The 72089-nt window shown below is 47.8% G+C and overlaps 1 protein-coding gene, 1 long non-coding RNA gene and 1 pseudogene across 3 annotated transcripts; 1 reads left to right on the top strand and 2 right to left on the bottom strand.

Annotated features, from left to right (window-relative positions):
- Positions 1 to 24320: 24320 nt before the first annotated feature.
- LOC149336409 (uncharacterized) lies at positions 24321 to 31041 on the bottom strand. Its single transcript, XR_016284274.1, has 3 exons — positions 30840 to 31041; positions 29494 to 30569; positions 24321 to 28155 (listed from the first exon to the last, which is right to left on the bottom strand). It is a non-coding gene; the product is annotated as an uncharacterized LOC149336409 (long non-coding RNA).
- Positions 31042 to 35961: 4920 nt separating this feature from the next.
- On the bottom strand, positions 35962 to 57148 carry LOC149336408 (uncharacterized). The gene is made up of 4 exons (XM_089552879.1): positions 57089 to 57148; positions 51462 to 51937; positions 40066 to 40276; positions 35962 to 37437 (listed from the first exon to the last, which is right to left on the bottom strand). The coding sequence occupies exons 2-4, from the start codon at positions 51935 to 51937 to the stop codon at positions 37054 to 37056; spliced, it is 1071 nt and encodes a 356-aa protein (XP_089409005.1). The 5' UTR covers positions 57089 to 57148; the 3' UTR covers positions 35962 to 37053.
- A 6866-nt stretch (positions 57149 to 64014) lies between these two features.
- LOC149336407 (TNF receptor-associated factor 6-like) lies at positions 64015 to 68104 on the top strand (annotated as a pseudogene). The gene is made up of 3 exons (XR_016284512.1): positions 64015 to 64378; positions 66160 to 66635; positions 67990 to 68104. The product of XR_016284512.1 is annotated as a TNF receptor-associated factor 6-like (transcript).
- Positions 68105 to 72089: the final 3985 nt, after the last annotated feature.

Raw genomic sequence — 72089 nt, 5'->3', positions numbered from 1 at the left:
ATGGCGACAACAGCTTTCACTCTTCAGAAATGTTCCCCAGAACGCAGTGTCGCACGTATTAAGATGCACTCTCCATTTCCCTGTTCCAGCATGCGCCATCTTTGCCTAATGTAACCAGGCAACGGGGTTTGTAGCCGTGCAGTGGACTGTTGGACTGTTTATGCTGTTGGACTAGTAACTTTAATGACCAGTAATCCCTTCTGTCATCAAAAATGTACTACCTCAGGCGTACAAGTTGATAAAATGAGATTAATATTACAATGAAAAAAAAAAATGCACAGTACTGAACAGTATGGTATGAGCAAAGATTTATGAAACATTACACAATAATGAAGCTCTGAAGTAGGTGATGCCACTTCACCGCTGGCTTGCAACAAGTGATGGACACTAGACAAAGCACGCTCTGAGATAGTGAAACTATCAGCAAGCTTGACATCACCAGGGTGCAAATTATCTAGACTACCACATTCCTCTGTGATAAGCCGGTCACTCCAGCCCCCCCAACCCTTGACACCTCAAGGAGCAATGCAAATCAGACACCTAGTGTGTTACTCTGCTTGTATGCAAGCATGTCTCACTACTTTCTGAATACAATGATGGCTCCTCTATTCTTATTTTGACACAGTCCATGATGACTGCCACATTTGCAATACAGAAATCGAAGAAAGCACGTGACACTGTCCTGTGCAATGAGCTTCTGTCTGGCCATGAAATATACAACTTCAGTCAACAGTCAGTACCATACAGCCACGTATCGAAAATGCAAGACACCGTGGGCAAGGTCAGTATTCTGTAAATTCAGCTTGAGAAAGAATAATCTAACAGAACTTTGTTAGACTGTTCTTGGCAACATGTGGGACACAGCACTGCACAATTTTATATATGCATACAGATGATCAGAGTTCGCCATCCCAGTGTACCAGACGACCTCGGCTTTACTTTTTCTGAATGCTGCTTCAGACCACCTCAATCAGCATAAGGTTACCATGCTGCTTATCAAGGGAATGGGGTAGGCCATCCAAGAGAGGGCCCCGGATCTCCGGTGAGCGCGTTTGCTTTTCGCAATGTCCTCCATTGGAACATGGCCTGCTACCCACCTTCAAGTGGAACTCACTCACGAAAACTTGGCATTCATATCCTCACCATGTACATATGTCAGCACCGACTTAAGTTTTCAAGGAATGTACACTCGCCGAAACTGCGCCATTAAAGCATGAGCCTGTTTTTCACTCGTTCGATGAGTTCAGGCGTCGCTGACCGTCGTCGTCATGAATGTAGTTCACGCGCCTCTGTTCGACTGCGCCGCCAGCATCGTCGGCCATTGCCTCACTGGCAGTTGCTTTTTCCCTTCCAGGGGCATCACACGAAGACGAAAGCGATGGACCCTTCGGAGCCCTCCACGTCCCATTCGGCTTCCAGGCCCCCTACACAGGCCGAGGCTCCAGCCGGGAGCGTATTGGAGTACTACAGCATTGACTCCGATGTGCCATCAGAAGACGTAAGCCCCGACTCTCTTCCGATAATCGTCGGCGATCGTTGTGGACGCGATGACCCCCGGTGGTCATCCCGCCGGCGCTTAGATTCACGATTCGCGTTTCAAAAGCCGTGTCCCACCAGTTTATTTAGAAACTCCGACGACACTGAGTCGGTCTACACGAAGCGAATATAGCATTTATCTCAGCAATGGCGACAACAGCTTTCACTCTTCAGAAATGTTCCCCAGAACGCAGTGTCGCACGTATTAAGATGCACTCTGCATTTTCCTGTTCCAGCATGCGCCATCTTAGCCTAATGTAACCAGGCAACGGGGTTTGTAGCCGTGCAGTGGACTGTTGGACTGTTTATGCTGTTGGACTAGTAACTTTAATGACCAGTAATCCCTTCTGTCATCAAAAATGTACTACCTCAGGAGTACAAGTTGATAAAATGAGATTAATATTACAATGAAAAAAAAAATGCACAGTACTGAACAGTATGGTATGAGCAAAGATTTATGAAACATTACACAATAATGAAGCTCTGAAGTAGGTGATGCCACTTCACCGCTGGCTTGCAACAAGTGATGGACACTAGACAAAGCACGCTCTGAGATAGTGAAACTATCAGCAAGCTTGACATCACCAGGGTGCAAATTATCTAGACTACCACATTCCTCTGTGATAAGCCTGTCACTCCAGCCCCCCCAACCCTTGACACCTCAAGGAGCAATGCAAATCAGACACCTAGTGTGTTACTCTGCTTGTATGCAAGCATGTCTCACTACTTTCTGAATACAATGATGGCTGCTCTATTCTTATTTTGACACAGTCCATGATGACTGCCACATTTGCAATACAGAAATCGAAGAAAGCACGTGACACTGTCCTGTGCAATGAGCTTCTGTCTGGCCATGAAATATACAACTTCAGTCAACAGTCAGTACCATACAGCCACGTATCGAAAATGCAAGACACCGTGGGCAAGGTCAGTATTCTGTAAATTCAGCTTGAGAAAGAATAATCTAACAGAACTTTGTTAGACTGTTCTTGGCAACATGTGGGACACAGCACTGCACAATTTTATATATGCATACAGATGATCAGAGTTCGCCATCCCAGTGTACCAGACTACCTCGGCTTTACTTTTTCTGAATGCTGCTTCAGACCACCTCAATCAGCATAAGGTTACCATGCTGCTTATCAAGGGAATGGGGTAGGCCATCCAAGAGAGGGCCCCGGATCTCCGGTGAGCGCGTTTGCTTTTCGCAATGTCCTCCATTGGAACATGGCCTGCTACCCACCTTCAAGTGGAACTCACTCACGAAAACTTGGCATTCATATCCTCACCATGTACATATGTCAGCACCGACTTAAGTTTTCAAGGAATGTACACTCGCCGAAACTGCGCCATTAAAGCATGAGCCTGTTTTTCACTCGTTCGATGAGTTCAGGCGTCGCTGACCGTCGTCGTCATGAATGTAGTTCACGCGCCTCTGTTCGACCGCGCCGCCAGCATCGTCGGCCATTGCCTCACTGGCAGTTGCTTTTTCTCTTCCAGGGGCATCACACGAAGACGAAAGCGATGGACCCTTCGGAGCCCTCCACGTCCCATTCGGCTTCCAGGCCCCCTACACAGGCCGAGGCTCCAGCCGGGAGCGTATTGGAGTACTACAGCATTGACTCCGATGTGCCATCAGAAGACGTAAGCCCCGACTTTCTTCCGATAATCGTCGGCGATCGTTGTGGACGCGATGACCCCCGGTGGTCATCCCGCCGGCGCTTAGATTCACGATTCGCGTTTCAAAAGCCGTGTCCCACCAGTTTATTTAGAAACTCCGACGACACTGAGTCGGTCTACACGAAGCGAATATAGCATTTATCTCAGCAATGGCGACAACAGCTTTCACTCTTCAGAAATGTTCCCCAGAACGCAGTGTCGCACGTATTAAGATGCACTCTCCATTTCCCTGTTCCAGCATGCGCCATCTTAGCCTAATGTAACCAGGCAACGGGGTTTGTAGCCGTGCAGTGGACTGTTGGACTGTTTATGCTGTTGGACTAGTAACTTTAATGACCAGTAATCCCTTCTGTCATCAAAAATGTACTACCTCAGGCGTACAAGTTGATAAAATGAGATTAATATTACAATGAAAAAAAAAATGCACAGTACTGAACAGTATGGTATGAGCAAAGATTTATGAAACATTACACAATAATGAAGCTCTGAAGTAGGTGATGCCACTTCACCGCTGGCTTGCAACAAGTGATGGACACTAGACAAAGCACGCTCTGAGATAGTGAAACTATCAGCAAGCTTGACATCACCAGGGTGCAAATTATCTAGACTACCACATTCCTCTGTGATAAGCTGGTCACTCCAGCCCCCCCAACCCTTGACACCTCAAGGAGCAATGCAAATCAGAAACCTAGTGTGTTACTCTGCTTGTATGCAAGCATGTCTCACTACTTTCTGAGTACAATGATGGCTGCTCTATTCTTATTTTGACACAGTCCATGATGACTGCCACATTTGCAATACAGAAATCGAAGAAAGCACGTGACACTGTCCTGTACAATGAGCTTCTGTCTGGCCATGAAATATACAACTTCAGTCAACAGTCAGTACCATACAGCCACGTATCGAAAATGCAAGACACCGTGGGCAAGGTCAGTATTCTGTAAATTCAGCTTGAGAAAGAATAATCTAACAGAACTTTGTTAGACTGTTCTTGGCAACATGTGGGACACAGCACTGCACAATTTTATATATGCATACAGATGATCAGAGTTCGCCATCCCAGTGTACCAGACGACCTCGGCTTTACTTTTTCTGAATGCTGCTTCAGACCACCTCAATCAGCATAAGGTTACCATGCTGCTTATCAAGGGAATGGGGTAGGCCATCCAAGAGAGGGCCCCGGATCTCTGGTGAGCGCGTTTGCTCTTCGCAATGTGCTCCATTGGAACATGGCCTGCTACCCACCTTCAAGTGGAACTCACTCACGAAAACTTGGCATTCATATCCTCACCATGTACCGTATTTTCCGGTGTATAAGACGCACCCTTGTATAAGACGCACTTGCCATATATGCAAGCTGTCACTGGAAAAGTTCGTATATAAGACGCACCCGTGTATAAGACGCACCCCAGTTTACCCAGTTAGGCCAGTGAGGCTTAATTAAATACGCTTGCGCGACTATCGCGAAATGCACCGTACCTGTGAGCAATTCTTAAGCAACGCTAAGTGATCGAAAAAGGCAACACTCATGCCATACTCGTCCACGTTCTAGCAAAAAAGAACGGAAAAACGATACAGCTCCCCATATGTCCATAACATTTTATTCTACTTGAAACCTTCGAAGTCTTCATCTTCAGATGCGCTATCAAAAGGTTCACCCATTTCTGGAAGCAACTCGGCTGAAACATGCACTACGTACACGGAGCAAAAAAAAGTTGCAAAGGGTGACTAAAAAAGAACGCCGGCTTGTCTTGACAATGGCGAGAAGCGCGATTGTCACCATCTTTTGGCGCTTCTCATTACTTTTGCTTGGGGCCTCCGAAACAGCCGCGCGTTTGTGATCCCGGAAGTCGTCATCCCCGCCGTTTCATAATATAGATCACCTAGAATGTCGCGCACGGCGGTCCCGGTATTGAAGTATTAACCGTGTTACAACCGCGTTATTGGTAGTGATATTTTTTAGGTGAGAAAAGCTTGAGCATGAACTGGAGTAATCGATGAACGCGCAAAAAAAGATGAAAAATTCGCATATAAGACGCACCCTTGTATAGGACGCACCAGCAAAATTTTCGAAAAAAAGCCGCGTCTTATACACCGGAAAATACGGTACATATGTCAGCACCGACTTAAGTTTTCAAGGAATGTACACTCGCCGAAACTGCGCCAATAAAGCATGAGCCTGTTTTTCACTCGTTCGATGAGTTCAGGCGTCGCTGACCGTCGTCGTCATGAATGTAGTTCACGCGCCTCTGTTCGACCGCGCCGCCAGCATCGTCGGCCATTGCCTCACTGGCAGTTGCTTTTTCCCTTCCAGGGGCATCACACGAAGACGAAAGCAATGGACCCTTCGGAGCCCTCCACGTCCCATTCGGCTTCCAGGCCCCCTACACAGGCCGAGGCTCCAGCCGGGAGCGTATTGGAGTACTACAGCATTGACTCCAATGTGCCATCAGAAGACGTAAGCCCCGACTCTCTTCTGATAATCGTCGGCGATCGTTGTGGACGCGATGACCCCCGGTGGTCATCCCGCCGGCGCTTAGATTCACGATTCGCGTTTCAAAAGCCGTGTCCCACCAGTTTATTTAGAAACTCCGACGACACTGAGTCGGTCTACACGAAGAGAATATAGCATTTATCTCGGCAATGGCGACAACAGCTTTCACTCTTCAGAAATGTTCCCCAGAACGCAGTGTCGCACGTATTAAGATGCACTCTCCATTTCCCTGTTCCAGCATGCGCCATCTTTGCCTAATGTAACCAGGCAACGGGGTTTGTAGCCGTGCAGTGGACTGTTGGACTGTTTATGCTGTTGGACTAGTAACTTTAATGACCAGTAATCCCTTCTGTCATCAAAAATGTACTACCTTAGGCGTACAAGTTGATAAAATGAGATTAATATTACAATGAAAAAAAAAAATGCACAGTACTGAACAGTATGGTATGAGCAAAGATTTATGAAACATTACACAATAATGAAGCTCTGAAGTAGGTGATGCCACTTCACCGCTGGCTTGCAACAAGTGATGGACACTAGACAAAGCACGCTCTGAGATAGTGAAACTATCAGCAAGCTTGACATCACCAGGGTGCAAATTATCTAGACTACCACATTCCTCTGTGATAAGCCGGTCACTCCAGCCCCCCCAACCCTTGACACCTCAAGGAGCAATGCAAATCAGACACCTAGTGTGTTACTCTGCTTGTATGCAAGCATGTCTCACTACTTGCTGAATACAATGATGGCTGCTCTATTCTTATTTTGACACAGTCCGTGATGACTGCCACATTTGCAATACAGAAATCGAAGAAAGCACGTGACACTGTCCTGTGCAATGAGCTTCTGTCTGGCCATGAAATATACAACTTCAGTCAACAGTCGGTACCATACAGCCACGTATCGAAAATGCAAGACATTGTGGGCAAGGTCAGTATTCTGTAAATTCAGCTTGAGAAAGAATAATCTAACAGAACTTTGTTAGACTGTTCTTGGCAACATGTGGGACACAGCACTGCACAATTTTATACATGCCATACAGATCATCAGAGTTCGCCATCCCAGTGTACCAGACGACCGCGGCTTAACTTTTTCTTAATGCTGCTTCAGACCACCTCAATCAACTTAAGGTTACCGTGCTGTTTATCAAGGGAATTGGGTAGGCCATCCAAGAAAGGGCCCCGGATCTCCGGTGAGTGCGTTTGCTCTTTGCAATGCCCTCCATTGGAACATGGCCTGCTACCCACCTTCAAGTGGAACTCACTCACAAAAACTTGGCATTCATATCCTCACCATGTACATATGTCAGTACCGACTTAAGTTTTCAAGGAATGTACACTCGCCGAAACTGCGCCATTAAAGCATGAGCCTGTTTTTCACTACTCTTTTGCAGGCTTTAGCATGCATGGAAACCTCAAAGTTGCTACGCCCTGCCCCTGTGGCCCCCCGCACTAATCAGTGACGCTCCATTGATGCTGACCACTGTGCCGTGGCCCGAATGTTGCACGAGCTACTGCGCTCCTCCCATGTGATTGGCAACTCTGAGGAAATGCATTCATGGCCAGTCTCACTCCAAGAACTGAAAATGCTCCATCACCTCGAGCACATGAGCCGTGCCCACGAATGCGTCACACTCCTCGCTAGGCTTCGAAAGCTGTCTCACTCCCGCACATGCAGAGCGGCCTATCATCTTCTGGAGCGTCTCAGCCCCGCACCCACCAACAGCTACCACCTGAGGCCTCTCCACTGGTACAGACAGCCTGTGGTGAAAACTGGACTGCCAAGCACTGCTTCCAAGAAATGCACGCCACAGTGCGCCTTGCGACACGAAGTTGCCGAAAGGCTTCATGAAGAACTGTGACACCGCATCCTCATTTTCACCAATGGGTCAGTTCCTGATGGCGGAAGTTCGACCACTGCAGCCGGTGTGCTTAGTGCGCTGGGGGAGAACCGGCAATGCAGACTGCCACGCCAGCCTCCTCCAGCACCGCAGAATCAACAGCTTTCATCCTAGCTTTGGACCTGCTTATCAAGCTGCCCAATCTGCGCCCTGCTCCCATCTTAACCGACTACACAGCCACCCTGCAGTCCCTTTTCCACCGTGAGAAAAACTTTCCCTCTCATCCTGGCCATCACAGCCAGGCTTAGCGAGCTCAACCAGCGCAGCTGTGCCGTCGCATTCCCACGTTGGTGTGCACAGGAATGAAGTGGTTGACCAAATCGCACGCCAGGCACACCAAAGTTCTGTGCCTCTGTGTTTGCTCTATCGTGTCAGCGTACAACTCAGCTCATCTCATCATATGGCGACACGCCCTCCTTCACCATCCCAACGCATGAATCGTATCGGGACAGCATGTACACTACTTGACTACATCGTCTTCCCACGCAGTCATTTTGTTCTCCTCCTCCGCATGTTTGTAGATTGTGTGGGGATTGCAGACAGGCTTCACCGCTTGCATGGGGCCACTAAGCCCAAAACTGTGCTCAGTGTGGTGCGCCAGAGACATTGGAACACGAGCTGTGAGAGTACCCAGACCTACATCAGCACCACACAAACCTATGGGATGCCGACAGCAAGCTCGGGCTTCCCTCGTCCAGCCTGCAACACTTAGCTGCTCCAGACAGCCCGGCAGCTAAATTTTGTGACATGCTTGCAGCCCTGCTAGACTTTACTGCTTGATCTGACCTCTGCCCCTGTCTTTAAATAGCCAGGGCACTGAGGCCTCAGGGGACAGCCTCAGGATCACAGCATTACTGTATAGCACAGAAGGCTGAACAGCACAAGGGGAATCCTAGCCTTCTCGTACTGCAAATGCACAATGCCAGTGGGCTGACCAAACACTACAAAATTAATATCAGAGAGAACTTTATTTTTTCATATTTTGTGGTAAACACATAACTCACGTTTTTATTGCTGTTTCTCAGGCAAAAGTGCATGGTGAACCTCCATCGAGAAGGAGGATTGTACCAACCATGTGGTCATACATCTAAGCATTGCACTTCGCAAACTCAAGACACCTCTTCCACGTGGCGAGAAGTTGAAGGATGGGCAGATGCAGAAGTTGCAAAGCTACTGCCGGATAGCGACCCCCAGCAACAGGGGCAATGTCCAGAAAATGCACCATGCCATTTGGGCATATTTTCCCTTGTGCTCAGCAAATAATGCTAAGACAAGTTCTGCCCCGAAGGAGTGGAATCGTGGTGCAAGCAGCAAGCAATGGGCCAAAGCACTCCAAGAGCCTGCACCGGACCACGGCCTGCTTCTGCTGCCCACATACAAGCGCCTCACCAAGGAAAAGCTGCTCACCTGCTGCTTGCAGGGGAAGACACAAAATGCAGCACAGTCCCTCAACAGTAAAATCTGCCTGCTATGCCCGAAGCCTAAGTACGCTTCCTGGACTGTTGCTGCAGAAACAACTGCCATTGCTGTTTTGTGGATACACGCAAGCTTTGAACAAGTGCTTCAGGAGCTTGGTGTGCTACCACCAGAAGAGCTTGCAGTCCTGGGTAACTCCCAGGCCCAGAGAAGAAGGGTGCAAAAAATGTCATTTTACCAAACCGCTGAAGCCCAAGCATATCACCATAACATGGCAATGAGAACGCCTCTGACTGACTCTATTCGAGAAAATCGTGAGGGGCCAATGTATGGGCCAGGGGAGTTGAAGTTGGCTGTACTTGGGACATATTTCTCTATTTTGGCAAGAAGTTTCATGTGCTTTTGTCATGTTGCTGAGAAATACGGACGTTTGAAACTTTCAAATGCAATTTTCTCCATTTGTAGTTTCCAGCATTTCTTACATGCTGTGCAACAAATTCCAAGTACTTACTTTAGTCAGACTTGAATGAAATTTTGCACAAAGCCTCTTCAAACTGTGTAGAATGTTGATATCTATCTGAATTTTCGACACCTCATCTATATTTTCTGAAAAATATTGAGAATGTTGACTCACTGTGCCCAAAACATACATTTTGGTGTTTCTGAATTTTTTTTAGAATCATGGGACGATATGAATAAATCTGAAGTTGGTTTCAACATACATTACCAAAGCAGCAAAATGAGTTATTGTGAGCTGCTTTAAAAATACATTTAATTATCAAAAAGTGTACATAAAAAGTCCCATAATGAGCTTTTGAAGACTATCACACAAAAGCTAATAAAGCTACACAGATCCTAAGAACACATTTAGAATCAGCGTTAAAATCCCTCCATCAGAATCAGCATTAAAAAGACTTCAAGTCCAACGGCTCCACAGTCAATGAGAAGTAGATCACCTCGATTACTTATTTTGCTGTGAAGGTCAACTCTGGCAACAGTGACACCACCGTTGCCATTTGGATGTTGTTTCTGATGATGGGGAATTTTTATGTCACAAGGGCATCTGTGGCCAAAGAGCGCCATGGCACAAGGTTTTCTCTTCTACTCAAGATGGGGTCAAAGACCCATTTTCCAAGCATTTCACCCTAAAGAAACCGAGCACCAGGGGCACGTGTGTAAGCACTGATGAAGATGAAATCAGCCGACTGGTGGCTCTCCGTCCGAGTTTGTCCTGAAATATCCACGGTCGCGCCTACATTGGAAGCCTGCAATGAGAGCTGCTCTCATCGCATTGTAGCGCAGCAGCGCCACCTGTACTCTTGAAGAAGAAATAAAAAGCGTGAACAGCCTGCGATGAGGTCCGACAGGGGGAGCCACGGTCACCAACAACCCAACCTTGAATTTAACGACTCCTTTCACTCCCGTGGTGCAATCTGGAGGGTATAAAAAGGGCAGTCGGGAGCGACAGGAGGCAGTAGTCGCCAAGCTACAAGGAAGCGTAGCTAACCCTCTCTTCCCTAGTTCGCCGTGGGCCGTCGGAGTTAGCGTTGTGCCACTGGTACCCACCACAAGCACTCACTGATCCGATGATTCCCGGCCGAGGCAGTGTAGACTCCCCATGCTCGAACCCGAGGACTTAGCGCTGCGGCATTGGTTCAAACCAGAGCCCTCGTTACTTCCACGGCCTCCGGTCAGTCCCCCCAATCGTCCGCAGCAGCGTCCCGCTGCACCAGCAGTTTCTTTCCTCTGTCGGACGCTCAAGCAGTAGTTCGTCATTCAAAGAGAAAACCCCTGGTCTGTTCCCTGGGCTGCACAACCAACTCGTCGCAAATCAAAGGTGCTTGGTTTACTCGTGACAAAGTGGTGGAGGTGCTGGGTAGGACATTTCAACCTGTACCATGGACGAAAAAAATCGCGAGCCCAGAAACGTCACAACCGCCGGAAGCAAACGAAAGCATGCAATCCGCCATGCATCGACCCAAATAAAAAGTGTTAAGATGAGTGGGAATATCAACCGAGATCCCTAAATGAGCGATTTGACCGATTATTCGAAATTGCGGCCGCTGCTAAAAAGGCATCAAAGTAGAGAAGTGTTCTGAAATTAATCACAGAGGGTTGCATTGAACGTGTTCTACATACTTGCATACTCAAAATTGCTATAGAGGGCAGCAATGATACCAATCAGCCGCAAGCAAGGCCTTAGGCCCCCCTCCGCGTTCCACTGCGAAGGCTGATGAGGAAGTTGGACTGGATTCGTCTGTACGAACGGTATTCGACAGCAGCAGAATGATCCGAAGCGCAAAAGGCGAACAATCTCATTTTCGCATTCGGCGACGAGGCCCGCCAGTGGTATAGAGCCGTGTTACAGGGGTCGCCAACACGCCAACTCGAAACCTAGGACCAGTGGAAGAAGGCCCTCCGCGACAGTTTTTGCGGAGAAGATGTCAGGGACTGGGCTTTTATCCAGCTATAACAGAGGCGACAACAGTCCACCGAAACACCTCGAGAGTATGTGGCGAGCGTACTCCATCTTTGTGTTTGGGCCAACACCTCTATGACAGACTCTGAAAAAGTGCGCTACCTGTTGCAAGGGTTGCGGCCAGAAATGATGGAAAGGGTAGCAATATCCAACCCAAAACACCGACTGAGTTCCTGCAGCACTTGCAGCAGTTGACGCATGTAGGCGCTTTGGCATGGCATGCTATGGCGGCCATGCCAACTCAACCCCCCCGGCCTTTGCTATGGCCTCGCCATTTGTGGTGACGGCCTCCAATGATTCAAAACATACCGCTGCGCCTGAGCACCAATGGGGGATACCTCTGAGGCATCGACTGCACGAGATGTTTGGCCGAGATGTTTGACGCCCTACAAGAGAGCGTGAAGGCCCTGACCAGTGCCATTGAACAGATAGCCCGGCCCGCTCCACGCAGGTTTCCAGGACGACAGTCACGAAATCAGGCAGGGCAAATTTAGTGCTACCAATGTGGCCGATCAGAACATATAATGCGACAGTATAACGCACCGCCAGGGCCAACAGTGCCACAAGGCCCCCAGTCATCGGGAAATTAGGAAAGCGGGGTCCCCGATGGAAAGCTCGTCAGCGCCGCAGGCGAAGTGAGATTTAGCGTGCGTATTCGCCTGGTCGAGCTACACGAATCCTTCGTAGTACTTGATACACTGCCCTGCGACCTCTTAGGTGGAGTGCCTCTCTGTGGAAACTCGGAAATGGTGACCAGTTTCCCAAAGCGAACGTCACACTGCGAGGACATAGCATGAAACTCCGGCTGAACGACCTCGACATACATACGGTGAACCTGGAGGTCGCCTACAGCTAGCAACATGAGCAAATCCCGCCATCCACTAAGGTCCTTGCTCCGGTGACGGTCCCCAAAAACGGAGCATGCCTTGTAGAACCCCTAAGCCCTCCGCCGAATAGACCCCATCCAAAGATAGCGAGAGCTCTGACTGACGTACAGAATAACACACCATATATCCGCCTCGCCAATCCAGGATCAATCACCCTGAATGCTGCCAAGGGTACTGCACTCGGGAAGACGACACCTCTCCTAAACATCGAAATATGCGTAGGACACCCAGTTATACACGGGTCCGGAGTAGATGAAGTGCAGTATGGCACCCAGTTAGACCTCAATCGGCGTCGGATGTTTCAGTCACTGTTGGAAGAATACAAACACCTATTCGCTAACCCAGGTGTGAACCTCGGCCGTAAAGACGTAGTCGAGCACGAGATCAACGCTGGTGACACGAAACCTGTTCGACAGAATCCATAGCGCAGCTCTATGACGGAAAGCAAAGAATTCAGGACCAGGTGATGGAGATGTTAGAAAAAGAAGTCATATTGTTCAATGCATCAGACATGTTCTCATGCGACAACGCCAAGACTACCAGTGAAAGGACCCATCGCCATATAGTGCCTCCACGACGTGACGGCTTTAACCACTATTAAGCGACGTGCATGTGTGTGAATTCGTCGAAATTGTACGTCAAACATTTCTTTAAGTATAAGTTCGAAAAAAAAGAACAAATAAGCCCAGTCGCACATATATGTGTCTTGAGCCAGCAGTCTGCGTGGTTTTAATTGTTCTCGCGCTTTTTTGCCCCAAGAATGGCAGCTGCGCTGTACGGAGAGGAAGACCACGCTGTCGGTGTCAAGGGCCAACGTCGGTGTAGAGGGCCAACGTAAGCAACTCTTTCTAGGCGCAGGTCCTTTCACACTTAACAGAACGCGGCTTATAAAAGTTGTTATTTTGCAAAAATACCTTGGCTGCTTTTATTACAGCACGGAAGACGCCGAAGCGGTGGCTGTTTCAAGGCCCCGGTATGACCGCTTCCGAAACTGGAGGAGTGTGCAGAAGTATTGGAGGGCCAACGTAAGCAACTCTTTCTAGGCGCAGGTCCTTTCACATTTTACAGAACGCGGCTTATCAAAGTTGTTATTTTGCAAAAATACCTTGGCTGCTTTATTACAGCACGGAAGATGCCGAAGCGTGGCTGTTTCAAGGCCCCAGTATGACCGCTTCCAAAACTGGAGGAGTGTGCAGAAGTATTGGAGGGCCAACGTAAGCAACTATTTCTAGGCGCAGGTCCTTTCACATTTTACAGAACGCGGGTTATCAAAGTTGTTATTTTGCACAAATACCTTGGCTGCTTTTATTACAGCACGGAAGACGCCGAAGCGGTGGCTGTTTCAAGGCCCCAGTATGACCGCTTCCGAAACTGGAGGAGTGTGCAGAAGTATTGGAGGGCCAACGTAAGCAACTCTTTCTAGGCGCAGGTCCTTTCACATTTTACAGAACGCGGCTTATCAAAGTTGTTATTTTGCACAAATACCTTGGCTGCTTTTATTACAGCACGGAAGACGCCGAAGCGGTGGCTGTTTCAAGGCCCCAGTATGACCGCTTCCAAAACTGGAGGAGTGTGCAGAAGTATTGGAGGGCCAACGTAAGCAACTCTTTCTAGGCGCAGGTCCTTTCACATTTTACAGAACGCGGCTTATCAAAGTTGTTATTTTCCAAATATACCTTGGCTGCTTTATTACAGCACGGAAGATGCCGAAGCGTGGCTGTTTCAAGGCCCCAGTATGACCGCTTCCAAAACTGGAGGAGTGTGCAGAAGTATTGGAGGGCCAACGTAAGCAACTCTTTCTAGGCGCAGGTCCTTTCACATTTAACAGAATGCGGCTTATCAAAGTTGTTATTTTGCACAAATACCTTGGCTGCTTTTATTACAGCACGGAAGACGCCGAAGCGGTGGCTGTTTCAAGGCCCCAGTATGACCGCTTCCAAAACTGGAGGAGTGTGCAGAAGTATTGGAGGGCCAACGTAAGCAACTATTTCTAGGCGCAGGTCCTTTCACATTTAACAGAATGCGGCTTATCAAGGTTGTTATTTTGCACAAATACCTTGGCTGCTTTTATTACAGCACGGAAGACGCCGAAGCGGTGGCTGTTTCAAGGCCCCAGTATGACCGCTTCCAAAACTGGAGGAGTGTGCAGAAGTATTGGAGGGCCAACGTAAGCAACTCTTTCTAGGCGCAGGTCCTTTCACATTTTACAGAACGCGGCTTATCAAAGTTGTTATTTTGCACAAATACCTTGGCTGCTTTTACTACAGCACGGAAGACGCCGAAGCGGTGGCTGTTTCAAGGCCCCAGTATGACCGCTTCCAAAACTGGAGGAGTGTGCAGAAGTATTGGAGGGCCAACGTAAGCAACTCTTTCTAGGCGCAGGTCCTTTCACATTTTACAGAACGCGGCTTATCAAGGTTGTTATTTTGCACAAATACCTTGGCTGCTTTTATTACAGCACGGAAGATGCCGAAGCATGGCTGTTTCAAGGCCCCAGTATGACCGCTTCCAAAACTGGAGGAGTGTGCAGAAGTATTGGAGGGCCAACGTAAGCAACTCTTTCTAGGCGCAGGTCCTTTCACATTTAACAGAATGCGGCTTATCAAAGTTGTTATTTTTCACAAATACCTTGGCTGCTTTTATTACAGCACGGAAGACGCCGAAGCGGTGGCTGTTTCAAGGCCCCAGTATGACCGCTTCCGAAACTGGAGGAGTGTGCAGAAGTATTGGAGGGCCAACGTAAGCAACTCTTTCTAGGCGCAGGTCCTTTCACATTTAACAGAATGCGGCTTATCAAGGTTGTTATTTTGCACAAATACCTTGGCTGCTTTTATTACAGCACGGAAGACGCCGAAGCGGTGGCTGTTTAAAGGCCCCAGTATGACCGCTTCCAAAACTGGAGGAATGTGCAGAAGTATTGGAGGGCCAACGTAAGCAACTCTTTCTAGGCGCAGGTCCTTTCACATTTTACAGAACGCGGCTTATCAAAGTTGTTATTTTGCAAAAACACCTAGGCTGCTTTTATTACAGCATGGAAGATGCAGAAGTGGTGGCTGTTTTAAGGCCCCTGTATGACCGCTTCCAAAACTGGAGGAGTGTTCAGTAGTATTGGAGGGCCAACGTAAGCAACTCTTTCTAGGCGCAGGTCCTTTCACATTTTACAGAACGCGGCTTATCAAAGTTGTTATTTTGCAATAATACCTTGGCTGCTTTTATTACAGCACGGAAGACGCCGAAGCAGTGGCTGTTTCAAGGCCCCAGTATGACCGCTTCCAAAACTGGAGGAGTGTGCAGAAGTATTGGAGGGCCAACATAAGCAACTCTTTCTAGGTGCAGGTCCTTTCACATTTCACAGAACACACTTATCCTCCAGTGTTCCATTGCCATTCCCGAAAGAGTTCAGAAAACGTATCTCACGAGAAAATTGACGTTTACACTGCGCAGTACGGCTACCATCTGCCCGCCACCGACGATGGGATGCTCTACGTGCAGCTTCGGTTCCGGACAAGTGAGCGCACGCGCACAGTACCCATTCTGTGCATGCAGAGCAGGCAGTGGTCTATAATTGAAGGCATTGACACTACCGAAGTCGTGGCGGACTTTTTGAGGACCGTCGGGAGCCTCATAGTCCAGGCTTTCAATGGTCTCGTCGAACAGGTGAGGATCGAGCTCGTCGACCAGTCTTAAGAGCAGTTGCTGCGACTCACGGTTGGGGACTCCGAAGTGAGTGCAGGATTGCGTGTGGCGGCTACAGCGCCGCCGTAAAGGACAGTGTGCAGACTTAATTAGCTTCACTGTTCACTGGTGTTTCAAGCAGACGGTACAGTTATTGTCCCCCAGCAGTTATTGTCACCCAGCAGTTACTGCCACCCAGCGCATGCGCACAGTACCCATTGTGTGTGTGCGGCGCAGGCAGTGGTCTGTAATTGAAGGAATCGACACTAGCGAAGTCGTGGCGGGCTTTGTGAGGACCGTCGGGAGCCTCATAGTCCAGACTTTCAATGGTCTCGTCGAATAGGTGAGGGCCGAGCTCACCGACCAGTCCCAAGAGCAGTTGCTGCTACTCACGGTTGGTTACTCCCAAGTGAACGCAGGATTGCGTGTGGCGGCTACAGCGCCGCCATAAAGGACAGTGTGCACACTTAATTACCTTCACTGTTCACTGGTGTTTCAAGCGGACGGTACAGTTATTGTCCCCAGCAGTTATTGTCCCCCAGCAGTTATTTTCACCCAGCGCATGCGCACAGTACCCATTGTGTGCGTGCGGCGCAGGCAGTGGTCTGTAATTGAAGGAATCGACACTAGCGAAGTCGTGGCGGACTTTGTTAGGACTGTCGGGAGCCTCATAGTCCAGACTTTCAATGGTCTCGTCGAACAGGTGAGGGCCGAGCTCACCGACCAGTCCCAAGAGCAGTTACTGCTACTCATGGTTGGGGACTCCCAAGTGAGTGCAGGATTACGTGTGGCAGCTACAGCGCCGCCGTAAAAGACAGCGTGCACGATTAATTACCTTCACTGGTGTTTCAAGCGGACGGTACAGTTATTGTCCCCAGCAGTTATTGTCCCCCAGCAGTTATTTTCACCCAGCGCATGCGCACAGTACCCATTGTGTGCGTGCGGCGCAGGCAGTGGTCTGTAATGAAGGAATCGACACTAGCGAAGTCATGGAGGACTTTGTGAGGACCGTCAGGAGCCTCATAGTCCAGACTTTCAATGGTCTCGTCGAACAGGTGAGGGCCGAGCTCACCGACCAGTCCCAAGAGCAGTTACTGCTACTCACGGTTGGGGACTCCCAAGTGAGTGCAGGATTACGTGTGGCAGCTACAGCGCCGCCGTAAAAGACAGCGTGCACGCTTAATTACCTTCACTGTTCACTGGTGTTTCAAGCGGACGGTACAGATATTGTCCCCAGCAGTTATTGTCACCCAGCGCATGCGCACAGTACCCATTGTGTGCGTGCGGCGCAGGCAGTGGTCTGTAATTGAAGGAATCGACACTAGCGAAGTCGTGGCGGACTTTGTGAGGACCGTCAGGAGCCTCATAGTCCAGACTTTCAATGCTCTCGTCAAACAGGTGAGGGCCCAGCTCGCCGACCAGTCCCAAGAGCAGTTACTGCTACTCATAGTTGGGGACTCCCAAGTGAGTGCAGGATTACGTGTGGCAGCTACAGCGCCGCCGTAAAAGACAGCGTGCACGCTTAATTACCTTCACTGTTCACTAGTGTTTCAAGCGGACGGTACAGTTATTGTCCCCAGCAGTTATTGTCCCCCAGCAGTTATTTTCACCCAGCGCATGTGCACAGTACCCACTGTGTGCGTGCGGCGCAGGCAGTGGTCTGTAATTGAAGGAATCGACACTAGCGAAGTCGTGGCGGACTTTGTGAGGACCGTCGGGAGCCTCATAGTCCAGACTTTCAATGCTTTCGTCGAACAGGTGAGGGCCCAGCTCGTCGACCAGTCCCAAGAGCAGTTACTGCTACTCACAGTTGGGGACTCCCAAGTGAGTGCAGGATTACGTGTGGCAGCTACAGCGCCGCCGTAAAAGACAGCGTGCACGCTTAATTACCTTCACTGTTCACTGGTGTTTCAAGCGGACGGTACAGTTATTGTCCCCCAGCAGTTATTTTCACTCAGCGCATGCGCACAGTACCCATTGTGTGCGTGCGGCGCAGGCAGTGGTCTGTAATTGAAGGAATCGACACTAGCGAAGTCATGGAGGACTTTGTGAGGACCGCCGGGAGCCTTATAGTCCAGACTTTCAATGCTCTCGTTGAACAGGTGAGGGCCCAGCTTGCCGACAAGTCCCAAGAGCAGTTACTGCTACTCACGGTTGGGGACTCCCAAGTGAGTGCAGGATTGCGTGTGGCGGCTACAGCGCCGCCGTAAAGGACAGCGTGCACACTTAATTACCTTCACTGTTCACTGGTGTTTCAAGCGGATGGTACAGTTATTGTCCCCAGCAGTAATTGTCCCCCAGCAGTTATTTTCACCCAGCGCATGCGCACAGTACCCATTGTGTGCGTGCGGCGCAGGCAGTGGTCTGTAATTGAAGGAATCGACACTAGCGAAGTCATGGAGGACTTTGTGAGGACCGTCGGGAGCCTTATAGTCCAGACTTTCAATGCTCTCGTCGAACAGGTGAGGGCCCAGCTTGCCGACCAGTCCCAAGAGCAGTTACTGCTACTCACGGTTGGGGACTCCCAAGTGAGTGCAGGATTACGTGTGGCGGCTACAGCGCCGCCATAAAGGACAGCGTGCAGACTTAATTACCTTCACTGTTCACTAGTGTTTCAAGCAGACGGTACAGTTATTGTCCCCAACAAATCATATATGACTGAATTCTAAAGGCTTGATTGAAAAAAAAAAAAAGACTGCGGTTAGTGGTCGGGACCATAAACGGACATACGCTTATTATGAGACATACAAGCGCTGCTCCCTACCATATTCCTGAAAGCGTTAAACCACTTCTTTATTTTTTTAGTAGTGTATCAGATGCGCTACTGACAATGGGCGAGACATGCCGTCAAGTTATAAAAATATCTGCTAAAAGAACTCCTTATATCAACGAAGGCGCGTTGACAGAGACCAGCCATAGAGGAGGCCTCAACCAGCTTCTCTTTCTCTCTCTGCTTTTCATTGTGCCTTCTCAGGAACTCAGTTGGCTGCAGATGCACTCAGAAGGACATCGTGGAATTTGCAATGCTTTGCCATGCAACAAGCTGTTGTTGCCTCTGAAGTGATGGCGCGCACCCACAGTCCAGCAAGCGAGTCTCGCGCACCGCGAACGATCGTCCCTCTCCTCTTCGGCGGAGGCCCGGGCTGGAGTCGTGTGGGTCTGCTGCAACGAACAACCTCCGGTGAAAAAGGAGTCATCCTGGCGACTCAGGGAGAATGCAAAACTTGAGGGTCGTTATATGGCTTTAGGCGCTCGAAGTGGACAATTTCGCGCCCTAGACGCCGCAAATCTGATGAGGAGGTGAGCGGCTCGATGATGTAATTGACCTGCCAAGTTTGTTGAATGACTCGGTCGGATCCGTTATACATATATTGGGAAGGAAGTTTCGTGGAGAGACCGGGTCTGGTACAACGTATACCAAAAGCTAAGTGTGTGGGTCTGTTGGGTAGAACAGAGCTGTCGGGGTGGCAGGAAGAATAATGTCCATAATACAAGATAGAAGAAAGAAGGGCAAGAACGCCGTGCCAGCTTGCGTAGCGTTATTATGGCATAGGTGACAAGGATTCGTGGCAGTCAACATACGTGGCTAGTATGTCACTGAGGGTCCGAGCGAAACGCTTAGCTAAACCTTTGGTGTGGGGTAATATGTTGTGGCGGCGCGATACGAAAAATGCGCAGTCGCGATCACTTAGAACTTCTTTGGGAGCTTGAGCAGATCAACGAACAAACTATAGCCAGGCTTGCAGTCCTTAGTCTTTGTGAGCCCCGTGCCCATAGAATCGGGTGATGGTGGGTGAAGGGTGCAACGTCTCCATGCAGAGACGTGTAGTAACGCACGAGTACGATTACTCAAAGATGACCTGCACCAGCCGTTGGAAGGGGGCCGTAAACATCGATCCAAACGCGTTAGAATGGCCGAAGAGGGTATACCGTATATCAGCAGCTGCGTCGGAGAGATGGAACGGCGAGGTGGTGCCTTCCGGCATTAGCAGGCTAAGCAAGATCAGGCATATTGACGCACAAAGCAGTACATGCCGCGTCGAAGTACCGCCGACGAAGACACACGTATGTTTTCCATACACCGACATGCGCTAGCACACTGTGGGTCAGCGTGGAAACCTGCGAAAATGCCAGATCAGAGGCGACTAGCAAAACCAGGAGCTATTTGCACCCACCGAGAGGTATACGGTAGAGCAGATCATTTCGAATGGCAAAGTGGTGAGCTTGGCTTTGGAGATCCCGAGATGTAGAATGCGTGAAGGTGGGGAATGTGAATTTATTTTGTGTCCTTCGCTTGAATAGGCTGAATTTATTTGCGTGGCACTCAACGCTACCAAAACATTCGGTCAAATAAGTTGTTTTATTTGCAATGTCTTTCTGAGTGGTATGTATATCTCGAATGGCTGTCTCACTGAGGTCTGACAGGCAAGCAGCTCTGCCAGCATTCTTACGCGATATCCATCGTCCTCATCTGCGTCGGCGTCGTCCGCGCTGTGAGCGAAAAATTTTGAGAGAAGCAACCTCGGCGGGCCGCCTCGGTCACGTGATGTTGTGGAGTCATCACACCCTGCCCACCGGATTGCGAGCAAACTGACCAGCGTGGCAGGTGACACCTAAAATAATGACTGGCCACTCGGGAATACCAACCTGGGTTGCACAAGCCTCACCGGTGGCAGCACCTGCCATCGCAGGGCAGCGGCACATGGCTTGACCTCTGCACCAGGAGTGGTACGAGGACTCTTAAGAATATATGACTGCAAAAAAGAGAATGGCTAATTCCGCACGTGTGGGCATTTAACCATTAACGCTAGGCGTCTTAAAGGGTCAGTCTACTGAATTTTATCGGCCATATTTTCTTTGCGGCAACCGATAGCTCTTTACTCAAATTACCGTTTAGCCAGGTGTGGTGCCAAGAAGTGCGGTAGAACATTTTAAAATAGAATTTATTGATGTGGGAACACATCTTTATAAGATGGTAGTCTCTCCTGGCAACCATGTGGATTTCCGCCGCGTGGCGACAAACATGGCGGCGCCCGTCGAAGCCGGACTATAGCCGGACCTCTCGCTTCGGACTGAATTCTCGTTGTTGCTGCCTTTTTCAGTGCGTCCAGTGGGCATAAATGGGGTGCCAGTCTTTCGCTTCGTCTCATCTCGCCGATAAGAAAACGTATAAGTGATAAATTCGTTTTATTTAAATAATTAGAGTGACGATTCTGCCGCTTCTAGGCTTAAGTGGAGAGTCGGTTTGTTTACAGCAATGGTTCCCGTCATGACAACCAGATGGCGCCACTATAGGCTGAGTGTATTTTTGCGTCTCTGCTAGCATACGCTGAACTAAAGGTGGGAATGTGCCTGCGTTTAGCGTACGTATAACTATAAATATTCATGTGATTTACAGAAAAAGCGAGCGGTATGCCTTCTACCATTTACTAGAACAAAGCGTACGTTTCTGTGACATTGGGGCATACAAACGGTACGTAGTATATTCACTTATGCTTCTACAAAAAAAGACTACCACCTGCTTGAACAAAATGAACGTTTGGGGTCGCCACCATGCATTTTTACGCGACTTTTAACGCCGAAATAAAATATAAATTCCTGCCTAAACCGGGAGCAGTTCCCTCGTTATTGATGTTACAGGGTGCCAACTACCAGAGTATGTCATTATTTATACACTCATCTCGGTGAATAGACTGATCCTTTAAAGCGGAGCTTAAGTGTCTACTCCAGGGTATTTTTCAGAAGGGCCTGGATTAGTTTCTGCATCCCCACAAACCTGTAGATAGAATAGAACGGACGTAGGGATAGAACAGACATAAGCAACAAAGTACTTCACGCACGGTGGGCGAGCCAATGGGAACAGCAGCAAAAATTCGGCGGACACTTAAGGGGGGACGCGGCCGACGCAGCCAACGCGGCTTTGACATCCAAAAATGCATTAAAAAAACTATTTTTTGAAAATTGTTGTCTCTGCTCAATGTATACCTCGTTTTTTAAGCTATCCCGAAGTTTCATCCCTGACATCGACCAGGAAGTACTTCAAAAAATTCAAGGGGCATGCCAACACATGCGCTGCATGCCAACGCATGCAGCGCACATCTGTCACTACCGCCACCCGCCGCGGTGGCTCAGCGGTTAAGGCACTCGTCTAGTACGGCGGAGTTCCCGGGTTCGAACCTGACCGCGGCGGGTAACGCAAAAGGCGCCCATGTGCTGAGCGATGTCAGCGCACGTTAAGGATCCCCAGTGGTCGAAATTATTCCGGAGACCTCTAGGGCACCTCTTTCTCTCTCTCTTCTTTCACTCCCACCCCTACTGCACGGTTCAGGTGTCCACCGAGATATGTGAGACAGATACTGCACCATTCCCTTTCTTTAAAAACAAATTTATCAATTTCACCGCCTCATAGCTTAAAGCATGGTTGAGGTGTCCACTGTTCCAAGAGGGCACCAATGAAAATTAAAGTACAATGAAAGCGCTTTACTTCGCATTATGGAAAAATGAGAGTAATCCCTGCAGGAAAAGTGCTTTTTCAGAAGAGACTGAATAAGATGGTCACTGTCTAAGAGAGTGTCAATTCTGGTATGAGCAGCTCGTGACCATTACACTGGAGTTAAGCACGTCAGTATGAGTACGCGTTCAGACAAAGCAGAGCACTGAGCTTGTTGAAATCAAAATAACATTTTCATGAACTTCGTCCTCATTTCATTCAATGCCATCGAACGCAGGGGTGGCACTACGCGTGAAACGTGCTGTGTGCTGCGTGCAACGAGCTCCACGAGAACCGGCGAGCCTCCCACAACCGTTCCAGCCTTCGCTGCGTTCAGACATTGTTTCTGCCTCCCGATTCCAACCGGCCTGAGGCGCTTAGTCACCGGCTCCTTGCACGAGACCGGTCTAGCTTCAGTCCGCGCCAGTCTCCCAGACCCGGGTTCATCCTGTCAGCCTCCCCAGAACACCACCTCTGCGAGGGCTTCCCGTTGGCTGTACTGTGAGTGTTAGCTGCTATCACTGCTGGACACTACTGCGTCATTGTAGCCAGTTGAAAGCGGCTGCGGCAGGCCTATTTGGAATGCACAGTATTTCACCCTGGATCGAGTAAACTGTCGCTTGTGCCTCTCCATTGTTGTAGCATCTCAATTATCTCGGAGGCTTGGCAGCTCTGTTAATGTTTATAACGGTTTTTTACTAGTATTACCACTGGTCTCTCTTCCATCTCGCTATTTTAATGCTTCGACCTTGCGACTGTAGAGCTGTGATGACCACCTCAACACAACCCAGTTCCTCATCACTGTTAATTGCCTAAGTTTTTATAACTTAGTGAAAGCGCCGAGCAGTGGTAACTGTGAAGGAGGCACCCGGCAGTTTTTGCTGGGTGAGAAGGAAGCAGGCAGTGAAGTGGATGCACTTCTTGACAGAGGACAGGTAGAAGATGCTTCAGAAATGCTCCAGAAATCTGAGCTTCTCTCTGACCATGTGTACAATGAAAAAACAAGCGACAGCAGCCTGGTGTTTTACATTGCAGGGTATGTTGCACGAAAGACCATCCTGAAAACTCACTGCAAAGACTGTTTATCAGCGTCTCGTGAATCCGGAGAATGCTAACAAAGAACTCTCGACATTTACCAAATTTTGTGACACAGGTGGTCTGCTCTACCCATCCCAAGAGCTTTTCTCGTTTGTAGAGGCGTTAGAACCCAGCTTTTCTATGTGGTTTAGCAACAACCAACTGCACTATGACAGCCTTGATCAGCTGACATGCTGTCTCGGGAAGAACAATGTCTTGACTGGCTGTGAACTTCATGGGCTGAGTATTACCAACCACATCACCAAGTTTTTCCTGCTAACACGCCTTCATTTCTACATGAAATCCCTTAAGAGACGGAATCATCGCGGGAAAAAAAGAGGCACTTGAAACTGAGGCGGGTTACCTAAGAACTGTTTGGAAGAGGTTTCACTCCCAAGTACCAGGAAATCATTTTATTTTGCCGCTACCAAAGCAGCTTAGCAAAATAAAGCTTGATTCAGAAATTTTGCGCATTTGACCATGTGGTGCTTTGTCCGAGTACAGCAGAAATCAACCCGTTGCAAAAATAATCTACGCTGTTGGGTGATCCAACATGGAAACGGTAAGTCTGCTTTCTCTTGAAATTCTTCTCAATTTGGAGTTAACTCAGTAATATTTCCGGCTCACTTGTACAACCAAGTGTCAAGCAGAACCGAATTCTGTAATATAGTGAGGGCCATGGAAACATGACGAAAGAAAAACTGCTTTCGCCGCGTATAAAACGCGCGTTTACCAGCGCTGCAGCCGAAGAATGTGACGTGTATGCGCGCTGCAGCGCCACCTGCCCCTTTCCTTCCAAAGCGCTTCGCCTGCCCGGGCGCGCTCCTCACACTTCCCCCTTGTAGCCACTGTAGCAGCGTCATCGACTTGTAGGCATCTGAGATATCGCCAACGCAATGTGGGCGCCGCTCGTCGCGGTCCGGGCGTAGCGCTGACAGTTTGGGCTTCTCAGCTCTCTTAGGCTTCAGTTTTCGGCTGCGAAAGAGGTGCAAGAAAAAGAAAACAGTTGCAAGCATAGATATCGGGCAAATGGATGTCTAGATTTTTTTTTTTTTTCGGCAATAAGTTCCTGTTTCGAGGCTTGGCTTGTGCTCGTTCTGTCACACTTCTGGACGCGCCTTCAGCATGGCTCCGACAGAGCCGTGTAACTTTTAGACCACTGAAAAAGTGGACATTGTTATTGCCTATGTTAATGCAAATGAAAACGCATCTCTGGCAGTATGTTTATTCAAGGCGAAGAATCCTGCTTCTCGTGTTCTCGCACTCCCAACTTTCAGGAGTATCTTCAATAGATTCCGTACAACTGGATCTGTGGAGCCGCAAAGGAGAAAGTGAAAAGCACCAGCAGCCGAATCACATGAGACAGCTGTAATGAAGTACGTCGCTGCGAAGCCAGAAGCTAGCGTGCGAGAAATCACCCGAGCGACCGGTGCCAGTCCTTCCACTGTTTGGCAGCTGCTCTCAGTGCACAAATACCATCCTTACCATTTGTGTCTGCATCAGGAATTGATGGCCAGTGACTATGACAAAAGGCTGGACTTCAGTAATTGGTGCTTGATCCAACGGGATCAAAGCCCTGACTTCTTGCACAGTATCTTGTGGACTGACGAGGCCCAGTTCAACAGGAACGCAATAATCAATGTGCACAACGCACACTACTGGTCCCAGACAAACCCACATTGGCTGCACACACACCACCATCAGGTTCACTGGTCGGCAGATGTGTGGTGCGGAATTTTTCGAGGTCAGATTGTTGGCCCTTATTTTCTTGATGGGAATCTCACCGGCAAGAGTTATACCGACTATATTTTAAAGAATTGTGATTTCGTTTCCGAGTTGCCGCTGAACGCCCTGAGATCAATGTGGTTTCAGCATGATGGAGCACCTCCACATTCTGCATCCCAGGCTGAGCAACTCCTTAACAGCTCCTTCCCCGAACAGTGGATTGGGCGCGGCGGACCAATAGCCTGGCCACCGCGTCATGCTCTTGAACGTATTTCAAGAAAGAATTCAGATCCTGCTTGAAGTGTTGAACCCCTGTGCAACAAGCTTGTCGGTCAGTTGCAAGCAACCGTTCACGCAGTGCAAACTAAAAGGAAGAAAAATGTGGGGGCGTCACATGAAATAAGACGACGACAGCCCTGGGTTAAGCACAGAGTCAGACAGCTGATAAGCCACGGCGCTCAAACGATGACGCTGCGCCAGACGCGCATTTTGCGAACGGGAGCGGCCACCTACGGGCTCGGTTCGCCCAGTAACATCCCTACTGCGTCACACCTGAGCGAGCCTCGTGGCGTGCTTCGTCTGCTCGGTTTCGTTTTTGCGTGTCAAAAACTGCCAGAATTGCGAGCGCTGCAGTGCGAAAAAAATGTGCTTTTTTTTTCGTTTAAAATTCAATATGGCATATCCTGACCGGCAGCTCATAGTTGCAATTTCAATGTACCTCCTATCTGCTATAATTAAAAAGTTAATTATTTATTCTTTGTTAATTATCAAGTTAATTAGTACCTTTCAGAGCTCCTGATTTTCCTTTACACAGAATACAACATTTCCCAAAGAGACTGGCACAAAATTTTAATTTGCCTATTTTTGAGAATTGCAGAAATGTCTTAGGTGAAACACCCTGTATATGCGACCAAGGGCTGCACTTTTGTTCCACAATTTTGGCAGGTTGTACAAGTTGGAGGCTTTGTCCTGAAAAGAAGACTGTCAGCGGAAGCTAGGCATGATTAACCTACAGGAGAAGGTAGACGCTGACTCACTCCAACACACCCATAGCTGCCCTTCCTGTATCTACAGCTGTTCTCCGCTATCTAGGCGGTTGCGCAGTTAAGAAGGCTGCCGACATGATGGGCTGCAGCAACTGCCATGCGACTTTGGTAGCTGCATCAGACCTTCCCTTCCACCTGTCGGCCATTCTCACAGAAATTAGGTCCTTTGTGCCTGGTGTTGTGAAGCACCCCTCTGGAGTCCTACCACACATGCTGTCAGGCATTGAATGTATCACAAAATGGCAAACAAAGTCAAACAATGTGTTTGGTGGCTTGTTCTGGACCATCCTAGAAAAGCTGTCAGAAAATACACTCAATCGTGACGGCACTTTCAGAAACTCAGTGCGTGCATCACTGATTTTTATTTAGCAATGAGTGACCATTTTTATGCTAGGTTCCTGGAACAGCGGCAGGGGTCCAGTCTTCAAGTAAAAGCAGCAAGGAAACATGCCAAGCTGCTATGTATAGGTGGATACCGCTTTTGCCTGATACTACCACACAAATTCCACAAGGGAAAATGCCAGCGAGCATGAAACGCACAAAAGCAACAAACTACCAGGCGGAGGAGTGGCGCCGGGTGTGCAAAGTTCAAGGCTATTCCTCCTATCTGTGAAAATAGTGTACAGCGAAGCTCAGAAAACGAAACTATGGGGCAACAGGACGCCTGCGATTACTTGGAGTGTCGATCGGAGCCCAGCAAAATTTCCCTTCACACCGTGTCCGAGCTATCCGCTGGGAGGGGACGAATGCACAACCAACTGCTACCCACCTATCACCCTTTACATGCTCTATAATAGCTCTTTTGCACCTACTCATGTTTGAGTCACCAAAGATAAGCACTAGGGTACTTGTCCTTTCCCTCCTAACTTCCAGACTCTGCTGCCTCTTATCAGTGACTGTGATCGCATTCCTTGGGTTTAACTTGCTCCCCATCTCTCCATCGCATCCAGATTTCCTAGCTGCCACCTGTGCGTAGCTGTTCCTGTCTGAACCTGTCTGACTTACTTGCTTATCGCTGTCCATGCCAGTGCAAGCCCCATCCACGTGGCCGGCGCTGGAATGTCCATCAGTGTGGCTTCCAATGGCGGTGTCAGCCATTTTTGACTCCAACTGACCAAGCTGTTCTTGATGTTTTCACTTCTCTGCCCTCTCTACCTGTAGCTCTTTTTCTAGAGCATCCATATGTAACGCTAGTTTGGTGTTCTCTTGGTCAACCCTGTCCACGCGCGCACTTAACACGCAACATTTGCACATAAAATCCACGCCTTCCGCCTCCTCACAGGCACACTCCTTGCATTTAACCTTCAGTTGTTTGATCATCGCATCAGCACTCGATTATAGCTACCCTTAAATGCTAGAATATCTACAGGCTCAAAAGAACCACTTGAAAACATGTGCTGAAATAAAATTCTGCCTACCACAAATGCTGACCACCTAGAAAAGGAATAACTACCTTTCTAAAAAGTTAACTCACAAATGAGTGCTGACAATCCTAGCTGCCAAGATGAACAAGCCCAGCCATTAGGTCACTGACCTAAATTCTGCTCTTTCACCTTACACCTCACTTTCAAAATATTAACGGAAAGAACTCATCTATTTGACGCAGTCACGTTGCTCCTGCAGTCATCAGTCAGCTCGGTCCCGGTCACCACGCAATCTGAAGAACACCGAAACAAACCTCCGCACCGCACAGATATGCGCGGCTCCGCACCACGCAGCTCACAGGGGCAGGATTCCCTCTGAATTCCCTCTGAAAAGGCAAATGATGCAACTAGGTTTGTGCACACAGCACACACGACCATATGCAGCACATTTACATCTGTATTTTCATGAACAGGTATTGCTCATGGGAAACTGACAAATAACAGCCTCGGGGACAGTTTGACCAATACAGATAACATGTGCTATCCCGCTTCAAAAGACGCAGCAGGAGAAGCGCGACGTTTTTAAAATATTTGTCCTCTCTGTTACCAGCGAGGTCAGCACCACCTAAAATTCTTTTATTATGGCCTCCATCAAACACTGATAAATGCCCCAAGCTAAGGACAGACCTCACAAGGACCCTCACGTATGTACTAAGGGGGCCAAATTCATAAGCATGGGCGACAAGTGATTTTGACTAATAGCTGCCTTGTTAGTGATTACCTGCTATCACTAGCACACATTACAGCATGCGAGTCTTACTTTCACCTCGACATGTGTGGTCTCCATCCCGCGGCTAATCACAGAACTATCAGCTTCGGTTCCCAATGGCATGTCCTGGAGACTTTAGTCCCTGACAGTACATCATGATGTATGTGATGTCAGTTTCCAAGTTTACTGTCATCAGCACATATTGGTGCAACGTTAAAGGGCAACTCCGGTGATTTTTCAGCCATTTTAAGTTATGGGCTGTTTTGTGTTCCTTAGAACCTCCTGTAATGTGCACGATACGAGGTTTTCAAAAGCAACCCTAAAATAATTTTTAAACAGCAAAAAACGCAAAACTCGAAACCGAAACCGCATAACCGAAACCAGGGAGGTGCCTTCGTGCGGTATTGACTGTGACATCAATGGCATGTTCGCCGCGCTGTGAAGTCCTCGAAGATATCGCAATTACCCTGAGCCGCGCTATCGACATGACTGAAAGCGCGGAGAACAGTTTTTCCGAGACCAGCAAGTCTTTAGAAAAAGACTTTGGACTGAATGAGTAGCCTTTCAGGTATGATCCACCGCCGCGCGAGCCAGCCGAGTCCCACCACAGGCCGCGTCACCTGCAGCATGGAGGTGGTCTAAACTCAGAGAAGTAAGTAGTTGAGTCATTTCTCGTGCATGCATTTGTGACACAATTGTCATGTGATGCTCCGCTGACAGCTGCTCGTGTGGCGAGTGCCGGCCGACCCAGCCTGATGAAAGAATCTGCTGCCGGAACGTTGCTGCGGGGCACAACGTCCTTACAGGGGCATGCATCACCAACAGTCCTCTCTTTCCAATTTCCAGTTTTACCCTGCACTGCCAACGCCAGCGCGCGCCCGACCAGCTTGACATGCCGACATGCCAGTGACGTCACAGTACAGGGTGACTTGTAGGCCACTCCAGCCCAGCTCACCTGTTTCGGACCGGGGCTCTGCGTCTGGCTGCTGGTGTTGCTGTCAACTCCATTGCGGCTGCTGCGTCCGCTGTCCAAGAGCGGGAAGGAGCTCGAGCGGTCCTTCCTTTGGGTGGATGTTGGGTCGTCGCTGGTCCGGGATTTGGATCTTGACTGGTGCTCCGACGTTTTCGTGTGGGGTCGTTGAAATCTTTTCTTGCAGCTGTTATTGCCTGTGCGGTGCCCTTCTCCGCAGAAAATGCAGACTGGGTGGCAGATTTCTTCCTTGAGGTGCTGGTTGGCACAGTGCGGGCACCGTTGTTGCAGTGGCTCGGGACATACGTCTCTTCTGTGTCCGACTCTTCGCTGCTTCGTATATGCCTCTACTTTTGGAATGAAGGGGTAGACTGGGTACAGGACTCCGAAGTTACGATGCTATCTGGCAATTTGTCCGCGTCGAAGTGTAGATGGAGGGACTCTGATGTTCTTCCCATGGGTCGTGCTTGGACGATTTCTGGATTTCTTTTCCGAAATTCTGTCATCATTTCTTGCTGAGTTTTGCCATCGTAAGCCCGGTAGATGATGCCCTACGAGGCCTTGTCCGGAGGGGCAATGTACGACGTCATGATGATGTCTTTGCCTTCTATCTTGATTTGCTTGACTGCGACTTAGCGTAGTGCGTTTGTCTGCACCGGCGTCGATATGGTGAACACATTCTTTGTAAAGTTCGTTCTAGATTGGTCTTTATCAGCCTCGGTCGCGGTAATGCCGCTCGCTGATGCGACAGCTTGCCTGATGGATTTCTCGGAGTAGCGCGTGATGTCTACGCCACCCGTTGATCTGTAGATGATTTTACAGTCTTCCTCCGGTAGTCGTGGAAGCGGTTTCTTTGGGGTCCTGATTACGGTAAGAAACAATCGTTTTCCAATCGGGCGTTTCGAATTCGTCTGGGGAGGCGTTCATCCCAACTACGGCGTACTCCATGACTGCCGCCGTGGCGTTCGCGCCGCGCCAGGCCTGGCGTTCGAGTAAGCTAGGGCGCCGGAGCGACGCTGGCTTTAGACAGTCGGAGCTCGGTCGCCCGAGTAAATGCGTGCCTGCAAGGATTTAAAATTGCCGCGCAGGGGGCCACAGAGGAGGGTCACCTGTAGCGAGCTCCAAAAACAGCGCAACGTCGGCTTGACACACAGCTAACCTAACACACTCAAATAAGCGGCTTCTATTTCATTAGGGGAGGTGTCCTTTGAAAGTCGTCGTTAAGATACCTGTCACGGCATAACAGCGTCGACGTGGTGCAAAGGCCTCCAGCAACGTTAGAGCGGCGTCGTGAACTTTACGCACATGCACAGGAGACTTGGCGTACTTACGTTGAGACTCGCAGCGTCAGGCAAGCTTGGCGTCAGGCTCAAGAATATTGAAACGGAAAAAAAAAAACACCCGCCAGCAAAAACTTGCTACGAATAACAACATGCGAAGACTCGAATATCAACACGGCTTGCCCGCGCTTAGCTTATACGCCACTCTGGATGTCGCGTTCCCGCTTTCCGAGACCAGCGCGAGTGAAGCCACCGGAAGTTGGACGGCTTGTCCCGGAAGTCGGGTGTCTGCTGGGTATTTCAATGCAAAAAGTCGCGTCTGTTGTTGTTGTTGTTGTTGTGACTGAGAGAAGGATGAAGAAGAAATTGCACGGGCCTGCTACTGGCTCGAGCCAAGCCACCACCGCTGCCACGTGCAGATAGAGGAGAGTTAAAAGATGAGAGGAAAGAGAAAAAGGAAAGAAAAGACGCGCGTCGCAGCAACAACTGCGTCCGCCGGAGCGGACGCTGCTCAAAAAGAAGCGGCCGAAGCCGCGCTCGCCGAAGCGAGAACAGATCCGTCTGTCGCCCTTTCGTTCTCAGTTTTTAAAGCGAAAGCCCATACTGTCGTTAGCAGCCGTGTCGGCAGCTGTGTCCGCGTTTTGACGGGTGACCACCGAGATATGCGAGACAGTTACGGCGTAATTTCCTTTCCTCAAATACAATTATCAGTTTCTTCATTATGGCCCCTCTTTCTCTTTCTTCTTTCACTCCCACTTCCTCCCTTCCTGTACGGTGCGGTTCGGACGTCCACCGAGATGACAGAGAATTTCCTTTCCTCAAAAAGCGTTGTGTTCAAAGGGCAAGGTATCGCGCCGAACGGGTGGTGGCGTTTCTCTTTTCCTTTACGGTGCGGTTCGGGTCGGTCGGGTGTCCACCGAGATGACAGAGAATTATTGCGCCATTTCCTTTCCCCAGAAAGCGTTGCGTTCATGGGCAAGGCATCGCGCCGAACGCGTGGTGGCGTTCCTCCCTTCCTTTGCGGTGCAGTTCGGGTGTCCACCGAGGTGACAGAGAATTAATGCGTCATTTCCTTTCCTCAAAAAGCGTCGCGTTCAAAGGGCAAGGCATCGCGCCGAACGGGTGGTGGCGTTCCGTGGACTGCCTGCAGGCAGCGCTACAACACACTGTCGCATTCCACTCCTAAAGGCGAAGCTTAAGCGTCATTATTTAGCAGTTAATTAGTATCTAGTCCTCAGTCTGTAATTAGTCCCTAATTAGTAATTTGTAATTACCTCGTCATCAATTATGTGTGACGTCATCCAGCGGTGACGTCACCACTGTCACATAGGCAAAGTGGTGCGGAAATCGCTTTCGCCTCTACGCACTTCAGACAGTCAAAGTGCCTCTGGATTTTTTTGCATTGTTCTCGTGCAATATCTGCTGTTATATGACAGGAACAAGTAAGCTGAACGCGAGAAATGTGAGCATTGTGCGCAGACCCCTGTAATTTCAAAGAAACCGAAGAAAACAGGCTCCACCCTGCCGGTGGTGGTGGTGGAAAACATTTATGTACAAACACACTTCCGGAGGTTATGTATGAGCTGACCCAGAGGGGGCCAGCCCTTACAAGAACTAGATGGAGGTCCCTAGTTTGGGACCCCAGTGGCGTCGGCCGTCGCCCGGGCTCGCGCGACCAAGGCCCGTTGGGCCTCAGCCGAGCAGGGTCGTCTCTCAGTCCTCCCGGGTTGGGTTGGGGTGAGGGGGGATAGGAGGGTTGGAGGGGCAGGCCCACACCATGTGATAGATGTCCGAAGACTTCTCCGCACAGTGCGGACAGCTGCCCGAGAAAGAAGGGTCGAAGTGTTTGAGAACTGACGGGCACAGCAAAGTATTTTATTTATTTATTTATTTATAAATACTGCGGTCTTGAACAACAAGACCATCGCAGTTGGGTACATAATTTGTGTAACACCAAAGGACAAAAAAAGAAAATACAGCAGACAAGGCGTCACCAGCAGCGAAATTACTATTCACATATTAACATATTCAGTAATATAAATTGATCAACACCACAAAAAAAATAAATAAAATTAAAAATCCCCTGTTCCCGTTGGTTTCTGTGGCTGTTGGCTTCTCTCATATATATATATATATATACCCAACAAACACAAAACCTCCTCAAAATCTCCCAAAAATAACCCATCGGGACATTTGGAATCTCCCCAGGAGGTGCTCATTTTCCCCGAACACATCCAAAAAACGTCCCCACAACTAGCGATGTCCAAAAAGTTGGGCGTCCCATGGAAAGCCCCAAAAGGTTAATGCTCGATTTCTCGGCTCTGGTTCAATAAAATTATTCCTCCTTTTTCATGCAGCCTGCAGGCATCCAAGCGCACATATGTGCCAAATTTCAGGCGCATACTTACTTTAAAGGTGATGGAATTCACCTGTCCACTTGTGTGAATGCGTGCTGGCTCGGCCGTTGCGCACTGTGAAATGTCCTAGCATTTTACACACAAAGGAAATATGAATTCAAAAAGTCACCCCATCTTGCCCATATAAGAACAAATAGCAGCACCACACAGAAGTCATTTCAGTTTACTAGCCGTACTCTTAGCACGACTTGTCAAGGGCGTCCGCAGAACTTTTTCCAGGGGGGGGGCACCTGAAGTCCGGGGATGGGGGCGGCGGTAGGTTAGCACCAAAAAGAAACTAGTGCATAAATAATATCCGTAATTCCAAGGGGGGGGGGGGGGGGCGCCCATGCGACTTGTAGCCTATTGTCCATACCGGCGACAACAGCACTATACACCACCACAATAAAAATGCAAGTCAAAGAAAAACAATACAGACGAACTGAAAGTCCGTGCTGAACAAAACTTCCGGTCAACGGCGCAAATTTGAATGAATACAAATAGCAGACGCAAGCGTAGGCACCTTTTAATACACAGTTTGTACATAGCACTACGGCGCCATGCATATAATGATGGCCACTTTTTTCTCTAGCTCTGAGAAATCTGCAAAATGAAGAAAGTAAAACAGAACATGGGCTGGAAGTTGATGCACCTTAAACAAGTATTCTAAGGGCTACAAAAGCAGATATGCACACGCAAAAGCAAACGTACGTAAAGAGCAACTTCGATGACAAAACAAAAGGCGAGATGAGCGTACGCTGCAGACACGCAGTTCAGGTCACGGATTTTCTTCAAGTTGAAACCCCCCTCTCTCGAAACAAGCTTCAGCGACATGTTATCAAAACAGAAAAAAATAGTTCTACCGGGCGAAAATAAAAAAAGTGCGAAAAGGCCCTGCAGTATGTTCAAATAAATAAATAAAATAAACCAACATACCTTGACAACTTTGCCTACGGAAACCCAGGGATGAAATAGGAGGCTGCAACAGCTGAAACCATGAATTAAACGCAGCCTTCTGTCCTGCGCCTTCTCACAGCACAGCGAAAGCTCAAACATACGCGTTACACCCTCGTAACGATCCTGGGAGTTTTATTTTCTTGTGACTAAGTGTGGGGATAAGACTGCTTGAAGCTAGGCGGGAGGGGGGACGTATTGAGGCAGGTGCGGTGGCGCGCTGCATCCATGGCGCGGCAGACAGCGCATGCGGCACAGTCCGGCGTGGGAGTCGAGATCAAGGCACGATTAATCCGGTGCGGGAGAGTCAATATAGCGACGCGAACACTGCACAAACTACACCGCTGCGACAGGATGGCTGGGCGGTGGCGAAGTAGGTAGAGGAGGCTAATCCATGGACACTCGCAGAAAGAGAGTGGTGGGTCTCCGAAGGTCCTTCCCGCCTATGACCGTAGTAGGGGGCCACGCTTCCACCACCAACGCGCTGTAGTCGTCGGAGGCGCTGAGGAATGCAGGTGCGTATGAGGAGTCGCCTATTGCCACGAACTCCGCCGCCGCCAATGCCGCCTCGAACAGCGGCATCAGTAGGGCCGTGAAGCTGCGCAAAGGACTTGCGATGCGCCGCTGCATCAGTTCCAAAAGGAATGGTATGGGCACGCCGAGATGCGCGGGAAAACTGCCGTGAATCCGTAGCTACGAAGTCCACGACAGCCCAGTTGGCGTAGTGATAAGAGCAAGAACTGCCACGCGCTGGGGCTTGTGCTCGAACGGCTGAGGCAGCGCGAATAACAGCGCACAAAATGGCTTCCGTCCAGCGAGGAAGCCGGGCGAGCGACGGGAGGCCATTACTGCACTTCTGCTAGACAGCGTCGCAGCTAGGAGCGCCGATAGCCGGAGATGCCTGGAGGGGCCACCACACAATGTTGCAGTTGGACGGCAGCAGGGGAAACGCTAGAAGACGGGAAAGTTGGTGACCGCCGCTTACGGCGGCGCGATGAAAATGGAGACCGCCGTCACCTGCCTGCAGCATGGAGCCGACGGCCCACGTGCAAGGAACGCATGCGCCGAGAGAGATGCGGGGCTAACCGCTTCCTTCGGCTGTTCGAATGAAACTGCCGTTTCATCTCTCAAAACGACGCGTGCAAGAGCAAAACCTCCTCTCGCCGCAGCTTGTGGCGCGAGGGAGAGAGAAAAGAACGCGAGCAGTCGATTTTTGTTTCTTGTTGAAAATCATTGGTCCCGAAAACGTTATGCCCAGTTACCTTTCTGGGACCAAAATCCATTAACTCGCTTTTGTTGCTGCTTAAAACTCCAGAAAAAACGTTTCTAGAGCTTTAGTGGGAGCACTGCCTTTTTGCTTGTGTTTCTATGTCTTGCCTCTATGGTCTGGGAACGTTTGAGAAACGTTGTACTGGGACTGGGACATTCCTTCCTTTCTAGGCGCACATGGGGAGGTCTTGTGCTTGTTGGGTATATATATATATATATATGTATGTGTGCAACACCTGTAGTTTATTAGAAAGCCTTACCAGCCCGATTAGACGAAATTCCGTCGGCGACCATCGTTCAGGCCGAGAGATATGTAGTGCCAAAAGATGGCGTTGCAACAGCCGCCGTCCAGCCGTCGAAGCGGTGAGTTGGGGCGTCGGCATGCAGTACAGATACCAGAGGCATACGCTTATTGCGCTGTTAAGGGTTCTCTGCTCTTCTTCTGTGAGAGATTGCTCCGTTGAGAAAACGACCCGTACGAAGAAACGAAGCACCAATAGGAAACACAGTCAATAAACAGACAGTGCACATGATTTATTTACTCTTGCTTCACATGACTTTACTGATGTGGGGTTACACTTATATACATACGGTTCTGTTCCAGCCGTTATTTTGAAGTATGAGCACATTTCGCGTAGAGTGAACTTGTCAGGGCACTGAAGGTGCTTTCATCTCAGGCCGTGGCTGCGTAGATATCGAGTGCGGCATAAAAGCCAGTTCGGAGGAGCAGACAGCAGCAGTAGCAGCCCCAAATAAACCCAACAGTTGTACAAATGCTCTATTGTACAATGCTCTGTTGTACTGCTCTCACCTCACAATTGCAATTTCGGCCACCGCTGGATCGTTTTTTTTCTTTTCTTGCCGGCAGTCTCTTACGGTACGGTAACAGATCATATCTTATATTGCCCTCCACTGCCCCCTCCCCAACTTTTGTTGAATTTGTAGTTTGAATTCCGACTAATTAAATCGAGTTTGTTCTGCAACTCTTGTTGCTCTTTTTTTTTTTGCCTATAACGGTTGCCCCGGCAAATTACTTCTCCATGGCATTGGCACCGGGAGAAAGTGGATTCAGTTGTCTGAATATCGATACGAAAAAATAGACATGACATTAATTCCAACGGTGGTCACCATTGTGAACCAGATGTCACTAACGTCATCATTTTAAGGATGCGAAGCTTAGAAAGCTCTTTTAACTTAAAATGTCTATATATTTTTAATTCTAACACAAAAAACCTGTATACAGTTCAGTAGGCGGCGTAGTGCGCGGCTACGGCTGCTTGATGACGATTTGGGAATAGGTTGGTTATATTAACTCTATGGGAATAGGCTAGTCGCAACCGAACATGACAGCGCGCATGCGCACTCTAGGCCCTCTATACAAAGTTTCGTGTTTGTATAACATGCTTCAGTTCTTCCGCAGCCTGTTCAAAACATGCCTACTGGCGACGTCTGCTTGAGCCCATTAGCGACACGCCTGCTTTTAGAGCTTTGCAAATATCTTTAACGATAGTGCCGAACAAAAAGCAACATTTTATTGGGTTTCCTTCCGCCCCTTCTTTTGTTCTAGCACCAATGGATGATCGATATCTGGAGTACAGACAAGCCTTTGTGAAATGCCGAGGGGAGCGAGAACTTTTGACTAACGGCTATTGATTTCCTCGACGCAGCGCGCTGGAAAACTCGCTGATGCAATTCTCACGATCCTCGTTTATGTATTGCGCTTCCATGCGCAATCTCTCTAATTCGTTCTGACTGTTTTCTAGCACAGCCGTAAGGTGGAACAGTGGTTGGCAGTCTCTGCACTGACCACAGTGCCTCGCGAGATTTCCTCGGCCAGTTCCTAGCGAGCAACGGTGCTGTCTGAGCCTCTCGTTCAAGCACACCGAAGTCTGGCCCACGTAGTGATATCCGCATGGCAGGGGAATTCGGTAGACTACGCCTTTCGCACAAGGCACGAATTTCGTTTCGTGGTTCGTGCTGCAGGTGGTGTCTGTTCTGCGCTCGGGTTCCATCGGTGATGGACGGCAAGCCTGCGTGGACCGGTTGAGGAGGAAGTTTAGAACAACATTCATGCGCCACAATCCACTCTAAACAGGAATACACCTATACGGCAGTAAAAACGCTGTAAGTTGTCCTCTTGTGCCCGAGACCTTTTGAAGTACAGACCTGCACAGATGGCACTGCTCCAGCGCGCACGTCCTAGTTCACGCCTTTGGTCGCTAGGATAGAAACAATACCGCCGATGTGGCGCTAATATACACCTGTTGGAAAATCGCCTCCTCCATAATTTTATTTCAAAGAGGACATTTTTATCGTTTGTCCATGTAATAATTATCATGAATTTATAAATGCTAGGAGCAATGGTACCGACGAAATGCAAGGGTGCAGCAGGGAAGACGGTGTTTTAGCTGTCCAGGAGCGGAAACAGTTGTCATTATGGCTGTTTTCATTGCTGACATTAAGAGAGTAGAGAAACACAAAGTAGATGTGTTTAAATAGCAAGCACGAAATAGCAAACGATGGTGATGATAATAGCAAACGAACAAGGCAACCGAGCGCCCTCAACGGCCAAAAAGCTAACCAAAGTTAGCGCAAGCTGCTCCGTATAGACCGCACCATCTGTGCAGGCCTCTAGTTCAGTAGGTATTGCTTGTGCCCTCCTCTAGAGGACAGTTCACTCCCTTCTTACTCCTTTCTGCTTAGATTGTACATCACATATTCGGGGAAATATTAAAGTACTGATTAGTACTGAAACCAAGCTGAAAAGAAAACAAGGCACACAGTATCGCGCGTTCAAAAGATCAACCTTACAGGCGAAGCTATTTCTAGACTACTCGGTTCCAAAACGCGAGTTTGCCATAATATTTTCTCACTGCAAAGAATATCGCTCCTAAATTTAGCCTCAGCCCCACCACTCCGTTCTCCCCCCCCCCCCCCCCCCCCATAGAAAAAAAATTACCGAAGACACTGGAAATTCTAAAGCGTGCTTGGCGAAAGCCTTAAGCCCCACCTCGATGGACACTTCCGAGGCGTACACGCGAAGCGCCTACGCGCACGGACGTACGCTGGAGATTGTCTGCGCATGCGCAAGGCAAGACGCGCGAGCGGGGCGCAGATATCTGTGCATGTCAGATATCGGCGCCTGCGCATGGGCGCTCGCGCGCGCGTCGGAAGCGGGGTCCGGTTTACAACAATGGGAGGACCGCGGGGCTCTCGGGGACTCTTTTCTTCATAGCGTTGTGTTCCCCGAACTTTTCTTCGCGGTTTAATTGGTCCTTTCAGCGCCCCCCCCCCCCAACCCCTTTTCTTCACGGCTTGACATTTTTTCAGTCGGCTCGCGAGGGGGAGCGAGCCAGCACCAGGGACATGGAGGGACATGCCACTTTCCGACGTCTGTCGCGGCGCGTGCTGGGCGCGCATGCGCTCCGCCCGTACGCTTGGGAAGTGTCCATCGAGGTGGGGCTTTATGGTCAACCCACTGACGCTTCCCCGAACCGCTTGGCGTGGAATCACTGGGCCGCTTCGGAGCCATGCGTCTCACTCACTCGACTGCAGCGAGACGTCTGGCGAAGGAGCGGCGGTGCAGCTGCCACCGCCGACGCGCGCGCGCTCGCTCTACCGTTACTGTGTGGCGTCATGGTTGCTATGCACAACTGCGCCCCCCACAGGCGCACCGGTTGCTCAGGAGGGGAGGAGGTTGCGCCGCTGCGCGGAGGAGAGGCCACAGTTGGCACAATTCCAGCGCACGGACACCGCGAGTATGAGCCATAAAAGCATGGAGGAAGAAAAACTTTTTACCGCCATGCATAAAAGGCTTTCGTCTTAGAATGCTCTATAACCAACTAGAGGAATGCATGCGGCTGTTCAAGTCTTGATTTTGTGCATGCCGAAGGAACAGCACAAGGAAGGCGGTCACTAAAGACGCCTTTTATGGCACTTGTAAGCACGCACCAGGCAGTATAGCGATTACGTATAGCGTGTTTGCTATTATTTTTCTTTAGCTTAAGCTTCTATGGTAAGCATGTCAGGTTCAAGGAGGGGTTATACTGGAGGTATATGTTGCAGAAGTAGCTTGCGCCGTCGTGGTTGCTGCGACGCGCGCCTTCTCTTTCAGTTTTTCTTGTCATCCATCTGAACTCCGTTTTGTCTGCGCGCGGCAGTAATGGATTTAGGCGACAGGCCCACGGGCCTCTCGCTCTTTCTTCCTTCGGTATCAGCTCACTTCATTACAAATTACTGATACTGGTACATATAAGGCGTGGGTTCGAACCCCACTCAAACCTATACTTTTGCCCGGGGTGTGGACGGACGGACGGACAAGCATCAGAGGAGAAAGAGGTGAAAATGTTAGCCGTCAAATTCAATCTTGCGTTAAGCGTAGCACAGAAGAGGCCATCACTTACAGGTAAGCCTGCACTTGCAGGTAAGGTTTAGGTGGTGTGAGATATGCGAATTCGTTTTCAGGTGCCTGTGACCTCGAGCAGTGTGAGGTAACTATCTGCCCTGTAGTTACTGTCGTTCCCCTCCTCTTCGTTCCTTTCATTTAGCCCATTTTTTGTGCCGCCGAGAAAAAGAAAACCTACTTGTTCAATATAATACATATGTGGATGTCGAAATAAACTCCGCTTTTGCATCGAGTTGCTCTTTCTGGTCCTTACCTCGAAGGGTTCCGCAAATTCTGGAAACGAGAAATGCTCCTCGGCTTCACGTTCAGTGCCGTCGCTTTGCTCCACCTTTTCCGAACCCAGCGCACGGCGTCCTTCAGCCCCGCTCGAATGAGAGTCGAAAGGGCGTTCATATGGTGTTGGCCTTCCACGGCATTCGCCACTGTGTCCCTGGCTGGCTCCGCCGCGCATCGATTTGCTTGCACTGCGTTTAAAAGAGAAAAGCGAGTTATACGTTAGATACTCTTGCCAACGCTACATTCTATAAAAATAATTTAACTTTTGCTATCAGCTACAGTTACGGCTGCAAAATTGCCTCAGCGGCCCCGCGAAATTATATGCATTAATGAAAAAAGTACAACAAATTCACAGGGACGCCTAATTATGGCATGTGTTGGCAATGCGATAGCATTAGATGGTGTTTATTCTTGTAACGGAAGTGACGTCGCTTCCTCTATAGTGACGTCGGCTCTTTCCAGCCAATGGGAATAATCCGGTCTGGTGACGTCATTTCGCTGCAGAGGATGGCCGAATTCTATGACCGAATACACATTTTTTTCCTCCGATGTGGGATCGCATTAAAACGCGTCTCATACCTCCATTCAGGTGCCACTCGTGACTACTGTTAAAAAAACAAAAACGGTAAACCTGAGCAGCTCCGTCCAAAGCACAGGAAAGACATTTGGTTTGGCTTTTCTTCTCTTATCGAAATAGCGCCGTAACAGTTTTCATTCAATCGCCATTTAAGGCTTCTTGTCGTTCTGAGTTGTGTGACGTGAAACGTAACCCGAGACATTTTTCAAAGGCATGTAAAAATTAAGTGCAAAGCATCATAGTCGCTGGCAAATTAACATTGATATGCTACAGTCTGTCAGACAGGCATTCTAGATATTCAGGGATTTTTTTTTTCGCGTCAGAAAACCGGAAGCAAATCATACCGCTGTGGCTGACAGAATCTACTACAAATCCACTCCACCATGGGAGATTCCCATAAACATGTGATCAACACTGTCCCCACTTCGATTTACTGATTAATCCGCTCTCGCCCTACCATAACCTTGCCGTCCCGGTTGGCTTAGTTTGTAGAGTGACTGCTCAGATCAAGCGGTGGTCCCGGGTTCAAACCTCGGACTAGGACGAATTTTTCTTTAACTACGAAGTCCCTGGGAAAGCTGTACAGCTTTCCTTTGTAGCCGTATTGGCGAGCTCGGATGGGTGCCTTGTAATTACTCTCTTATCACAAATCTACTCCACCTCGATCGAATGTTTTAGGAGAATCGCCCAAGGTGGAGTAGATTTGTAATAAGGGAGTAATTACTCCCTTACTACTCCACCTTGGGGGATTCCCCTTAACATTTGACCAACCTGTCTGTACGTATACGTCGGAATGCATGCTTCCAAGATTACTGTTTGGAGAAATATCATTTAATGTGTTCTGCAGCTTACGTTAAAAAAATTGGCCAGCCGCGATATAAACTGTAGTATGTGTGCTGGCGCCAAAATTTAAATAAGCGCCGCGCACTCTGAGATAAAGCTGCGAGTTCGTTATGGATACGTCTGCGAAATATCTACCAGAAATGATAATATTGCCCTCCTCGTTAACAAAAACCTGTTTTATGCTTAAGCATTTCTTTTAATGCCTTCCGCGTCTACCCCGTATGTCTGAGTCTTGTTTACATTGAGCTCCAGCACGTAAGAGAATCCGCTACCATGTTACAAAACAAAAAGACTCCTGATGTTCACCGGAAGCGGCCGCTGTGACATTTTGAAGCAGAGCAGTGTTGAGAAAGGGGTAAAAAGGGAAGCTGTCCTCCAGCGCACTCCCGTATAAGTTGGTCAAATGTTTAGGGGAATCCCCCTAGGTGGAGTAGATTTGTATGTGGTAGTAGATTGGCTTCGCTCTGGTGGATGTCAATGAGTAATTACTCCCGCAGAAAAGGGAGCGTACAAGAGGACAGCTCACTTTACTCCCACGTAAGCATATTTGTGTTTAGAGTGGTATACTGCAATTATAAATGGCACCAAATCTTGCTCCTAATATTCTCAAGAAAACGCTTTCACACCATTGTCCCTTGAAGCGCATTCACCTTATCGAAGACATTTTTTTTCTTTGTTCACAAATCTCTGAACAGGAGCAGAAGGTTACCTCCTGCTCCAAAGAATGCTTGGCATGTGTGAATGACAATGCGTGACAGAAAATACAATAATTTTGCATTAATTTTCGAGTGCAGCTAAGATCCGTCCTACAACCACTGCATATATATATATATATATATATATATATATATATATATAAAACGTTTCGACCAGGGTCTGGCCTTCGTCACTCTGACGAAGGCCAGACCCTGGTCGAAACGTTAGAATAAAGTTGTTTTTCTACCGTGTGTTAACCGAATTACGTTTATGTTCTACCGGATCCATCCGATCTTCACCCCCTTAATATACATATATATATATATAAATATATATATAAGTTCAGGTTATTTGTAAAACATAAATACTTCTTATGTAAGCAATTGTGCGCAGTGGCCGCTCGCGCGCACTTATTTTCGGACAATGCTTGGACATTAGCGCGCGAGCGGCGTGAACTTGATTACTTTTGTATTTTGTAAATAGTGTACAAAGCTCTCCCCTGTCCTTTCTTGCTGTCGCTCCCGTCTATACTTCTCCTCACTATCCTCTCCCTTTCCCTTTCATTTCCGCCGGCTGCAGCTCGGGTGCTTAACATATTAGATAGCAATTGCCGCGGCCGGCAACACTGTTTTGCTTCACTTTATTTATTTATTTATTTTTTTTAATAAACCACTACCACCACCACAGCCATCGCCGTAGCTGAGCGGTAGAGCACCGGACTCGTAATTGGGAGGTCGTGGGTTCGGATCCCACCGGCGGCATGTGGTTGTTTTTTCTTCTGCTTTTCTAATCAATTAGCTTTAAGCGATAACATATTGAGTAATATTGTAATTGATCAACACCACAAAATAAATAAATAATTAAAAAAAAATCCCCTGTGCCCCTTGGTTTCTGTGGCTGTTGGCTTCTCTCTCACATATATATATATATATATATATATATATATATATATATATATATATAGGTTGCGAAAGCGTGAAGTACTAGACTGCTTATAAGAATATATAGCGAAGTATACGCTTCGTTAAAGGAAACATATTTATTCAACTCGACGTTTCGATCGGAAGACCGATCTTCTTCAGGAGTGATTTTACATTGTTAATGCATCCCCTTTTTATAGGGGCGGGCACATAACAGGTAAGTGGGAAACACAAAGCACATAGCAGAAAAATACGCATAAAAATTATTAGAGGCAGTGCGACCCACACACACACACACACACACACACACACACACACACACACACACACACACACACACACGCGCGCGCGCACACGCACACGCACACGCACACGCACACACACACACACACACACACACACACACACACACACACACACACACACACACACACACACACACACAAAAGTGCAAGGAACAGGTACTCAGTCAGAAAATACAACGTCCAGATGCAGCCTCTGCTTTGTTAAGCACCACAGGCTTGCTTATTGACAGTCGTGTCCAGCTGGGAGGTGCTCGACAGGTGCGTGGCCGTTCAACAACTTTCGTAGAAAAATGCGAAAACTTGTTCCTTCTCCTGGCCGCGAGAGCAAAAAAAATATAAAATAGGACCCTCCAACAGAGAGAGCAGACAACAGAAAAGAAGAAAAAAGAAGAAAAAGAAAAAAAGAGAAAATGAAAAGAGCTAGGAAGAAACCTCGAAAAAAAAAGTGAAATAGGTAAAAGAAAACCTTTAAAGTAGTGCTTTTTCTTCGCACCCAGCAATAGTGCACCCACCCCTGGTTGAGGGGAAGTATTGGAAGGAATGTAAAAAAAAATATATAAAAAAATGTGAGCTTACATAGTAAAATTAAAAAAATATATATATAAATAAAAAAGAAATTGTGTGGCATTCGCGTGACCACAAGGTGAGCACACCCGGGGGGGGGGGGGGAACGGCACAGGTGTGGCACAGGTGCGGCATGCAGAAAGGGGTATGACCTCAGACGACTTAGTCAGTGGTGCTTTGTTTAATTTCGTAGGCCCCTGACCTCGGAAGAGAGGTGAGGGTGCCGTAAGTTTCATTAATGCCATTTTGCACTGTGTTAAATTTAAAAATAAAATATGATTCTCGTTGCTCGCGCTCACGAGTGTTTTTGAAGCCACTCTGTAGTATTGTTACTTTAAGTTTGTCAAACTCGTGACTTTTCTCCCGGAGGTGTTTCGAAAGAGGGAGGTTGGGGAGGGATTGGGTATGTGAGCGGTGGTTATTAAATCTGAAACGGAAGGAATTGTCTGTTTGGCCTATGTATTGCATTCGACAGTCGCCACACTCGAGCATGTACCCCGAGCGGTACTCCCAATCTCAGGAACAGTGGACACCCAAAACTGGTAGGGACAGACATCTAGACCTATATATAAAAGCGGTACAAAAGGAGATTCTTCAAGCTTTTGGGACACGAAAATCTGGGCCACCTAACCTCACAAAAAAAGAGCGTAACGCCTTAGGCTCACATAGCAAACGAACCGACATTGTCATTAAGCCCGCCGACAAAGGTGGAGGCATAGTTATTTTAGACACAGATAACTACATTCAGGAGGGCAACCGCCAGCTCAACAACCCAAAATTCTATACTAAACTCCCATCAGACCCGACCGCTAAGCAAAAGAACATCGTAGAGCAAACTATAAAAAAACTAACAGATGAAGGTGAATTACCACCGCGAGTAGGTAAAGCGCTCACGCCAAGAAATTCCTCCGCGGGGCGCTTCTACATGCTTCCGAAAATACACAAACAGAATCATCCAGGGAGACCGATTGTTTCTGGTATTGGCACAATAACAGAACCGATCTCAGAGTATATCGATTCGCTCATCAAACATATACCTCCGAAACATCCATCTTACATACGCGACACTAATCACTTCCTGAAAGAATTATCGAATGTCACCTTCCCTCAAGGCGCTTTCCTAGTTACCCTGGATGTGGTATCACTTTACACTAACATCCCACATGACGACGGAATTCAGGCAATGGTTGGATCATATAAAGAATACAAAATTCTAGACACCCCTAGTCCAAGTGCCGTCGAGACACTTGCAAATTTGGTCCTTAAACTTAACACCTTTGAGTTCAACAACTCATATTATCTTCAAACTAGCGGTACAGCTATGGGCACAAAAATGGCTCCAAATTACGCCAACATATTTATGAACAAAATTGAATCAGACTTTCTGTCCTCATATCCAACAAAACCAGCTTTTTACAAACGCTTTCTGGATGACATATTCATAGTTTGGACAGAAACCGAGGACGAACTCATCCATTTTATCGCCTCATTCAACAAAATCCATCCCAATATCTCTTTCACACACACCTACTCAACCAATAAAATTAACTTCCTGGATGTTCTGGTTCGAGTAGAAGGAATTACATTAATCACTAGTGTCTATAAAAAACCCACAGACAACAGTATCTTCATTTCAACAGCTGCCACCCACGCCACTGCAAAATTTCAATCCCATACTCACAGGCCATCAAATTCAAACGAATTTGCTCACGATCGGAAGATTTTCACGGAAATGCTAATCGCATGCGGGACACTCTAAAAAAACATTACCCGTCTTCTATAATCAACGATGCCATTAAAAAGGCAGAAGCAACTAATATTAATCATGTCATTAAGGAATCTCAGCCATCATCACAGCGCTGTAATCTCATACTAACCTTCACAAATAATCTCCCGAATATTAACAACATCCTAAAAAAAAACACTTTAATATCATAGAACAGAGTGACCGTCTTTCAAATATTTTCGCAACGGTCCCCCAAGTAACATATAGGAGACCAAAAAATCTGCAAAACCATGTTGTCCATTCGACAGTCAATACACCGAGAGCTGTAGGTTGCACACCATGCAAAAAAAGCCGATGTCAAGTCTGCAAACACATGGAAACCACGGCACTGGCTAAAAGCACCCATTCAAATTTCAAGCATTCTATCCGGGATGGTGGTGTGACATTTTTTTTGAACATCCTTTCTGTTAGGCGTTCAGTACATCCTGGGCCAAGGCGACGAGGGCGCTTTGTAGTCTCAGATCCAGGGAGGCGAACCAGATGGGCCACGGTGGGGGTGGGGGGAAAGGATAGGCGGGGGACTGGAAGGCTGCGTGGCACTGTGTAAGGCAGTGTTCTATGTCTGCATATGTGTGTGGACAGTTTGGGCACTGAGGTGTGGAAGTGTACCAGTATAGGTAAAGTTTGGCTGGTGTATGTAGGAGATTGAACTGTATTCGGCGAAGAATGCGAGCTTCACGGATCGATAAGGATGGGTGCGGTGGTGGTAAATCAGCTAAATCCAATTTCTGCTGCGCGTAGTATGCGTCGACAGTACGTTTGTAAGCCCTGACCGCCTGCTCCGTCGGTGGGCTCGTCCATGGGATCCCCGGCGCCCGGTGTATAGTTTCGCAGGCAAGCTGGTGAGCCAGCTCATTGCCGGGGATGCCCATGTGACCAGGGATCCACCGAAGGGTCACCGGTCGTGAGCTTAATGCTAAGAGGGCGGCATCTAAGGTCGATCGGGTAGGGAAAGGGAGGGCTCTTTCATGAAAGGCACGCAGAGCTGCCTGCGAGTCTGTATAGACAACGTATTGGGGGGCGGGGGTTAGGGTGGCAAAGTGTGTAATGGCATCGGCGATACCGTGTATTTCTAGGGCGAGCGTGGAGGGTGGGGAGGTGTATGGACCGGTTTTGTGAGTGCTGGTTGTAGAGAGGGAAGGGTGGAGGAAGAAGGCTGCTGTGGAGCCCGCGGTTTCCGTGAGACAGGCGTCTGTGTAGGCCACCGCCGCAGCGTCCAAAGGTGGCTTGTGGTTGTATGCGTATGCCTGGCGGCGGCCTGCGTGTGTGTGTGCGAACATGTTGCGTGGAATGGGTGCGAGGCGGAGGTTAGGGGGATAGATCGGAGACTGCGGTGGGTCTGGGAAAGAGATGGGTGCGTAGGGAGTCTGGGAAAGTATCCACCGTCCAGCTGGTGTACTGGACAGGCGGATGATTTGTCTCTCCCGGTGCAGGTTAAGGAGGGCTTGAAGAGGGTGGAAGAGGCCTGTTCTGTACAGGGTGTCTGTAGAAGCCTGAGGGGGGAGTCCTAGTGTTGCTTTATATAGTGTATTGAGGGTCCGGGTTAGTTTGTCTTGTTGTGTACTTGTAAGTGGGCAGTAAGGTATGTAGTACAGGAATTTGTTCAGAGCCAGCGCTTGAGCAAGGCGGCTGGCGTGTGTCTCGGAGAGGCCGGCATGTTTTAAAACTACGCGGCGCAATAAGTGTGTTACTGAGTGGCATGTGCGTATGGACTGATTGATTGCAGCGGTGAAAGTGTTGGAGTTGAGTGGCATACCCAGGATGCGACAAGATTCGACGCGGGGAATGCGCTGTCCGGCAAGGGTGAGGGAGATGGAGGGGTTCATTGTCCGTTGATATTTACTGCGTGTTATGAGTAAAAGTTCTGATTTCTCCGGAGCGGGTTGCAGGCCCGCTTGGGAGAGGTGTGAGGAAGTGGTGGTAAGTGCATTTTGTAGTGTGGTTTGGACCTCTCCCGGTGAGCCAGTGGTGACCCACAAGGTGAGATCGTCTGCATAAAAGACGAAATGAAGGTTGGGAATATCGGCTAAGGCCCGGGCGAGTGGGACCATGCCTAGGTTAAAGAGGATGGGAGAGAGGACGGCACCTTGTGGAGTGCCACGAGTGAGTGGGATTGGGTTAGACAATTTGTCGAGGTAGCGGATACGGGCAGAGCGGTGGAAGAGGAAAGCTCTTATGTAATTGTGCATGCTGTGTCCGCACTGTGTATCAGCTAGTATGGTGAGGATGTGGTCGTGTGATATGTAGTCGAAAGCCTTGCGTATGTCAACGGTTACTAAGGCTTTGACCTGCGCAGCGTCTGAGGCATTTGAGTTAAAGAAAGTGTGTTGAAGGAGAAGGAAAAGGTCTTGGGTGGATATTGCTCGGCGAAATCCAATGAGGGTGTGGGGGAGATAGTCGGTGGCTTGAAGATGGGAAGTGAGGCGGGCAAGCACCATGTGCTCCATGAGCTTGCCCGCGCAGGAGGTAAGGGAAATAGGACGGAGGTTACTGATGCTGGAGGGTTTATTGGGTTTCGGTATGAATGAAACCAGGGACGATGTCCAGTCCACTGGCAGGGTGCCAGAGGTCCAGGAGTCGTTGATGACATTAAGAAGAAATGTTTTGGCTTCGGGGGGAAGGTTTTGTATGTGATTTTGTCTGCACCGGGGGCAGAGTGTGTGTTACAACGCGCGAGTGCTGTGTCAAGTTCTGTGTGCGTGAAGGGGATGTCTAGTGCGAGAAGGGCTGGACCATGATATGGTGAGTTTAAAGAGGATTGTGAGGGTGGGAAATAAAGTTGCTCGAGGTCAGTGAAAACCTCTGTGGGAGTATGGGAGGCGAAGAGGCGTTCAAGAGTGGGTGTGGAATGAGGTTGAGGTCCGAGAAGAGAGCGGAGAAGGTACCAGGATGATTTTTGATGTAAAGTTCCGTCTAAGCGGTCGCATGTTCGTGTCCAGTGTTCGGTGTCGAGTGTCTTGCAGTGGGAGATAATGTCGTTGCGGATTGCTTGTATTCTGTCGCGGAGCTGTGTGTTGTGTGGTTGTGTAGCTAATGTGCGTTGGAGACGTTTTCTCCGCTTCCACAATCGTAGAAGGTGAGGATCAGGGTTGTCACGGGGAGTAGGATTAGAAATTTCACGTGTTGCCCGTGACTGGGTGTTTCTGAGATCATCGACCCATGAAGCGTAGTCGGAGGGGTTAGATGGGGGTGGGGGTAAGAACCGGCGAAAGTCTGACCACGAAGTGTGTCGCACCTTCGCCCTGCGTCGGGGATGTTGTGTGGGAATGTTGATGACAAGGATGGAATGGTCGCTAAGTAGGTATGTGTCAGTATTGTGCCAAGTAACATGTGGAATGCATAGAACGAAGGTCAGGTCGGGTGTGGTGTCTCTGTGATAGGAGGAACCCTGTCTAGTGGGGCGTAAAAAGTCATTCAGCAAAGAGTAGTGTCGAGAGTATATATGATCGTGGAGCAAACGCCCTGCTTTTTGTGTGGTTGTGTAGCCCCACTGTGTGTGTGGTGCGTTGAAGTCGCCTGCCACAAGGAGCGGGGAAGTGATGGTTTGGAGGAAGTCGAAAAGGTGGGGTAGAAGGGAATGCTGTTTGGGGGGGTTGTAGAAGTTAACGAGAATGGTGGGAGGGGATGTAGGTGCAAGGAAGAGCTCGACGGCAACTAGATGCTGCGCGAGTATATCAGGAATTTGGAGCACTGAGAATTTGAGGTCTCTTCGGATATATGTTGAGACCAGCGGTGTTCGATCCGTAGAACTCGCATGAATCGCTTTGTATCCCGGGAGGGTGCGTTCGCCTCTGGTTTCCTGGAGTAGGAGACCAGAGGGGGGTGTGGAAGGGTGAGGAGATGCTGGGGAAGGGGCGTACGTGCCGTGCGGATGCATCGGCAGTTCCACTGGAGAAAGCTATGGAATGGGGGGCATGTCATAGTCTGTGCCGTCCGTCCCCCCCCCCCCCCCCCCCGGGTGTGCTCACCTTGTGGTCACGCGAATGCCACACAATTTCTTTTTTTATTTATATTTTTTCTTTTTTTTACATTCCTTCCAATACTTCCCCTCGACCAGGGGTGGGTGCACTATTGCTGGGTGCGAAGAAAAAGCACTACTTTAAAGGTTTCCTTTTACCTATCTCACTTTTTTTTGGAGGTTTCTTCCTAGCTCTTTTGATTTTCTCTTTTTTTTCTTCTTTTTTTCTTCTTTTCTGTTGTCTGCTCTCTCTGTTGGAGGGTCCTATTTTATATTTTTCTTGCTCTCGCGGCCAGGAGAAGGAACAATTAAGTTTTCGCATTTTTCTACGAATGTTGTTGCACGGCCACGCACCTGTCGAGCACCTCCCAGCTGGACACGACTGTCAATAAGCAAGCCTGTGGTGCTTAACAAAGCAGAGGCCGCATCTGGACGTTGTATTTTCTGACTGAGTACCTGTTCCTCGCACTTTTTTTTTGTGTGTGTGTGGGCCGCACTGCCTCTAATAATTTTTTATGCGTATTTTTCTGCTATGTGCTTTGTGTTTCCCACTTACCTGTTCTGTGCCCGCCCCTATAAAAGGGGATGCATTAACAATGTAAAATCACTCCTGAAGAAGATCGGTCTTCTGATCGAAACGTCGAGTTGAATAAATATGTTTCCTTTAACGAAGCGTATACTATATATATATATATATATATATATATATTATACGCAGACTTCTCAGTCACATCGGTCCTTGGACTTCGAGCTAAATTCTTTGAAACATCAGAATATCTAATAAAAAATATCATAATAACCAGGGAATATCAGAAAAATACAGTGTATCTGCTCGCGTTTCAAAAGTTGCCTGTTTGGCGCTGGTTATTAGAGCTTCTCCAACGGAACCAAACACCATGCGAACCACTGTGACTGTCACGTCAAGAAAAGCACCAATGTAAGGGAAACTGCTGCTTGCTGTGAAAACAACAATACAGGCCTCTGCTGCTACTTCGAAATGTTGCTACAAAATGCTGCCACATAGTTACCTGAAAAAAACTGAGCCAATAACAAAGTGCACCCGCATTTCTTCGTTTCATCTTATAGACGATCAACCAGGTATAGCCCCTCTCTCTTAGTTCTTTGCCTAGCTTTCAATAATGAACTCGCCCAATATTGTTGTGTTGTCCTCAAGGAAATTATGGCGCGTACCCACTGCGGGGGATATGGGCCAAGACACAGGCGACGACTGACAGGGGCCCAAAACGTAAAAAAATAAATAAAATCAAAAATTATAAATGTAATAACTTAAACAACAACAGTAGTAATAATAATAACAATAAGTTAATTAATTAAAAGAAATTTACAATTGTTGATTTAAATAAACAAATCAAACACTGTGAGATGATTGACTGAAAGGAAATAAACGTGTCTTGTTCAGGAAGCTTTGGCTACAGATAAATTTTGAACATAAGAAAGAGTTTAGGATGGCAGCCGTTTAGTATATGAAAGGAAAGTTTGAATGGCGGAGAGCACAACCCACTTACTGAGCCCAAGCGAGGCAGCACCAAGAGAAAGAACAACCCCAGCAGACAGACTTAGACCGAGCTGTCGTAACAATGTGAGCAGTATATGTTTCGTGATTCGCAATGTCTCATAGCTCTCGAGAAGAACGATTGTTCGAATGCTAGTGCCACAGGTTCTAAACGGAATTCTCTCTATCGTTAAACTTGATGGTGTCTCACCTTGTCGAGTTGATGGCTTCGCATCTTGAATGGTGCGCAATTATACTCCTTCGCGGGAAGCGTTCTCCGCATCGAGGACACTGCGCTTGGGAGAGCATACAGTCCCGTGAAAGGTGCTTCGAGAGGTCGAGGAGTTTTCCACCGAAAGCGCATCCAGCACGGCTCCCGGTGTCGTTCGGGCAGTACACATCTCGTTCAGCCAGGTCTCTTAGCGAGCATTCAAGTTTTAAGACATCGGATTCCTTGAATCTTTCTCTATCTATAGGACATTTGGGGGTGCCTTTCAAGATCACTGTCTTGCAAAACTCACACACGCTGTGGCTGCACGGGAGGAGGAACACCAGTGATGGCACGACGCCACAGAGTTTGCACACTTTAGTCACAGGCAGACTCTCCTTGAAGGTGACGGTGCACGATGGCAAAATCTCGTGGAATCCCAACAACTTATACCTTCTGCCTCGAGTGGACGAAGTCATCTGAAAAGCAGGAAAAAAATTGTACATTACAAGGCATTGCGTGCGAGATTCCTACATTACTGGGTGATACGAAAATTACTGCCCGGTATACTGGCGCAGTACGCAAGAGTATTTCGATCGTGAAAATTTTCTCAAGCACGCCAACAAATACTTCTCACTCACATACTTATTGGCCGTGCAAAAGCCCATAGATATATGTCAGCACGAACAAAAAAAAATACTTCATATTATGGACCTTCAATGTGATATGCAGCATGTTCTGTAATGATAGCATTGAGAACTGCTTCTGGCCCACTTCAGTTCAGTTCAGTTCAGTTCAGTTTTATTCCTTAAAGTCCCCCTTTTCAGGGGGTGTTACATAAGGGGTGGGAATACACTTGAAAATGTGAAAAAAAAAAAAAAAACAGCAGTGATTAACATTGAAGATGACCTGTTACACGCGCTTGAAAAACAGATGGCGAAGCGACGACGACGATGTCACAGGGAAGGCCGTTCCAGTCTGAAGCTGTTCGAGAAAAGAGCGATGCAGAAAAAGTAGTAGTGTGCGATGGTGGGCGTGCAACTTGCAGTGGATGACTGGTGCGGTGAGATATGCGTGCTGCGGCTGTGATGTACGGTGCTTGAGTCAGGGAAGAATAAAAAAACTTGTGAAAAAGAGCGAGGCTAGCGATGCGGCGACGAAATGAAAGGAGTGGCAATCCGGATTTCACTTTCAAAGTTGAAACACTGGTGTCGTACGAGTATGAGGAATGGATGAACAGGACGGCACGATTTTGAACAGATTCCAATGCAGTGATTAGATATACTTGGTGTGGGTTCCAGATGGCAGATGCATATTATAATTTCGGTCTTACCAATGATTTGTACGCGAGCAGCTTTACCTCAGGTGGGGCAAGACGGAGGTGACGCTTCAGGAAACCTAGAGTTTTATTTGATGCTGAAATGATGTTACTGATATGAGCGCGCCATGAGAGATCAGGAGAGACGGTGATTCCCAGATATTTATACGATTATGTTAGCTCATTCGGTGCATTATAAACAGAGTAATAAAAGCGATAAGGGTTACGACGACGAGAAAAAGACATGAGTTTGCATTTAGTAGGATTAAGGGACATCAACCAATTATTGCACAAGTTTAATAAACTGTTAAGATCTGCCTGAAGGGTGTGTTGATCATCGCGATTGTTAATGGTACGGTAAATGACACAATCATCGGCGAACATTCTAATGTTGCAGGAAACATGCATGGGCAAGTCGTTAATATATATTAAGAATAGAAGGGGACCATGGACAGATCCTTGTGGGACACCGGATGTTACTGGGACGGACTTAGACAGGTGGCCGTTAACATAGACAGACTGCGAACGATTAGTTAGAAATTCTTCAATCCATTTTAAAATATTAGCGTGTAGGTTGAGCTGCGAAAGTTTTAGTAATAGTCGGCGGTGAGGGACCTTGTCAAAGGCTTTCGCAAAAACTAGAAAAATGGCATCGGTCTGCACGTTACGGTCAAGGTTAGCATGTAAGTCATGAAGGAAGAGTGCTAGTTGGGTTTCGCATGAGAGGCCCTTGCGAAATCCGTGTTGTAAAGGATGGAAAAATTCGTTTGCGTCAAGGAAGTTGATGATTTGTGAGTCTATGACGGTGACATGTGTGAAATAATGAATATGAAACGTCCCTCAAGAGAACTTTGGCATTTCTATGGAATTCTTACAGTGTGCACTTTGCTAACTGCGCTGTGCAATATCCTTCTGAAGGCACTGTGGCAATACCGTCGGAGCTTCTTTGGAGACGACTTTGATAACTGCTGTGAGAACACTGTGGGTTTCGCATTGTGGTCTAACAAGGGAAGGGTTATGGATAAGGACAGGCGCGGTAACAGTAGCGCCAAGGGCAAAGTGCGTATAAGCTCGATCACATTTATTGCATCGAGGGGAAGGAATTAATTTATTAGGAGAGGAAAAGTGCAATATTTACACACGATGGCCTCAGCATCTCATCGCTCGGTTATCAATGCCAACGCTAGGTGTGCTGTTTTGCGGTGGTGTGCCTGACTAGAAATCAGTAGCTGTAGGTAACAAAGCCAGAGTTTATTCATTCAAATAATTAGGGTTCATATTTTGTAAATCCCGCTTGTCATCATCTTTACCCGGCGATTAGAAGAAGGCAAGAAATATGCTAATACACAAAAAAGGAGATATCGCATTGTCCTCTATAATTACCTAAGAATATCTCGCATGAACAGAGCTTGCGAAACGCTCTACCACATCATCCCTAAGCACCTAACAAACCTCCTTGATACTGAAACCTTTTATCGTCAAACCAGCGCTGATTCCAGCGCGGAATATAAATAATCGCAAAGCTTGCAGAGCTTGTGCATGATCTTGTATTTACCAACAATAACTGTAGACTGATATAATATATTCGACCTTTTTAAAGCATTTGATCGCGTTGCCAAGGCAAATTAACAGCATGATTACGATTTCACCGGAAGTAAAAAAATATTATATTGGGTTACGAATTTGTTAACAAACCGGACACAGCACTTTTCCAGCGTATGCAACTAGCGACAGTGCCTCTCACATCAGGTGTCTCCCAATGGTTCGTGCAGGAGCCGTTTTTTTTTTATTTTCACTCATTACATTACGAATAATATTGATTCCATCATTAAACCTTCATCAATGATCGCATAATCTGCAAGACAATCAACAGTAAACAAGATCGTATTTCTCTTAACCATTCAGTGGACAAGCTAAACCGACTGGTGCAAAAAATGGCAAATAAAGATAAACACGAGTAAATCAATTAGTATAACGATAACAGAAAAACCGACTACATGATTTTCCATACTTTATTACTGGCGGAATACTGAAGAAAGTTCGTCAGCATAAGTACTTAAGCATCACACTAACTTCTGATCGCATATTGAACGCGCACGTTGTTAACGTGCCACCCCAGCGGGCGAGAGAAAAAAAAGATGCACGAAGTTTCACTATAATGAGCGCATGTTAACGCACTACACAGGACATCTACAGCGAAACAATCAGGCATCGGACTGCCGTGTCCATAAAAAAAGATGAGGGTCGGGGGACATACCATTTTCTTTGTGCCAAGCAAAGAAATTTTTTATACAGACAGTAAAACATTTCAGACGTTACGCACATTCTCAAGTCACCTTCGACTTTCCAGTACAGTTTCAAAACGCATTCGAATCGAAACACTTTCACGGTGTTTTAAGCCTGCGAATAATGTACCCACTTGAAATATGTTCCCACTCGCCATTAAATATCGGCCGCCAGTATTGTGTGAGGGAATACAAAACTGCCTCCGTCAGGAGCCCTGCACTTATGAAGAGCACAATAATAAAGACAACCAGACAACAGCTAGATGCATGCCACGGCGATAGTTCTTTTATATTAGACCGTTTTTAAGCATGAAATGCTTTTAGCTCCCGTTGTCGGCAGTGTGGTGACGTCACGCCGAGACCGAGAGCCATCATCCGGGCTCTGAAACGAGAACATCCGGGCACCGTACGAGACTTCACGAGATTTAACGAGACTCTCTAAGCTCTCCTACGCGACCGGCATGCAAGCGCCGGTTGGTCTCCAAACGAGTCACAAAAAATAACTGCTGCCAGTGCCTTCTCAATGTTTATCAAGATATCAGTCGAGCTGTGCGTTTGATAATGCACGGAATTATAATTTCCGATTTCTAATAACACGTGCAAAAAGCACATACAGTCAAACCCGTTTATAACGAATAGCATGATTCAACGCGAATAGTTCGTTATATGAAGTATTTCGTTATAACCGAACCCGCTTTTAACGAACCTTTAACAAACCTCAGTTCCAAATTCGTTATACACGAGTTCGTAAGCCGGATTTCCTCTGATGGCTGACTTGTTTTTCAAGATGGTGCTTAACGTGCTCCTCGGAATCTTGAAGTGCGCGGCAACGTCAGCCTTTAATCATCTCAAGTTTGTAGGAAAGCGGCACGGCACGCCGCTGCTTCGTCGTAATCTTGCAGGATGTAGCGGCAGAATGTGTCGGCAGCAAAGTAGGGACGTCCGGAAGCAAAGAAAGCTGAGAAGACGCGGGAAAGCGTCGCAGGGCCGCGCATGCGCAGTGGAGGGAGCCCTAAGCTACTGCAGAAAGAGCCTCCCGGGCCGATTGCCCTGCATTTCACGAAAGCGCGGCGCGGGGGCAGGCAGCGGGGCGTCGCGACATGGAACCGGCGCAGTACCGCGTTGGCGGTCCTTTGACGACCAATTGCACGCGATAGCGGCGATCGCGGCGATTGCGGCACCGATTGCGGCACCGAGTGCGGCCCGGAAATGGCTGCCTAGAGATACTGGATGCGGGCACAAAGGCGCGTTGGCGGGCGTTTGGTGAGCGATCGCGCGCGCTGAGAGTTCGCTGTATCCAATGTGTAATTCGTTATAAAAAAATACATTTCATATGGATAACGATATCACAACTTCGAGTGTTCGTTATAAGGAATAATTCGCTCTATCTGAGTTCGTTATATTCGGGTTTGACTGTACATGCCACGATACACTTCGTTGTCATACGTGATTTCTTAGGGGCTTCGCGCATCGAAGCAAAGCCGCGCAGGTGCACAGGGGCCCGGGGGAGAAGCGCTGCGTTCAAAGGGCAAGGCATCGCGCCGAACGGGTGGTGGCGTTCCTCCCTTCCTTTACGGTGCGGTTCGGGTGTCCACCGAGATGACATTAGGCCCGTAAACATTTCATGCTTACTCTACTCTCGGTTACGGGAGAGGCAGAGATTTTTTTAATATATAAAGTTGTTGTCAAGCACAATGACTTCTACTTTTTCGTGTAGGCTTTGGATGGATAATGACTGATGTTAACTGCAGGCCAATTAACTTGTCCATCCTGGATCCGCAAATTGTGGTACACGATGAGAATGCAATTCTTGCCTCAAAACTTTCCCTACAGTCATGCACCCCGCTATTAAAGCCGAAAGTAGCCGACGTGGAAAAAAAAGGGGGCGGAGGGGGGGGGGGGGGGGCAATTATTATGCTTCAAACCTGGGAGTTCTAAAGGTTCCAGTTTGAATCGTGGACACCACCAGAGTTAACTGCCGACTTCCCGCGAACATCTCTCACTGAATCCTCTGAGCACATACTCACCTTTATGTCTGGAAAGGTCCGCAGTCAGTTCGAAACTGAAGCTTCTCGCCTGAATGTGCCTCACACTTATAGTCGGTACGAAAAGAGCAAGGGTGACTCAGAACAGAATCAGCACTATCTGGAACTTTACCCGCTATCATTCACGTTGGAAGAGAGCAATAACGCTGAGATAAGTGCTGCGTCGTGACCATTATCTTTCGCAGCTGCGTCTGCATTCTATCTTTTTCACCTCCTTTTGGTTCTTGCTATCTCGACACACTACTATCTATTCAGAGTGTGGGCAATCGGAGGATATCGAATGACGGCGAAGATTTCTTGGTCTGCTGACGTCAGTGGGTAGAGTTGTGAGTCTTACGGCGTTTCCCTGTCCATATATAGCAAGCCTGCAATGCTGATATCTGCTGCGACGTCACATCGAGCTGCCCACTGACGCCCTGTATGGAGGTTGCACTCGGGATGAACCAGTGGCAACAATGCGTGCGGATGCGACAAATTCACAGATTCCTGTACAGACGAATAAGTTGCTTGCATTAATTAAAATGCAACCCAGAAGTGCGTGAGGTAAAACTTTCATTAATTGAAGAAAATTGTGTCCCTGTATAGTGCTACCCTCTACCCAGCAAACCACAAACCTCTCAGAGACGTCTAGCTAGACGTCTCTGAGAGGTTTGTGGTTTGCTGGGTTCTCTCAGTATGGGTCTATCATGTACCGTGTCGAACGGAAGTGGTTCCCCGAATGGCTGCGAGCAATGAAATATTCACACAAGATGTCTCCACTCCAGCATTGCTTTCTAACTCTTACAAAGCCTAGAAACTGATATCGGCCCTGTAAATGCATTCCTTTCGAAAGAACCGTGGTATCTCCATCTATCTACAAATAAAATTTGCTTCGCCTTTTTAAGTGTAATCTCCTTGAAGTGCATCCTCAGCAATGAGGTTCTTTCATAACAAAAATTATCTTTTGGACTTCCTTATAGGAAATCAATTTTCTCTCATGTAGGCGTCTGAGTAACAAAAGTCTCAGTGGTGAAAGCTTCAAAGTTATGCCGGATTCATAGAGGAAGCAACGCAACGAGTGGGGATACTTGGTTCAAATTCTCCCCACCCGAACAAATCTCTCTGTGAAATATTATATGAAATGATTAGTTTTAAATCGGACAATCCTATACATGTAGTTCGTCTATACATATACTCGCCACTGACCGAACTCCATGTGGCGCCAGTTTTCACGACGTGCGCGCAAAAATTGTGACGCAGCCGATTGTCGTACAGCGTTCCAGGTGGTGCCATGCGACTTAATTCTCGTTGCGTATAGCTTACATATGCTAGTCAAGTTGGAAGCTAGCTTCCCACAGGGATTCGAGCCGACGACATATGCACCCTCAACTGTACGCGTTCCCAGACTTTCGTATCAAAACTGTGACGCAACTGTTCGTCGTACAGCGTTCCGAGTGACGTCATACATGGCGCCACCGGAGGCGGCGCAGTCAGTGGAGTGCACTGCCTGCAGCGCCCCCATTTCAATACTTTCGCGTTCCCCCACGTAAGCGGTCTTAAGTGCCTGTGCCATTTAAAAAAATGCATTGTAATATATCCCCCCGCTTTTGTGGTGAGGGGATAATTGCCTGGTACTCTGCATTAGGGCAAGCATTTTATAGCGAACCTCGAAGACCCTTTTCAGGGACCATTGAAGGGGAGAAGCGGGCCTTGACCATTTTTACCGCAGCGGTGGCTTGAGCACCCGCCTCGCATGAGGGTGGTGCGGTGTTCGATCCCGGGTACCCACCAGCGATGCAGTGGGTACAAGCTTCCCATGGCCTTGTGCTCTGATTAGTAATCAGGGTGAAATTCTTGGGCAATGGGTCTTCGATCCCACCTTCAGTAGAAGAAAAAATACCTTGCGCCATGGCGTTCTTTGGACGCAGATGCCCTTGCGCCATAAAAATTCCCTATCATCATCAACATTTTTATTATTAAAAATATCATGATGAAATTAAGTGTGTACATGTGTTTCGTCTTGCTGCTTTTAAAAGTATAATTTTTTCAGTATATCTCAATTAGTCCCCATATTATACGAAAATAGCTGAAATCTAATTAGTTAAATTCTTACGGGTGGTTAAGACATATATTTCTAAATTTGTTGGTCAATTAAAATGGGAGTCGAATTTATGAATCTTTAGGTTCGTTACTTCAAGGAAGGTTCTCAAACCCTTCCTCTGGTGAATTCGGCGTGGAAGAAGGCCAGGAGGTGTGCTCCTGGATGATGATGATAGAAGAGCATATATTTACAGCATACATGTACAAAAGGACAAACTGGAAAACAGCAGAAATGAATTTACAAAAAGAACAAACTTTGCGCTGCCTTACTCATTGACCTAGCAGGTTAGAGCCTAAGTAGCACTGTATTACATGCTAAACACGGAGCCCCAGCTCAGGCTCGACTCCAACCGTTTAAGAAATAGGGGTGGTCATTTTCAGTGGCCCGCCCCAAGCAGCAACTCTCCAATCAAACATAGGCCTACCCCGTGGGTTGGGCTCAGCCTCAAACTTAGGGTCTCGCTTGTGGGGACGCACTCGTCCTCTGTGGTTCGCTTTCCCGCATTGCACCCCCTACTGTGGTTAGCTTCCCCGCAACGCACTCCCTTTAGTTTGGTTACTTTAAATAACAGGGGAGGGCGCTCGCGTCGCAGCGACACCAGCGCCACGGATGGCGTGTTTTGCCGCTCGCGCGCTGGGTAAGACGGGTTCTCTTCTGCCATCGATGACAGCATTTCTTCGATGAGATCAGTTCAGAACTAATCATTTCATACAATATTCCACGGCGCATGTTTGAACCAAGTTTTCCTACTCATTACATTGCTTCCTCTGTGACTTTGGCATAACTTTGAAAATTTGTCCACTGCAGCTAATGTTACTCAGACGCCCTCATGAGAGACAACTGATTTCCTATGAGAAAGTCCAAAAGATAATGTTTGTTTTGCAAATAAAAGAACCTAATCTCTGAGAATGCATTTCAAGAGGATTACATTTAAAAGCGCGAAGCATATCTTATTTGTAGATAGATGGAGATCTCACGGCCCTTTCGAAATGGATGTATTCACAGGTCTGTGTTCAGAAAAGAAAAAACAGCGCTAAATCAGACCGGACGCTGCGTCAACGAGCGTGCCGGGGAACACAGAAGGTCCTTAGGGAACGCATCGGATTCGTTCGAAAACCTTCCCGCCCATTGCCGCTCTTGCATTGATGAAAATAAAAAGCACTGTGCACCACGACTTGAAGAGATTAAAATTCTAACCAGAAGTAAAGATAGATTAGCTCGCGAACTGGCAGAAGCCTTTTTTATCAAAGAGAGGGGTGGCATGTGCTTCAGCACCACTTCTATTTCCCTACGAGGAAGTGAGCACAGATTGTTAAAAAATACGCGATTATGAGAAGTTATCGTCCTTGTGTGTGTGGCTGTTATTGCCATGTGGGAAATGCGCATGCGTTCACCTTCTTCGGGCTATACAGGGTGTTTCACCTAAGACTTTCTGCAATTTTTAAAAATAAGCTCTTTGAATTAGATGCCCGCTTTTTCTCGCATAGCATTGTCAGTGGTGTAGTACATCATAATGCAGCTAAGACGTGCTAACTAGCAGGCTTGTTAACCAATATTAATAGTTAACTTTTAAACTATTATCGTTGGGCTCCTTAATTATTGAGAGGCATGTAGCCCACTGTATGTAATACCCATATCAGTTTTTAGAATTTCGAAAACGCGGTTATCCTCGGCGCTGTGGCCCAACAAATTTCGCCTACATCGCGCCAAAATACATGCGGTTTGAGAAGCTTGCAGGCAAAGCAACCTCTCCAGTGAACCTAACTCGTCGAAATAGCCAAAATTTGTTGGGCCACAGCGCCGAGGATAATCGTGCTCTCGAAATTCTAAAAACGGATATGGACATTACTTACGGTGGGCTACATGCCTCTCAGTAATTAAGGAGCCCAACGGTAATAGTTTAAAAGTTAACTATTAAATATTGGTTAACAAGCCTGCTAGTTAGCACGCCTTAGTTGAATTATGATGTACTACACCACTGACAATGCTATGCCAGAAAAAGCGCGCATCTAATTCAAATAGCTTATTTTTAAAAATTGCAGAAAGTCTTAGGTGAAACACCCTGTATATATGCTACATGTGGCTTTCAATAAACTTAGTTGGAGTCAGCGCCCGTCCTGTCCGTCTTTCTGTGTGGTTTTTGTAGAATTTAGCGCTGTTTTTTCTTTTCTGAACACAATGTCACACCAACTAGCCCAGCAAAAGGTACTGTTAAACGAACTCACAGGTCTGATATCAGTTTCTAGGCTTTGCAAGAGTTAAAAAGCAAAGCTGGAGTGGAGACATCTAATCGCTATATCTTGTGTGAATATTTCATTGCTCGCATCCTTTCCGGCAACCACTTCCGTCCGCAACCGTAAATGATAGACCCATACTGAAAGGAGAGGTGAGCACTATATTGGGACACGGGTTTCTTCAATTAATCAAAGTTGTAATTCATTCACCATGGGGTTGCGTTTCGATGAACGTAAGCAACTTATGCGTCTGCAGAGGAATCCGTGCATTTATCGCATCCGCAAGCATAGTCGCCACTGATTCATCCCGAGCACAACCTCCCTACAGGGTGTCAGTGCAGCTCGAGGTGACGTTGCAGCAGATATCAGCATTGCAAGCTTGCTATATATGGACCGGGAAACGCCGTAAGACTCGCAACCGTACGCACTCACGCCAGCAGCGCAAGAAATCTTCGCCGTCATTCGACATCCTTCGATTTCCTGTACCCAATATAGATACTATAGCTTGTCGAGATAATCACAACGGAGAAGAGGGCGGAAAAGATAGAATGCCGACGAAGCTGCGAAAGATAAGGGTCACTGATGCAGCGTTTATCTTAGCGTTATGGACATTTGTTCTCTTCCAAACGTGAATGATAGCGGGTAAAGTGTCAGACTGTGTTTATTTTTTTATTTTTTTATTCGAGCTGTTTGCCATTAGGCATAATGAAAAAGGGAAAGAAAGTTATAAAAAGGAGTGCAAACAAGCCTCGCTTAAAAAGCGGCAAAAGTTGGCGATAAAGCGATTATCTTGAGTCCACTTGCGATAGTCGTCTGCAAACTGTGTTTATCCTGTTCTGAGTCACTCTTGTTCTTTTCGTACCGGCTCTAACTGCGAGGCACATCCACGCGAGATGTCTCCATTTACGACAGACTGCAGACCTTTCCAGGCGTGAGGGTAAGCACGAATTTTTCTTGCTCGGTGGATTCGGTGAGAGATGTTCGCGGGAAGCCGGCAGTTAACGCTGGTGGTGTCCACGACGGAAACTGAAACTTTCAGAACTCCCAGTCTTGAAGCCTAAAATGAGATCACTGCCGCGACCCGCATTGCAGCAATGCGAAAGCAAAACGTCCACATACTATGTCGACGTCCGTGGCTGTTCTGACGTCCATGCACTATATCGACGCCCATGGCTATTTTGACGTCTAAATGTACGTGTTTTCTTCGCGTTTAATTAATTAACTAATTACGCCTCATCAACCGCAATTTTTCCCACGGCAGCATTTTATCACACGCTATCTGTCACAATCACACTTTCACACATTCATATTCAGAGAACGACGTAATCGTGCGGACACTTTTTGCTGATGCGACAGGGCCATATAATGCCTCACATTAAATTTTTTTTTATTTTTTCACGCTGGATACTTCGGCTATAATAGCGGGGTGCATGACTTCGGAAAAGTTCTGAGGCTAGAATTGCATTGTCATTGTATACCACATTTGAGGAGCGGCAAATCTAAGATGGACAAGTTAATGGTCTACAGTTAAATTAAGCTATTATTCGTTTTAAGCATACATAAAAAAAGTAGAAGCCATGTGTGCAAGACAAAAACGTTATAAAGAAATACACGGCGTAATAGAAGGGAATTTTCACCATGGTAGGCACATAGCTGCTGTCTGGTAGTCATTATTATTATGCTCTTCAGTTCAAGTATTATGACGGGACCAGTTTTGTTTTACCTCGCACAGTACCGGCAGCCGAGATCCGAAGGCAAGTAGGAACAAATTTCAAATGGGTAATTGATTGGCCAGTGGGAATGAATGCGTAATTGAGTAGGAGGCTCAAAGCGCCGTGAAAGTGCTTCGTTTCGATTGGGTTTTGAAACTCTTCTGGCAAGTCAACGGTGACTTGATAATGCGCGTAACGTGGTCTGCGCGTAAACGGTCTTGCGTGTATAAAAAAAACAGGCTGTGGTTTAGCTCTGGTTAAACCTGGAGCGACTCCAGAGCTTCGCCGAGCTCTCCACCTCTACACTCCCCCCTCCCCCCTTCAACACGGTGCATGCGCACAGCTGTTGCAGCTCGGCTTCGCCGACGCGCCGCGCCGCCGTTTAGCAGCAGCTGCTCCGCACCACGTGACCAACCGGCTCAAGGCCACGGCGCCGCCACGGAGCTCAAGGGGTGCCACGCTGAAGGCTCGAAGAGCTGGCGTAGTGTAGCTCTCGCTACAAAAAATCCTTGGTTCAAAAGAAAACGTTGCCCCCCCTCCCCCGTCCCTAGCCATATCTTTCTTTATGCACACGACAGGCTGTCATAAGCTGCCTCACACATCGCAAAAGTCACGGGAGGGTCCCCGTTTCTCCGAACGTGTTCCAAGTTCCAACACGATTCTCCGGGGCAATGACCGGCCGGCCCGCGTCCTTGAAGGGCGCGCGGCGAAACCCAGCTGAAGGGATAAAAAGGCGGGCCAGTACGCTCTGTGAGAGAACTTTTTTTCGCCGCTCTTCCCTGAAGAACATTTCACAGCCACGGCCAGCTGTAAGGCCTGAGGCGGCAGCATGTGCCACTTGTCACGGACAATGGGGCGGCGCGCTCTCTCTCTTTCCCTACTTCTTTTTCACCTCCCTTAACCCCTTTCTATGACACGCAGGCAGTGGGCATGGTGCCAACACACCAGTAAACAGGCCCGTGTCACTCCCCCTTTTGTTGTTGTTCACCTCATAGGGTGGCGCATACCCACAGAGGGGGATCAGCCAAGAAGAGGGGTGCATAGAGAGTTTTTGGGATTTTTTTTTCATCCTTCCCCTCATTCGCAGAAGAAGAAGCAGCAGCTCTGGGGAGATCCGGTTTCTCGCGTGTCACTCTCGCGGCAGCACGCCAAGTGAAAGGCAAGCTTTTCCAGTCCTCGTCATCTCGAACGCCCGCCGCTGCCGACCGACTCACCGACTGCGGACCGACCACAGGACTAAAACACTGTGAGAGAACTTTTTCGCCACTCTTCCCTGGAGAACATTTTAGCACTTGTTTAAACATTGATCGCCTGAAGTATTTTTTTTTCCATTGAGTTTTTAGTGTAACTCATTGCTCGTACTTACTGATTGGACCATCGCTTAATCACTGTATATGCCAACAGTCGGGATCATTTTTTTTTTTCAGTTGTCTTCTGTCGTGAACTTGTTACTATAGTATTTGGAGATCTGGTTGTTATTAGTGTCGTTACAAATACTCGCTATAAATATCCAGTTGTCTGTTACAGAAGTGACTGTCGTGAACTTATTCCTCAATACTGCATCGACACACGTGTTTAGCAGGTTGACAGGCCCAACTTTTAACTCTGTCCCCAAACCTCGTTAGAAGGACGGCGGGTAACAGTAAAGGGGGTCCTGCGCCCCTGTTCACCGTAAAGGCGGAGGTTTGTGATACAGGCCAAGCTTAATTACTTCTCTGTAGCTTTCCTGTGTCGTGAGCGTAGCGCATTCGTGAGCGTAGCGCAGAAGTAGTTTGCGTAATGCTGTCGAGGTTACTTTAGCAATGTGCGCGTTCCCTCTGAGGTCAAAATTTATTTGACAGTATTACACCAGTAATAAAGTATGGAAAATCATCAGGTCGGTAATGCTTCTTAAAGTTATACTGATTTAGTCGTGTTTGTCTTTATTTGCCATTTTTTGCACCAGTCGGTTTAGCTTGTCCAGTGAATTAAGAGAAATACGATCTTCTTTGCTGTTAATTCTCTTGCAAATTATGCGGTCAGTGGCGAAAGTTTAATGTTGGAATGAGTATTGTTGAGATTATCATTATTGGAAATTACAAAAACAGCCGCCCCAGAATGGGAAAACCTGGAAAAACCTGATTTGACAGGCACAGGCAAAGATATTCTTCGGATATTATAAAGGGTAATGCGATATCTCCTTTTTTGTGTTTAGCATAGTTTTGTCTTCTTCCAGTCGTCGGGTATTTTTGTTAAAGGTGATGACAAGAGGGTTTACAAAATATCAAACCTAATTATTTGAATCAATAAACTCTGGCTTTGCTATCTACATCCACTGATTTTGCGTCAGGTATGGGTAACAACCGAGCGATGAGATGCTGAGGCTATCGTGCGTAAATATTGCACTTTTTCTGACCTAATAAATAAATTCCTTCCCCTCGATGCAATAAACGCGATCGAGCTTATACGCACTTTGCCCTTGGCGCTACTGTTACCGCGCCTGTCATTATCCATAACCCTTCCCTTGTTAGACCACAATGCGAAACCCACAGTGTTCTCACAGCAGTTATCAAAGTCGTCTCCAAAGGAGCTCAGACGGTATTGCCACAGTGTCTGCCACAGTATTGGTATCACCACGGTGCCACAAAAGATATGGCACAGCGGCTAGCAAGGTGCACACAGTATAGGATTTCCATAGAAATATGAAAGTTCTTTCGAGGGACGTTTCGTATTCATTATTTCACACATATGTTACCAAAGTTGGCCAGAAGCAGTTCGCATTGGTATCATTGCAAAACATGCTATATATCCCATTGTATTTCCGCAATATGAAATAATTTTTTTGTTTGTGCTGACATATCTATTGGCTTTTACACGACCAATAAGCATGTGAGTGAGAAATATTTGCTGGCCTGCTTGAGAAAAGTTTCGTGAAATACTCTTGCGCACTGCGCGCCGGTATACCGGACTGTAATTTCCGCATCGCCCAGTAATGCAGGTACCTCGCACGCAATGCCTTGTAATCTACCATTTTTTCCTGCTTTTCAGATGAATTCGCCGCCTAGAGGCAGAAGGTACAGGTTGTCGGGTTTCAACTACATTTTGCCATCGTGTGCCATCACCTTCAAGGAGAGTCTGCCTGAGACTATAGTGTGCAAGCTCTGTGGCGTCGTGCCATCACGGCTGCTCTTCCTGCCATGCAGCCACAGAGTGTGCGAATTTTGCAAGACACTGCTATTGAGAAGTGGCCAAGAATGCCCTCTAGATGGAGTGAGATTCAGGGAATGCGATGTCGTAAAAACTGAATGCTCGCTAAGAGAACTGGCTGAACGAGAAGTGTACTGCCCGAACGACACCGGGAGCCGTGCTGGATGCGCTTTCGGCGGAAAACTCTTCCACCTCGCGAGGCACCTTTGGCGGGACTGTATGCTCGCCCCAGCGCAGTGTCTTCGGTGCGGAGAAGGCTTCCAGCGAAGGAGTATAATTGACCACCACTCGAGATGCGAAGCCAACAATTAGACAAGGTAAGACACCACCATGTTTAACGATAGAGAGAATTCCCTTATAGTTATAGAATCAGTGGCACTAGCATTCGAACAATAGTTCTTCTCGAGAGCTCAGAGAAAAGAAGAGAAAAGCATTGCAAGAGAGAGCGAAAACTTTCATTCAGAAGATTAATTCGCAGGAGCCCGGTGGTCGGGGCCTCCAGTCCAGGATTGGGCGAGTTCATTATTGAAAGCCATGCAAAGAACTAAGAGAGAGGGGTTATGCCGGGTTCATTTTCTAGAAGTTTAAACGAGGGATTATGGGTGCACATTGTTATTGGCTCAATTTTATCTCGTAACTATCTGGTGAATAGCCCAAGCTGATCTGTGATTCGATATTTCCAGGGAAGAAAATCCCGAATTAAAAAGTAACCATACTGCATGACGACGAGGACTGGCTCACTAACGCTCATTAGTGTTTTGACCAACTTGTTCATAAATTAATAAAGTCTACTATTAGCAGATGCCTTGGAAATATGATCTAATAGTAAAGTCACGTCGGGAAAACACATGTGTGCTCGGTCATAAAATTCGGTCATCGTCTGCAGCGAAGTGACGTCACCAGACCGGATTATTCCCATTGGCTGGAAGGAGCTGACGTCACTAGAGCGGAAGGGATGTCATTTTCTTTAAATCAATAATGGTCTTAAAATGCTATCGCAATGCCACCATACACACCAGAGTTATAGGTGTGCCTGTGAATTTTTTTAACTTTTTTTCATTAATGCATATAATGGACAACTTGCAAAATTGCGGGAAAGCTGACTTACAGGAAGATGTCCAACCAAAAACCCTCGTTCACAGACACGTTTTCGCTTCCTGCAATGCTGCTTGAAGGGTTTAGCGCGAGGGGAGATGAGTCAGCAGCCCTGCACTGTGTCCTTCTTCGAAAAGGTGTGCGGGGATGCCCCCAAACCTGCGTGACCCTGAAGCCCCGCCGGTCATTGCCAGCTTTCGAGGTAGAGTGTAAAGGAAAGTTGTCCAAAGGTTACAATGATGCATTCCCTTGACGAGTACCTGTCTCGACCCGCTCCTCTCGTTCGCGCCTCGGCTCTATTGTGTCCTTTCAACAATTTCCCTCCCATATAGATAAAGGGACGTCTCTCCTCTCCGTTTTCGAAGAATGCGAGATTGCCGTCTGCGTACGAGGGTTTTTGGTTGGAAAATTGTAGAGGGCGCTCGTTATTCTGTAAGTTGTCCATTTAGCAGGGGCTGCTCAGGTGCTTTTGGACCCGTAACTGCAGCTGATAGCAAAAGTGAAACTATTTCTATAGAATGTAGCGTTGGCAAGAGTATCTAACATACAACTTGTTTTTTTCTCCATTAAACGCAGTGCAAGTACATCGATGCGTGGTGGAGCCAGCCAGGGGCAAAGTGGCGAGCGCCGTGGAAGGCCCACACCATATAAACGTCCTTCCGACTCTCATTCGAGCACATGTAAAAAGTGAAGGCGGGCTAGTTGGTGGTTGACAATGGAGTGCATATTGCAACCGCGCAAAACGACGCAAGACGAAGAGAGGAAAGCACAGGACAAGACGCGGATTGTCCTGTGCTTTCCTCTATGCGTCCTGCGTCGTTTTGCGCGGTTGCAATATGCACTCCATTCTCATTCGAGCGGGGCTGAAGGACGCCGTCCGCTGGGTTCGGAAAGAGTGGAGCAAAGTGACGTCACTGAACGTGAAGCCGAGGAGCATTTCTCGTTCCCAGAATTTGCGGAACCCTCTGAAAAGCGGAGGTTTTGTTGACAGCATGGAAAAGGGGCTAAATGAGAGGAACTAAGTGAGGGGGAACGGCAGTAACTATAGGGCAGAAAATTACCTCACGGGGGATGAGTTCACAGGCACGTGAAAACGAATTCGCATATCACACCACCTAAACCTTATGTTCTGAAGTCGAGATAGATTTAGCCCACGTTTCCTAATTATTCAAGGCGCAATATCGCCGTCATTTTGATGCCTTAACTTAACATTTTGAACTCATATTTTAATACTTGGCATGATAAGTAAGGGTCAGTGTCTTTTAGCAGTGCAGATCATAATAGCGTGAATTGCTCCTGATTTATGTGATTTGTTGCTCCTGAAAATAAAAGCAAAGGAGGGGCTGCGCTGTTCCCCGCTTTTGTCCAGTGTTTACATGATTGCAAGAAATAATATTAGTGTAATCTTTATGTACAAAACGTTTGGACACATTCATTAAAACTATAAACGGAACCGCCCAATTTCTAAGTTCCTCGCCTGCATGGATGAATCCCTGGAGGCTGAAAATGGCCTTGTAATGTTCTGGCAGAAGAGTGGACGTAGTGGCAAAAGGGAATATTGCAAACTCGATCATTTCCTTATCCCGTCCTCGAGACCCATTGTTTCGTGCATGCCTTCAAAAAAGTCATGTCCAACATTGTCGGACAAAAATTTTGAAAACTGGAATATTGTAAGATACTGCTATGGAAATATTGAAGGTAATAGTCCATTCTTCTCATACGTCGCAAAATATTTCTTTTAAAATGTTTCAATCGATCGCATCAAACAATTAATACTGCCATAGAAAACAAACGGGCCAATGCTTTTCACGACAGCAAAAAGGTTAATAGAACAAAAATGCAAGACAACCGTCGGGTGATCTGTTGTTACATTTATTGTTGTAGCGAAATCTTACATTATATGAAAAAAATTGCGGTCTTAAAGAGATACTGAACCAAACTTTTGGAGCTGCTCTTTTACATGTAAACAAGAGCTTGACTGCTAAAATTGATAAATGCCGACAAGCATTTTAGCGAAAAAGGCGGATAACACGTTTTTTTAGTAATTTATTGCCGTATCGTTGCACCTGGCGGCCGCTTGTGGAAGCTGCGACTAGACGTCATTACACCCGCGCGCCCACCGTTCTCGCAGAAGCACGACTGCCATCGCTGCCTCCCGCGGCAACAAATATGGCTTTTTCTGCAGATTCTTTACTTTGTCATTCATTCCGGCAGCTACATATTTTTTTCGGATTCCCTCTCTGAGCAGTTTCTTTTTGTGAACCCTGCAGGAGGTACAGACCTCTTGTGGTGAAAGCACTTTGCACTTTTTTGAATTCCAGTGAAGAGAATGGCCTTGACTTTCTTGGCAAGCATAAAGCTTGTCAATTTTTTTCAAGAAATCGGACAGGCCATCCGGCGTGAGACCAGCACATTCACGAAGGCAGTCGCTCTACGACCGTAAGCGCTTGCTGTCGCCAGCCTGTCACAGCCTACGACTACACATTTTTCAATTGTCAAAGTTTTGTCAGAAACCTTCAAAGAGAAAAATGCAACCTGCTCGTTGTCACCGCTGTGGAGCACTATCACGCGCCAGCGGGGAGGCAACTGCACATGTTTCAGTTCATCAATAGCAGGTGGGTTAACGCCCGAAGATTCTGGAAAAAAATGCTCACATCCACCTGGAGATTCTTGTCCTTCAGTGCATTCGACGTAGTGCTCTTCATGCACTTTAGGCACAAGGTTTTCCCGCCTTTCTCTGCGCCTTTTTTCTGGCGGCTTAGGTAAATATGACGGGAGATTAGTAAAAGTTCTTGGTACGGCATTTTTCGTGAGGCTCCACTTCCCTCGCGGAATTTCCACGGTTTTGCCCTCAATTACGTGTGTGAACGTTTTCAGAACATCTTGCTCATGGAAATGCAGGTCGAACACTCTCGACTTTGCTGAGAGGTCCTTGTCCGCACGTGGAATGGCTCTATTCCACGCAGCCAGAAGTCCTTCGTCGCTCGGAGGTGAAAAGTAATGCCGGCCTGAATTGCTCTTGTCTTTTCGATAGCCACTCGTGCAGCCGGGCACGCAGCCCGTCGGCATGGTTCCTCTCAACAGCACAGCCCACAAATCATCACACTTGCACCGAACACACACGACAGTTTCACAATGTGACGCAGCGGCCACGATGTCGGGAGCTCGGTCTGCTTGGACGGCGGCAACGGCGACTTGTTTTGCCTAGATTTCTGGAGCCTGATACGACTGCAGCGCCACTGACCCGCACGTGCGGTGGCAGTTTCGCGCATCACAACACAGTTTGAAAACTAACCTGGTTCTAATAACATTGGCGGGAGGGTGCCATGACGTCACGCTTTTCACCTCGCGCCGGCAGCGTGACCCCTAAGGGTCAAGAACACTTGAAATTTATGAACAATAAAGTTTTTTCTATCCATCCATCGCGCCGACCGGGAGGACTTGGCGCGCGCTCATGAAACATCGAAAATAAAACCATCGGCTGAAAAATATGCGCAGTGACGACTAGATTGCGGTGTAATCACATTCCGAGAATCTTTAAAAAATTGGCAGTGGCTTAGCTCGGCTATGCCAGGATATAGTGGCGAAAGCTAAGGCATAGCTTGGTTAGCCTTGGTTAATCTTGTCAAGCATGCGACACAGCTGGCGAGGCGAGCGCAACGACGAGGCAATCGGTGTGACGTCATGCCAAACGGCGGCCGCAGCGAGGCGCGCGGCGTGACGCCGTGCCAGATGGCGCGGCAGGCGTGCGGCGTCGCGGCGTCCGCCAGCGGCGGCGGTTGCTAGGCAACGGCTCAAGGTCGGTCTGTGTGCTTCCTCGTAGCACCGCCACAGCGAAATCGCAAGTTCGTGGCCAATGTAGCTTTCGCTGCAATATAGTACATGTATACACTCAGTCGCTTCGTCGGTTGTGAGCACTCATATGGCAACAAAGCTGACGTAGCACAGCCGTTATATCTGCGCAAAACGCTTTGCCTTTTTCGACGCGAGCATTTTTTTATTTTATTTGTTAAAGTGTGGTCACATGTTCAGATAATGCCTGTCAGGCGGATATAACGAACGAAAATGCCAGTGTAGGCACGAGAACATAGATTTATTGAACGCGACGGCACACCCAAAGACACAAAAATAATCACATATGAGCGAAAAACGCACACACAGCATGTGAGTGGATGGCAAAGAATGGCAGTCTGCGGGCTTCAAAAGGATAAATAGCGAAATCTGCACAAGTTGCCCATTTGTGAGACATGAACTTATGGAAGGAAAGGCGGAGGCTAACGAAAACGGTTCAGCTTAAGATAAGAACAATGCAGCGAGCTATGGAAAGAAAAATTATAGGTGTATTGTTCCGAGATAGGAAGCGGGCTGAGTGAATGAGGGAACAAACGAGAGTTAACGACATCTTAGTCGAAATCATGAGGAAGAAATGGACTTGGGCAGAGCATGTAATGCGAAGGCAAGATAACTGCTGGTCCTCAAGGGTAACGGAGTGAATTCCAAGAGAAGGCAAGCGTAGCAGGAGACGGCAGAAAGTCTTGCGGGCGGATGAGATTAAGAAGTTTGCGTGAATACGGTGGCCACAGTGGGCAAAGGACAGGGTTAATTGGAGACACATGGGAGAGGCCTTTGCCCTGCATTGGGCAACATGAACTGGTGGGCGAGTTGGTCTGACATAT

Source organism: Amblyomma mixtum, chromosome 7 (genome assembly GCF_055824585.1).
Source record: "Amblyomma mixtum isolate Tamu chromosome 7, ASM5582458v1, whole genome shotgun sequence".
Lineage (NCBI taxonomy): Eukaryota > Metazoa > Arthropoda > Arachnida > Ixodida > Ixodidae > Amblyomma > Amblyomma mixtum.
This window is presented reverse-complemented; position numbering and strand designations above follow the sequence as displayed.

What these genes read in the sequence shown, in the direction of transcription:
- LOC149336408 (XM_089552879.1), bottom strand. Translation starts at nt 51,937, where the DNA reads ATGACTTCGTCCACTCGAGGCAGAAGGTATAAGTTGTTGGGATTCCAC. An exon ending in GAAGCCATCAACTCGACAAG is followed by an intron (nt 40,277 to 51,461) that starts GTGAGACACCAT and finishes TTTTAAACGCAG; the next exon opens with TGCAAGCAAATCGATGCGCG. An exon ending in AATTTGCGGAACCCTTCGAG is followed by an intron (nt 37,438 to 40,065) that starts GTAAGGACCAGA and finishes CGGTCCACGCAG; the next exon opens with GCTTGCCGTCCATCACCGAT.